General features: G+C 34.8%; 1 protein-coding gene and 1 pseudogene across 1 annotated transcript; both read right to left on the reverse strand.

Moving 5' to 3' along the window:
- Positions 1-40,698: 40,698 nt before the first annotated feature.
- LOC122753691 (peripheral plasma membrane protein CASK-like) lies at positions 40,699-52,853 on the reverse strand. Its single transcript, XM_044001298.1, has 3 exons — positions 52,800-52,853; positions 52,464-52,533; positions 40,699-43,321 (listed from the first exon to the last, which is right to left on the reverse strand). The coding sequence occupies exons 1-3, from the start codon at positions 52,851-52,853 to the stop codon at positions 40,917-40,919; spliced, it is 2,529 nt and encodes an 842-aa protein (XP_043857233.1). The 3' UTR covers positions 40,699-40,916.
- A 17,225-nt stretch (positions 52,854-70,078) lies between these two features.
- Positions 70,079-70,827, reverse strand: LOC122735999 (annotated as a pseudogene).
- Between the last annotated feature and the right edge of the window lie 1,262 nt (positions 70,828-72,089).

The raw sequence follows: 72,089 nt of genomic DNA on the forward strand, positions 1-72,089 counted from the left end.
AAATATATTATTATAGAAGAAGAATGAATAATAATAGATACAGAAAAATAGACATTTAGTAAATACATGATTTCATGTTTCCTGAGATGGTTGAAAGTAGGCCTCTGGGCTTATATTTCTCTACCCAGAGATAGATATTGAATAGACTGCCTTGATCATTAAGGGGTGGGGGGGTGAGTTTCTCCCTTAATATCTTTTTATATGCAGTTTACTCATTTGGATGCACAATTCTAGCCCAACTAGACTTTCTGGCATTATGCAGTAATCCAGCCAGAAATATTCATGGAATACCTGATCATGACTCCACTCTCCTTTTGCAGAAGCCCCACATGGATTGAAACCACATATGGCATTCTCTGCCTAACGAAGTCTGTGGACCCCATATTGGGCAAGTTTATTCACCATATTCATTTCTTACTATATAATGGTAGCTCATTATAGGTTTTTTACTATATTATTTATTTTTAACATTATTGAAAAAAATACTTTCGAATTCTCTGTCCTTCTAGCCCTTCCCCTATGTGCTGAAAAGCCAAGTAACACCATATCAATTATACATGTGAAATGTTTCTATGTTAGTCATGATGAAAAAACAAACACCAGAAAAATCGAGAAAACATACTGTAATTTGTATACAAAGTTTATCAGTTCTTTATCTGGAAGCAGATATCATTTTTCATCACGAATCCTTAGGAATTGTCTGGAATCATTGCATTGATCAATGTAGTTAAGTCTTTCACACTTCAGCAACACTTCAACATTGATATCACTGTGTACAATAAGATCCTGATTCTGTTCACTTCACTTTGCATTAGTTCATATAGATCTTCACAGATTATCCTTAAATCATCCTGCTCACTGTTTATTATAGCATATTAGTATTCCATCACAATCATAACACACAACTTTTTCTGCTATTCCACAATTGATGGATGTCACCTCAATTTCCAATTATTTGCATCGCAAAAAGAGACCCTATAAATATTTTTATATAAATAGATAATTTCCCAATTTTTTATCTCTTTCATATTTAAATCTAGTAGTGGTATTGCAAGGTCAAAAAGTATGAACAGTTTACAATCCTTTAAGAATAATTCCAAATTGTTTTCCAAAATGTTTTGACCAGAACCCAACTTCACCAATATTTTCTTAATGTATCTATTTTCTCATATCCTCTACAGCATTTGCCATTTTTGATAAGTGTGAAGTGATATTTCAGTTTATTTTTAATTTGCCTTTTCTAATCAATAGTGATTGAGTATTTTTTCATATTACTATAAACAGCCTTCATCTCTTCTTCTGAAAACTATCCTTTGATGATATATCAATTGAAGAATGAATCTTATTTTTATAAGTTTGACTCAGTTCCCTATATATTTGGGAATGAGGCCGTTATGAGAGAGACTTGCCATAAATTGTTGCATTTTACATCAATATATATGGTACCTTTTAGCAAAATGTAGCTTCCCTTATCTTTTTAAAATTAGTTTGCTTTCTTGCTTTTGCTTTGTCTGAGATCATGATTGCTATTTTTTTTTTTGCTTCAGCTGAAGTTTAACAAATTTTGCCTCTAGCCCTTTTTTCTAATCCTGTGTCTATATTTTTGTTTCAAGGTTTTCCTGTAAACAACATATTGTTGGATTCTGGTTTGTAATCCAGTCTACTGTCTGCTTTAATTTTTTTTTTTTAAGTAAGGCAATTGGGGTTAAGTGACTTGCCCAGGGTCACACAGCTAGTAAGTGTTAAGTGTCTGAGGCCGGATTTGAACTCAGGTCCTCCTGACTTCAGGGCCGGTGCTTTATCCACTGCGCCACCTAGCCGCCCCTAATTTTTGTTTTTCAATGAGTACAGTCCATTAACATTTAAAATTGAAATTACTATATATTTTTTCCTGCACCCAATTTTCTCCTGCTTATCTTTCACTCTTTTTTACCCTGTTTCTCCTTAAAAGTACATTTTGCTTCTAACCATTGCCTCCCTTAATGCACCCTTTTTCTTAATCCCCCCAATTCTCTTATTATCATTTCTTTCCACGTCCCTGTTGGGTGTGATAGATATCTATACCCAAATTTGTGTGTGTTTGTGTATACATGTATGTGTATATGTATAGGTGTATCTGTTTTTTTCTCATGTGTTTGTACATGTACTTGCTTCTTTGAACAATTTTTTCATGTAAAATAATTTTATGCATGGGACTTCAACTGCTCTGCTCCATTTCCCCCTCTACTACAAAAACTCTACCTTGCATGCCTCTTTATGTTAGAAAAATTTCTCCATCCTTCTCCCTTCCTCCTACTCTCAGTATAACTCTATTTCTCACCCCTACAGTTTTTGAGACCATTCCAACAAAATCAACTCACACTCAGGCACTCTATGTAGATACCTTTTAACTGCCCTAATCACAATAAAGTTGTTTATAGTTATATGTATCATCTTCCTATATATATATATATATATATATATATATATATATATATATATATATATATATATATATATATATATATATATATATATATATATATATGTGTGTGTAAACAGTTTAATCTTATTGAGTTCTTTATGGTTTCCCTTTCATGTTTTCCTTTTTATGATTCTATTGAGTGTTATGTTGGAGTCAAATTGTCTATTCAAAAATGATATTTTCATCAGGAATGTTTGAAAGTCCTCTATTTCATTAAATATCTTTTTTCCCCCTGAACAATTATACTCAGTTTTTCTTTGTAGATTATTTTTTTAATCCTAGCTCTTTTTCCTTCAAGAATATCATATTCTAAGACAAACACTTATTTAAAGTGAAAGATACTAAATCTTACATGATTCCTCAGAATCCTCTTGATTATTGTATAGCTGAGAATAGATAAATCATTCAGTAGATTATCACCCAATATTGCTGTTACTGTGGACAATCTTCTCGTTGTTTTGCATTATTCACATTGCATCACCTCATGTAATTCTTTTCACATTTTTCTGAAGGCATCTTGGTCATAGTTTCTTCTAACATGGTAGTAATCTATCACAATTATATAGTGTAACTCATTCAGACATTCCTCAATAAAGGCCATCCCCTCAGTTTCCAATTCTTTGCCAACATAAAAAGCAGTGCTTTAAATATATTTGTACATATATGTCCTTTTCCTATTTGTTTATTATCTCTTTGAGATGCAGACCCAGTAGCGGTATTGCTTGATCAAAGTGTATACATTGCTTTATGACCTTTTAAGCACAGTTTTAAATTGCTTTCCAGAATGGCTAAAGCAATTCACAATTCTAACAGTGTATTAGTATCTCAATTTTCCCACATCCCCCCAACATTTGACATTTCCCTTTTCTGTAATAGTAGCCAATCTGAGAGATGTGGGGTGGTACCTGAGAACTGTTTTAATTTGTTTTCTCTAATAAACAGATTTGATGTCTTTTTATATGACTATAGATAAATGTGATTACTTTTTCTGAAAATTGCACATTTATAGCATTTGATAATTTTATCAATTTGGGAATGAATTGTGTTCTCATAAATTTGACTCAGTTCTCTATTATTTGAGAAATGAGGCATTTATCAGGAAAATGATGTAATTATTTCACAGTTATGATTACTGCATATTTTCTTCCATCATACCAACCCCATTTAGCCTTCTCCCATTCTCCTTTTACCTCTTTCCACTTGGAATTGTGACCAGGGTCCCTGCCCCCTTGTGACCTACCACAAAATTGTAACCCCGAACTGTGTATGTCACATTCATTTTGAATCATTATTTCATTAATAATCTGTCTTCTATGATTTTCTTTATGTTTTAGCTAACATTTATCAGTTCTATAACTTTAAAACATAATAGTTTTCTTTTTCACTTATTACACTTTAAAAAAATAATTTAATTCTCCTTAAATTTTAACTTTTTCATTGCCTATAATACAGAAGTGTTAGATCAAAACATCACTCTCCTTATAGTCACAGAATCATATATTTAGACTTCCCATTTAACAAAGCTTGATATTTTTTCAAAAGTATTGACTTGTGAGAGACCTGTAAAAAGAAATCTCTATTGTTTACAAAGCACTTTCATAACATGATCCTTCTGAGAGAGGAAATATACTGTTGTCCCTCCTTTATATATAAGGAGTTAGAGTTAGTATATATAATAATAGTATATATAATAATTAGTTAGTATATATAATAATTATTAATTAAAGGATTTTCATGGTAGTGCCATATAAATTCTAAATAAAATAGTCACCAGTAGTAAAATAATAACTGTCAACTAATTGATCTCAACAATAATGTTAATACAGCTTCTGAATTGATTTTTTAAACATTTTGATAATTGTATTTGAATACATTTGCTTTCCTTTGTAATACTAAGTATTTCTTTCATGCAGATATTTTTTTTGTCTGAGAAGGCTTCCATAGGCTTAAATAGATTGAGAGTAGGATTAATGAAGCAAAAATAGAATTTAACAATCCCTGATTTATTCAGATATCTCTGGCCTTATATCTTCTCCTAGACACACATGCATACATACATACATACACACACACATACATAATAAAATGCATAACATACCCCTGTTTCAATGTTACAAACATCTGAGTTTTGTTTTTCCTATTGTAGAGATGAACCCAAGTTCTGAGATTAAATTAATTATATATTTGGACTGTTAGTACATTTACAAATTATGCCAAGACAATGTTGTTCTATTAAGGGGGCCAGAGGGCAATATTTTCTGTCTGAATTCAACATCTCATAGAGAAACATTTCCACCTGATAAACCTGGAGTGTCTTTTATCCACTTCTCCAGCAAGTACTTGGGTTTACAATTACTGCCATATTTTCTGAGTGAGTTCAGTAGATCTGACAGAAACCATGTCTGCAGTCAGTCTATATCTACTCATTGTTATATCTGTAGACAGTGTTATCATTATGGAATGGAAATCGGTCTTTTATCTTGGCACAAACAGATCCTTCACTGCTCAGTTATTGTAAGTCAAAGTTCTTCTCTTTCCTCCTTAGTCAATGCAACTGGCACTTGCTATCTGCCAGGTAATAAAGTTTATTTCATTATTACTAACAACATTGGATGGCTGGACATTTTAATATTGATGGTCCTTTTGTAGTCTCATATTACCAGTATTGATAGAGTTGGAAACAAAGCTAGGGGAAGGATCCATTAGACTTAATCTCTTCTTCATTTTGTTTTCTTTTTCAAAACCATGCCGAGAGAAATAATTAGGACTTCTGATAGGTAACAACAGAAATGTTCAGACTTTTTAGAAACTTTTTCACTTTGATAGATAAGGGGATACAATCTGACACCGAAGCCTGACAACATTTCTAAATGATGTAAATGACCATATAGTGCTTACTTTTCTCTAATTGCCATAGATATGACTTGACAGATGGCATGAAACCAAATTCAATTTCCAATAAGCAAAAATCATACACAGAGAAAATAGCATGCATAGTAATAACAATTAACTAAAGCAACAAATTTACTTCAATCCAACTGAATGTATTTTTACTCAGTTCCTACCATGAACAAGACTTTATGCTATGAAGACAAAAAATGAAATTATTTTCATTCTTAATAATCTTATGTTGGAAGGGCTCAAAACAAAGCATATATAATAAGTAAAAATTTACTCATAAGCTCTAATCCTTTCTTCCCTTTGGATGAAAATGATTAAACATTAGTATTGGCTCATATTATAAGAAGGATTCCATATAAGAAGCTAGAAACAACAAACCTTTTGAGTTTATTCTTCTATTCTGGGCAAGGAGAATCAAGAACTTACATACTGGGTCACTCAACACATAGGCAAATGTAGACAATCAGAGCACATGACACACAGGATTTGAATCAGAAATCATGTTTTACTAATGTTAAAGGTAGGATTTAATGATGCAGAGAAGGAACCTATGAATATAATTTAAATTATTAATATGGATTTTAAAAGATTCTTCCTAAGAAGAATGGGAAAAAACATAAATATTTCTACTGCCAATGGAACGAAGAGGAATTTTTGGTTGGAGGTAGAAAACTGGTTTGGAGACAAGGGAAAAAATACAACAAAAATAGACATTTTCCTCAAAGAGGAAATATTAACAGTGCAAGTATCTTTACTAATGCTGAGATTAGTATTATTTAAATATTCATACAACTGATCCTAAAGAGGGAATACATGTGGTGTAGTTGTGAACCATTCCAACCATTCTGGAAAGCAATTTGAAACAATGCCCAAGGAGGCATAATACTGTGCATTTGCTTTGAACCATCAGTCCCACTGCTAGATCTGTGTCCCAAAGATATCCAAAAACAAAAAAAGGAAAAGAACCTATTTGTGCAAAAAGATTTAAAGCAGGTATTTTTGAAGTGTCTAAGAATTGGAAATTGAAGGGATGCCAATCAATTGGGTAATGATGAAACAAGCTAATATATATATATATATATATTTGTGGGACAATGGGGGTTAAGTGACTTTCCCAGGGTCACATAGCTAGTAAGTGTCAAGCGTCTGTGGCCAGATTTGAACTCAGGTACTCCTGAATCCAGGGCCAGTGCTTTATCCACTGCACCACTTAGCTGCCTCCATATTGTATATAATTTTAATAGAATTTTATTGTACTATAAGAAATGACAAGCAGGATGATTTCAGAAAAACATGGAAAGACTTACATGAAATGATATATAGTGAAGGGAACAGAACCAGGAGAATGCTATACAGAGAGCAGTATTGTAAGATGAAGAATTGTGAATGACTTCTCAGCAATAAGTATAATAGCATTTTTCCTTATCCAAAATCTGTGGAATACTGACATAGAGTAATAATCAACTTCACTGAGTATCCAAATGTTGCCATAATTTTCTACAAGCCCTTATTACTGACAGTCTCAAAGGCATTGGTCAGATTGACAAATGCTGTGTAAAGACTTCTGTTCCACTCCTGATATTTCTCCTGGAGTTACTGAATAGCAATCACCATATTAACCATTTTTCAGCCTTTCTTGAAGCCACACTGGCTCTCAGGTAGATGATCATCTTCTAGGTAAAGACTCACCCTAATAAAGAGGACACTGACAAGAATCTTTCTAGCAATGACAAAGAGACAATTTCCCCTGTGATTGTCACAAAACAACCCTTTCCTTTATAGAGATGGATAGTGAATATTTCATCAAATTCTTTTTCTTACCATATAACCCTGAAAATTCCTGTCACCATTTGTATGAGCAGTAGACCTCCTGCCTTGTAAATTTCAGCTGGTAGAAAATCAGCACCAGACACTTTGCAAAACAAAGGGAACCTCATATCATTCAAAATGTCTTCAGGTGAAAGTTCGGCTAGAAAGGAATTGATTTCAACCTGAAATATATGTTAAACGGCTTCAGCATTGATTGATGATGGACCACTATGGAAGTATTCAGCCCATCTCTCCAAGATCATGCCCTTATCAGTAATCAATATGGCTTCATCAGCACCAAGTAGTTGAGATGTGTTATTGGTCTTTTGGCTTTCATGGAATTATAGTACTTAGGATTGTTATTCTCAGCATAAAACTGAATTCCATCTGCCTTCTTACTGAGCCAAGAATCCTTCATTTCTCTAACCTTCACTTGCACTTTTTATGTAGATTCTTCTTTCTTTCTCTTCCTTCCTTCCTTCCTTTCTTTCCCTCCTCCTCCTCCTTCTTCTTCTGAATTTCTATGTCATTGTCACCAAACCAGTCTTGATCTTTGCAAGTGTTCTGGACCAGATAATTAAATGTGGTGATGGACACAAAATGCTTGAATGTTGCCCATTCCATTTCTGCTCCACTATTTACAATCATGTGTTGACTCAAATTTTTCTGAAAGTTAGCAATGAACTTTTGCCACTTAGAGAAGTGATCCAGTCTGCTGACATTTTCTTCTTATAGGATTCTTGATTTGAGGCTACTACTTCTGTTGAATGTTCATGTTTAGCTTGGAGAGGATAGGTCTATGATTGGTCCAGCTCTCTATTTCACACATTGCCTTTATCATTCATACATCCCATTTCTCTCTTCTCCTTACAATGATACCATCTATCAAATGCCAATGTTTTCTGTGATTGTGAATCCATGAAGTTTTATTGCATTTAAGTAAATGGAAGACAGTGTTGGTGATGAGACAGTCATAATACAAAATTCTTCAGTAGTAATGGTTGTAGTTGATGTTTCTGCCCCATCCCTTCCAAGGACTGTCTGCATTTTTTGATAGTCTGCCTACACTACCATCAAAGTTGCTCATAATTATAAGCATGTTCATTTTCAGTGCATTGAAGATGTGGATCTTCAGCTCTTAAATTTTTGCTTTGACTTCTATCATAGTGGGAGCATATGCATTGATGACAGTGGTGTGGAGCTTCTTTGCAAGGACCAGTGCATTGTCACGAGTCTGTTGTTCACTCCTTTTGAAAGGCATACAAACTACTTGACTAAATTAGTTTTGAGGGAAAAACCTTTACCAGTTTCATTGCATTCTCCATCACTGTGGCCTCTCCAGAAAAAACATATATAAAGTTCTTACTTTTAGAAGTTGGCCTTCATTTGCCATCCTTATTTTACTCAGTCCTCCTATTTAGATGCAATTCCTCCTGAGTTATCTCACAAGAGCTATCCATCTTTCTGGTCTACTGGATTTCTTGTTGTCCATCAGTGTGTGCACATTTCACAGACAAATGGTAAATGCTATTATCTTAGTAAATGTTTTTGTACATTTTGCATGTGTGTTTTGACTATAGGGTGGGATCCCTACCTGCCACAGAAAGTAGGCCAGGGCTGTGTGAAGCAGGAAATATTTAGTGCACCTTTATTATCCACTGCCTCATGTCAAAAAATGAGCAGTGAAGTCCTTATAAAAGAGCTGCTTATACATTCTATGGGCTGCCAAATCACACAACTGTTTCAGTCCAGTGAGAAGACAACCCTGTGGTCTGAGCCACTTGTGTGCAGGGTTGTGACTATAGCTTCTAGTTTATTTGAAGCCTGCTGCTTCATAAATTGCCTGTTCTCACATGACTTTGAGGTAGACAAAAATGGTAATAAAATGGTGTGGATGATGTTTTTTCATTTTTTTGAGGGTTAAGTGACTTGCCCAAGGTTACACAGCTAGTAAGTGTCACATGTCTGAGGCCAAATTTGAACTGAGGTCCTCCTGAATCCAGGTTCAGTGCTTTATCCACTGTGCCACCTAGATGTCCCCAATGTCTTTTGATTTTCACATAAATATGATCAAATGAAGGCAGAGTTGTATAAAGCAATCAGCCTCACTCTCTCTTCCAGAACCATTGGTAGATACCCTTTGATTAGCATCCATATGATTTAGCCCATCTGCCAAAATGGTTTACTGGTGTGTGTCTACTGTACATGGTACAACTTCTTGGAGCCACAGATGAGAGTTGGGTTAATGTAGACACAAGAGGTGGAAATAAGCCCTGAAATGGGCTAAGCAGCCCTTTTATCAGAGGTGCTAGTCTTTGCTGAACACCTTCCCGCCCTCCCATCTCAAATATTGACTTTGAGACCCTCCTGTAGGGGAGGTCTTAGTGAAGAACTTCTACTATGTAGATCTGCAAATTCTTTGCAATTTATCATCTTAGAGAATTGCTTAGAATACTGAGAAGGTTAGTAATTTACCTATTATCACAAACCTACTGTGTTAATTAGGACCCTGAATATTATAGAATATAATTATAGTATTCAAATTAATGAATATGAGGTTTTGATGAAAATTTTACATATATCTATATATATATATAGATATATGTGTGTGTGTGTGTGTGTGTGTGTACACACATGTGAGTATATATTATATATTGTAGAGTTGCTATCTGTACAGGACTCAAATTCTAGCTAGACTGTCTAAAAATCTAATGAGTGGTTACTATAAACGATAAACTTTGGCAAGAGTTTAGAGTTTAAGTATTTATTAAAGAGCATAAGAATTTGGAGAGGAGAGAGAAAGAGGCCAAGATTCCTTCATTTATCTATCTCAAGGGAGCCAGCATCTCAGCTCCACTCAAACCGAAGTCCCGGGTGAAAGCTCTCTCCTCACGGGATTCTTCCCAAAGCCTCCCCTGAAACCAGAAACAGGGCCATCCACACACAGCTCAAGTAATTCGGTGGCAACTTTGATTGAGAGCACCCATGAGTAAACATTATTTCCTGATGCCGAGGAACTGACCTTCCAAGCAACATAGCTTGTCCTCAGACGCCTTCTCCTCATGTTGGAGCTTTCCTATAGTACCCCTCCAGCAGGGGGTGTCACTCCAATTCTCACAGTAAATGTGTACGTATGTATGCATGTGTGTATTATGTAAGTATGTATGTGTATATGTATATCTGTATATAGCTAGTTGCTAAGTGGATATAATGCTTTGCCTGGAGTCAGGAAGACTAATTTTCCTGAATTCAAATAAAACCTAAGACACTTACAAGTTATCTGACCCTGGGAAAGATACTTAACCCTATTTGTGTCACTTTCCTCAATTGTAAAATGAGCTGGAGAAGAAAATGGCAAACCACTCCAGTATCATTACCAGGAAAATCCCAAATGGAGTCATAAAGAGTTAGACACAAAAACAATAGAGTAACAACATGTATATGTGTATTATAGTAAAATTTGGGTTAAGTATTCGGTTGTAGTCTCTGTGTGGTCAAATGATATTTTTGTATTGTCTATTGCTTTCACAGAATTCCCATTTGATTTCTTATGTTGATCCATCATGTATAAAAATTGTGATGGGAAAAGTCATGATATCAGAGGGACAACTATAGCTATTTTATATCTATAGTTATGGATATAGATATCCATATATACATATCTACAGATGAAAACTTTTAATCAATATTCTATTTCAGATCGTAGCTAAACTAGCTTTCAAACAATACATATAATATTCCCTGGTTTTCAAGAATACAAAATGACTTCCATCCCATGATAAAGTAATGAATCTATTACTATAGTAAAACTATTAGTTTTAGTTTACTTTCTCCTTCTGTAATTTCAAAAGTTTTTTTCAAGTATTGTCATGAAAAAAAGGAAGAAGGGGAGAAAAAATGCTGTGATCCAAGTTGGATAGAGTGAACATGAGTCATCAACAAACGTCATCACCATCAACAATATTTATGAAGCCCTGATGTCAGTGTAAGCAGAGGCTACCTTATGGATAATTATGCACATGATTTTTTTTATATAAGCTTTTCAAAATATCCGTAATGCCAAGTTTAGAAGCATGAAAGTATAATTAAAACACATCACTAAAGATGAGAAACAGACAAATGGATTGTCTAATTTATATTCTTTAAACATTTATAGGCATGCTAAAATGAACAAAGAGAAATCTCTCCAAATTAATCATTATCACCTTCAATGTAACTTTTTATGCTACCTTTGAAAAATCTCCTTAACTAATCTCATGTTGTAAATTATTCAAAGCTAATTTTAATTTGCAACAAGGTGATGTCTTAAGTTCTGGGGATTCTATGACAGTAGCTTTTTAGAGGGTTAAAGAAGAACATTTTAAGCTAATGGGATACTAGTCAGAAATTTTAAGATATATACTGAAATTTAAATGATAAATAGCTCAAACGTAATGGCAGATAGTCATGACTTCCAGATTAAGATATACCCATGAGGTCTGGACATATAATTTCATTGGGATGTGGAACTCACAGGTAAAAAAAAAAAAAATACACGCAAAAAAAAGAATTCCTCTGTCAATGTAAAATGGCATCTTTTTTTGAAATTTATAGTTTTATAAAGTTGCTTAGAACATTGAGAAAATTAGAATTGGGGCAGAGCCAAGAGGGCAGAGAGAAGCCAGTAAGCTGCCTGAGCTCTCCCAAATTTCCCTTAAAAACAGCATTAAATCAAGCGTCTAAACAGATTCTGAAAGTACGGAACCTACAAAAAGAAAGAGGATCACAATCTTCCAAACAGAGATAATTGAAAAGACATCAGGAAAGGTCAGTCTCACTTGTGCAGGGGAGGACTGCATCACATCTCAGCACAGCAAAGCATGGAGGGGGTTAGGGCAAGTCAGTGGGAAGCAACTGAGGCCCCTTGATCCTTGCTTTGGGAGACTAGTAGCACAGTGGGCCAGTGGTGAGATACACCAGCATCACCTGATAGGGAAGGCTGCCAGGTAGGGGGCCACAAGCAGGATGGGTGTGACCAAGCCTGGCCATCCCAGTGCACACTGGGAGCAAGCACAGAGAGGAACCCCAGGGCAGTGAGAAATCTGCAAGCCTTAGAGGCCTCAGAACAGATAGCCAGTGACACAGCCCCTATCTCCCAGCACAAGAAGCTCGAAACAGTGACCCTGGTGCCCTAGGAGTAGACTTCAACTTAAAAAAAAAAATAAGCTGCAATATGATCAAGAAACAAAAAAGTGCTCTCACCATTGAGAGCTTCTATGTCAACAGGGAAGAGACAAACACAAACTCAGATGAGGACAATACTGTAAAATTGCTTACATGTGAAGCCTCAAAAGGGAAGATGAATTGGTCTCAAGAACAAAAAGCCTTCTTGGAAGAGCTCAAAAAGGATTGCAAAAGGGAGAAGTAGAAGAAAAATGGGGAAGAAATGAAAGCAACACAAGAAAATTATGAAAAAAAGAATTAGCATCTTGGAAAAGGAAGCACAAAGATTGACTGAAGAAAACAATTCTTTAAAAAAACCCTGGATTCAGGAGGACCTGAGTTCAAATCTGGCCTCAGACACATGACACTTACTAGCTGTGTGACCCTGGGCAAGTCACTTAACCCCAACTGCCTAATTACCCCCCAAAAAAATTCCTTTGGCCAAATGAAAAAGGAGGTGCATAATCTGACTGAAGAAAACAATGCCTTAAAAATTGAAATTGGATAGTTGGAAGCTAAGGACTCCATGAGACATCAGGAATCAGTCAAACAAAAGAAAAAGAATCAAAAAATAGAAGAAAATGTAAAATACCTCACTGGTAAGACAACTGACCTGGAAAAGAGATCCAGAAGATATCATTTGAGAATCATTAAACTGCCTGAAAGCAATGATCAGAAAAAAGTATCTAGACACCATATTCCAGGAAATTATCAAGGAGAACTGCCCTGATATTATAGAATCAGAGGCTAAAATCATCATTGAAAGAATCCACCAATCACCTCCTGAAAGAGACCCCAAAAGGAAAACTCCAAGGAATATTGAAGCCAAATTGCAGAATTACCAGGTGAAGGAGAAAATAATTCAAGCAGCCAGAAAGAAGCAATTTAAATATCATGGAGCCACAGTCGGGATTGTTCAGGACCTGGCAGCTTAAACATTAAAGGGTTGCAAGTCATGGAATATGATATTCCCGGAAGGCAAAGAAGCTTGTATTGCAGCCAAGAATCTATTACACAACTAAATTGATCATTCTCTTTCAGGGGAGAAGATGGACATTCAATGAAATACGGGAATTTCAAGGTTTCCTGATGAAAAGACCAGAACTGAATAGAAAATTTGATCTTTACCTAGAATACACAAGAGAAGTTTAAAAAGGTAAACAGGGGAACATATTATTTAATATTAATCTGTTCTCATTCCTACATGGGAAAACAATAACTATAACTCTTGAGAACTATATAAATATAAACATAACTCTCTCGATCGCTCTCTATATATATATTTGTGTGTGTGTGTATATATATATATATATATATATATGCAGACAGAAGGATTATACACAGAGGGTGTGTATATATATATATATATATACACATATAAATTGTCATTGAAGTGATGATATAAAGAAAATTAAGAGGTCAAAAAGCATGTTATGGGGAGAAGAGGAAAGGAGAAGTGCAATGGGGTTAATTACATCATATGAATAGGTGCAAAAAACCTATTATAATAGAGGCAAATAAAGGAGGGGGGAACATTGTTTCAACCTTACTCTCACTTGATTTGATTCAAAGAGGGAATAACATATACGTTCCTTTGGATAAAGAAACTTAGCATATACTTTAGGGAAGTAAAAGGGAAAGGGGAAAAGGAGGTGACAAATAGAAGGGAGGGTAAAAGCAGGGGAGAAAACAGTAAAGAAAAGGGAGGAGGGCTGATAAAAGCGAGGGTACATTGGAGGAGGCAGGGATAAGAATCAAAACACTGGTTATGAGGAATAGGGTGAAAGAAGGGGCAAAAGTACAAAGGGGGTAAATAGAATGTAGGGAAATAGACATCTAGTAATAATGATTGTGAATTTGAATGGGATGAACTCTTCCATAAAATAGAAGCAAATAGCAAAGTCGATTAAAAAACAGAATCCTACAATATGCTGTTTACAAGAAACACATTTGAAGCAGAGAAATACACACAGAGTAAAGGTAAAAAGTTGGAGCAGAATATATTATGCTTCAGCTGAAGTAAAAAAAAAACCAGGGGTAGCAGTCCTTATCTCAGACAAAGCAAAGGCAAAAATAGATCTAATTAAAGAGATAATTAGGGAAAATACATATTGACAAAAGGTACTATTGATAATGAAGTAAAATCAATACTAAACATGTATGCACCAAGTGGTATATCATCCAAATTCTTAGAGGAAGAGTTAAATGAGTTACAAGAGGAAATAGACAGCAAAACTATACTAGTGGAGGATCTGAAACTTCCCCTCTCAGAATTAAATAAATCTAGCCACAAAATAAATAAGAAAGAAATTAAAGATGTGAATAGAATGTTAGAAAAATTAGATATGATAGATGTCTGGAGAAAACTGAATGGGGTTAGAAAGGAATATACCTTTTTCTGAGCAGTACATGGCACATTTTCAAAAACTGACCATGTAGTAGGGCACAAAAACTTCATAGTCAAATGTAGAAAGGCAGAAACAGTAAATGCATCCTTCTCAGATCATGATGAAATAAAAAAATACATGTAATAAAGAGACATAGAAAGGTAGACTAAAACATAATTGGAAACTGAATAATTTCATTCTAAAGAATGAGTGGGTCAAACAACAAATCCTAGAAACAATCAATAACTTCATCCAAGAGAATGACAATAATGCGACAACATACCAGAATATATGGGATGCAGCCAAAGCAGTGCTTAGGGAAAATTTTATATTCCTAAATGCTTACATCAATAAAAAAGAGAAAGAAGAGATCAATGAATGGGGCATGCAACATAATAAGATAGAAAAAATAAAAATTAAAAATCCCCAATTAAGTACTTAATTAAAAATTCTGAAAGTTAAAGGAGAAATTAATAAAATTGAAAAGAAGAAGACCATGGAATTATTCAATAAAACTAAAAGCTGGTTTAATGAAAAAACAACAAAATAGATAAACCAAAGTTTAATTTGATTAAGAAAAAAGGAAGAAGGAAACCATATTACCAGTATCAAAATTGAAAGGACTGGAAATTGAAGCAATAATTAGGGACTATTTTGTCCAACTTTATGCCAATAAATTTGACAATCTAAATGAAATGGATAACTATTTGCAAAAATACATACTGCACAGGTTAACTGATGGGGAAATAGAATCCTTAAATAAGCCCATATCATAAAAAAGAAATTGAGCATGCCATTAATGAACTACCTAAGAAAAAATCTCCAGGGCCAGATGGGTGTACAGGTGAATTCTACCAAACATTTAAAGAACAATTCCAATATTATTCAAATTATTTGGAAAAATAGGTGAAGGAGTTCTACCAAATTCCTTTTATGACATAAATATGGTATTGATATCAAAAACAGGCAGAGCTAAATCAGAGAAAGAAAATTATAGACCAATTCCCTATTGAATATTGATGCAAAAATCTTAAATAAGATATTAGCAAGGAGATTACAGCAAGTGATCACCAGAATAATACACTATGAACAGGTAGGATTTATACCAGGAATTCAGGGCTGGTTCAGCATTAGGAAAACTATTAACATAATCAACCACATCAATAAGAAAACTAACCAAAATCATATGATTATTCCAATAGATGCAGAGAATGCTTTTGACTAAATACAACACCCATTCCTAATAAAAACACTAGTGAAATATAGGAATAGGTGATGCTTTCCTTAAAATAATATGCAGTATCTACCTAAAACCATCAGCAAGCATTATATGTAATGGAGATAAGTTAGAGGCATTCCCAATAAGATCACGAGTGAAACAGGGATGTCTATTATTTCCTCTCTTATTTTATATTGTACTAGAAATATGAGCTATAGCATTCAGAGGATAAAAATGAATTAAAGTGTAAGGGGCTAAAATTCTAGCTATACTGTCTAAAAATCTAATGAGTGGTTGCCAATAAATTAGAAGCTTTAGAAAGAGTTTAGACTTTTAAGCATTTAATAAGGAGCATAAGAATTTTGGTGAAGAGAGAGAGAAAGAGGACTAGATTCAGCTATCTCAGGGAGCCAGCATCTCCTCCTCCACACCCCGCTGAGGTCCTCTCAGAAAAGCGAAGGAGAGAGCAAGTCTTACCCCTTCTTTGTCCCACCAGCCCCCTGTGAAACTGGAAACATCCCATCCACAGGCACACACAGCTCCAAACTAATTGGCTGGTAGCTTTGATTGACAATACCCATGAGCAAACATCACTTCCCAATGCCAAGGAACTGACCTTGCAAGCCAAATGACTTGCCATCAGGCAACTTCTCCTCATGGCAGAGCTTTCTTACAGTATCTCTCCAGTTGGTGGCATCACTCCCATTGTCACAAAAGGAATTAGAATAGACAAGGAGGAAGCAAAACTATCACTCTTTGCAGATGATATGATGGTATACTTAGAGAATCCTAGAGAATCAACTAAAAAATTACTTGAAACAATGAACAACTTTAGCAAAATAGCAGGACATAAAATAAATCATCAGCATTTCTATACATGACCAGCAAAGTCCAACAGTAAGCGATAGAAAGTGAAATTCCATTTAAAGTAATGTTAGAAAATATAAAATACTTGAAAGTCTACTTGCCAAGACAAACCCAGCAACTCTATGAACACAATTACAAAAAACTTTTCACACAAATCAAATAAGATCTAAATAATTGGAAAAATATCAATTGATCATGGATAGGCTGAGATAATATAATAAAAATGGCAATTCTACCTAAATTAATTTAATTATTCAGTGCCATACCAATTAGACCACCTAAAATTATTTTATACAGCTAAAATAATAATAACAAAATTCATCGGGAAAAACAAAAGGTCAAGAATATCAAGGAAAATAATGGAAAAAAATGTACAGGAAGGTGGGCTAGCTCTACTAAATCTGAATCTTTAATATAAAGCCACAGTAATCAGAACTATCTGGTACTGGCTAAGAAATAAAGTGGAGGATCAATGGAAAAGGTTAGGTGCAGGAGTCACAGTAGTAAATTACTTTAATAATGTAGTGTTTGATAAACACAAAGACTCCGGCTTCTCAGATAGGGATTCAGTATTTGACAAAAACTGCTGGGAAAACTGAAAGATAGAATGGCAGAAACTAGGCATAGACCAACATCTCATACCTTATACAAAAATAAGGTCAAAATGGGTACATGATTTAGACATAAAAGGTGATACCATAGGTAAATTAGGAGAGGAAGGAATAGTTTACCTCTCAGATCTTTGGAAAGAACAGTTTATGACCAAACAAGAGATAGAGATAGTATGAAATACAAATTAGATGATTTTGATTACATTAAATTTAAAAGTTTTTATACAAACAGAAGCAATGCATCCAAAATTAGAAGGTAGACAGAAAACTGGGAAAGAATTTTTATAACCAGTACTTCTGATAAAGGCCTCATTTCTAAAATATATCAAGAACAAAATCAAAGTCATTCCCCAACTGAGAAATGGCCTAAGGATATGAACAGGCAGGTTTCTGATGAAGAAATCAAAGCTATCTATTGTCATATGAAAAAACACTCTAAATTCCTATTGATTAGAGAGATGTGAATTAAAACAATTCTGAGGTACCACCTGACACCTATCCAATTGGCTAATATAAAAAGAGGGAAATAATAAATGTTTGAGAAGCTGTGGAAAAATTGGAACACTAATGCATTGTTGGTGGAGCTGTGAACTGATCCAATCATTCTAGAGAGCAGTTTGGAACTATGCCTAAAGTACTATAAAGCTTTGCATATCCTTTGACCCAGCAATTACCACAATTAGGACTTTTTCCCAAAGAGATCATAAAAAAGGGAAAAGGAACCACATGTACAAAAAATACTTATAGCTGCTCTTTTTTTTGGTGCCAAGTAACTGGAAATTGATGGGCTGTCCATCAATTGGCGATTGGCTGAACAATTTCTGGTATATGAATGTAATGGAAATACTATTGTATTATAAGAAGTGATAAGCAGGCAGATTTAAGAGAAACCTGGAAGGACTTGCATGAACTGATGCTGAGTGAGATGAGCAGAACCAGGAGCACAACATTGAGTGTTGATCAACTGTGATAGACTTGATTCTTCTCAACAATACAATGGTCCAAGATAGTTCCAAAGGACTCATGATGGAAAATGCTCTCCAATTCCAGAAAATAAAAAAAAAAGAACTGTTGAATCTGGATGCTGATCAAACCATACTATTTCTATTGCTTTTGTTGTTTTGCTTTTTTGAGGTTTTTTCTTTTTGCTCTGATTATTCTCTTATTACATGAGTAATACAGAAATATGTTTAATGTGATTGTACATATATAACCTATATCAGATTACTTGTTGTCTTGGGGATGGGAGAGGGAGTGGAGGGATGGAGAAAGTTGAAAGTAGAAATCTTATAAAAACAAATGTTGAAAATTTTCTCTAAATATAACGGGAAAATAATAAAATATTTATATAGGGGAAAAAAGAACATTGAGAAATTAAGCAATTTTCCCAAGATTACACAGTCATTAGATATCAGACACAATATTTGAACTTTGGGCTACATAGCTTTGAATACAGCTCTATACCTATGCCATGCTACCTAAAGTCACCCCTTCCATTTAGGATGTATCTATAAATAACGTAAACAAACATTTATAGAATCATACTTTTAGAATTATAAGGGATATCAGATGTCATTTATTTCAATCCCTTCATTTTACTGAAAAGAAGATGGAAGTTGAGAGAAATAATATGGTTTGGCTCAAATTTACATAGGTTTATATATCAAGATTCATATGAAGTTTGGTAGGGTGGGAAGTAATCTTTGAGTCTGAAGGCTGATTTCCCCTGGGTTACATTATGTTTGTTTGTTGCAGCATTTTGGGAATTTTGTCTTACCCAAATACCAGTAAGAAACTGACAATGATTATGTGCTTGATGGTTCTAGGTCAGAATTAGACAACACACTATCCTACACTGATAATTAGAACAATGAAGCACTGTTGACTTCTCTGCATATGGAAGATAGTGCCATAAGATCAGAAATAGATTATTTGCATTTTATAAAATGCCACCAGGGTGACTACATATGCATACATGAACACATACACATGCATATACATACAGTACAGTACATATATGCACACATATATGTGATGCACATAAACATTCATGTGCATAAGAACATATGCAACATAAGTATATACATATGTAACACAGATGCATATGTCTTCATATACATGCATGCATATATAAGGATGTGTCTATAATTATACACATATATACATATACACATACAAATGCAGATACACATATATGTATAAACATTCATATATTTAATACCCATATATTGTATAGATACATACATGTATCTATGGGCCTTTGTTATATGTGTTATATAACCTATGTATATGCACATGTGTATATATTTGCTTTCTGTTTTATATATTACATAATGAATAGATTCCATATTAGATTATATGTAACTAATATATATTAGAAAACAATATATTTCACATGTAATAACACATGATACATAATACATATAGTATTATAATCATATGATATATGACATAATATTTTAAAACAGGTATTATATATTATAAAACAAATTATATATGTGTATTTGTGTATGTACATGTTTGTATAATTATTTCATATAGCATACTAGTATTCTATCACGATCATATGCTACAACTTATTTAGCCATTGTGCAATTAATAGGAATCCCCATAATTTCTACTTCTTTGCCATTACAAAGATATTTACTACAAATATTTTAGAACACATAGGTTCTTTTCCTCATTCCCTAATCCTCTTTGGAAATAGACCTAGTAGTGTTTAGTCAAGGACAGACCATGTCAGACTAGTTGTTTTTTGTTGTTGTTATTTTTATTAAATTTGTAGATCAAGGGAATATTCAGGCTGTTTGTTCATGATAATTTCTTCCTTTTATTGATGCTAACTATAACTTTAATAATACATTATAAGAAAGACAAAGTAAAACTAACTTGAGATATCATTTTATACCTATTTGATTGACCAAAATGATTCAAAGGGAAATTGAGAAATGTTGGAGAGGATGTGGAGAAATTGAGACATTTATTGATGGAATTGTGAACTGATCCAAACATTTTGAAGACCAATTGGAACTATACTTTTTGATCCAGTGAAACCACTATGAGGGCTATTTCCCAAGATGATTAGGGCATAAAGAAAAGGATCCATGTGTTCTAAAATATTTATAGTAGATACATGTGCGATGGCAAAAAAGTGGAAATTATGGAGATTCCTGTCAATTGCCTAACAGCTGAACCAGTTGTGGCATGTGATTATGATAAAATACTATTATCCTATATGTAATGATGAGTTTGATGATTTTAGAAAAAATCATACATAGACTTTCAGATAATAATGAAGGGTGAAATTGGCAGAAGCAAGAGAATGTTGTATACAGTAATGACAATATTCTTTTAAGAACAACTGAGGGACTAATTCATTTTAACTAATATAAATATTCAAATTAGCTACAAAGGACAAGTGAAGAAATGTTATCTGCATTCAGAGAAAGAACTGATAAAAAGAAGTAGGTATAGAGTGATTTTACACACACATTTATTCATTCATCTATTTATTTATCTGGTTTTATTTGTTTGTTTATCAATATTTGTGTCCAATGGTAGCCATATGTAGGATAGGGGAAAGGAAAGAAAAAAAAATGGGAAAAAAGGAAATTTACATCATAATTTCAGTATATATTTAAAGGGGATAGAAAGTTTTACATAAGAGATTTTCAGTTTCATATTCAAACATATTTGATATTAATTATGTCATGGAATGCTTTATTCTATAAATTAAAAATTAAAAATACAAATTTAAAAATCATACATTTTAGAATTTCCTTAGAAAGCAGTAGTCCATCTCATTGGCTTATCATTAAAGGTTGAATTCTTTTCATACTATAAGTTTCTAATCCTGATTTTGAGTGCAATTAAAAGTATGTTGTTGTTGTGGGGGCAGCTAGATGGTACAGTGGATAAAGCACTGGCCCCAGATTCAGAAAGACGTGAGTTCAAATCTGGCCTCAGACACTTGACACTTACTAGCTGTGTGATGTTGGGCAAGTCACTTAAGCTTCATTGCCCTGCAAAAAAAAAAAAAAAAAGTATGTTGTTGTTTTGTAATGGAAATCACTGGAATTTTAAAAGGAACTCATGAAATGTATTTTACCTAAACAAACATGTGTTATCAAATATGATTACATAAATAAACAATAGGGTACTTTATGTTAAACTCTGACATTTAAGGATGATTCATGAAAACAAACAAACCAATTTAAGTTTTTTGGTTTGTTTTTGTTTTTGTTTTTTGTTTTTATAGGGCAATGAAGGTTAAGTGACTTGCCCAGGTTCACACAAGTAGTAAGTGTCAAGTATCTGAGGCTGGATTTGAACTCAGGTCCTCCTGAATCCAAGGCCAGTGCCTTATCCACTGTGCCACCTAGCTGCCCCCCCAATTAAATTTTAATACACTAATATTTACTTCTAGCAAAACAAAATTCATACGTAGCTCTCAAAGAAAGGAACTTCTCTTAGAACCTCATTTCTAGTATAAACTGATGTATAGTGAAGTGAGAAGAGCCTAGAGAACATTGTGCACAGAGAGAGCAATATTGTTTGATGAACTGTGAATGACTTAACTATTCTTAGCAATATAGTGATCCTAAAATTAGACAAATCCTAAAGGACTAATGATGAACCATACTATCCAAAGAAAGAACTGATATTGATCGAACACAGACTAAAGCATGCTGTTTTTTCACTTTCTTTCATTTTTCTGTTATTCAGATTTTCTACAAAATGTTTATGATATTGTTTTACACAATTGCATGTTTATAACCCACATCTGATTGCTTACTGCCTTAGTGGAGGAGTAGGGAGGGAAGAAAGGATAAAAATGTGGACTCAAAAATATAAATAAAAATGATTATCATTTTTAAAATAACCTAATTTTTAGATATTGACATTAGAATTGTCTTAGTGTAGCAGACTAGGTTGAATTATATTTTCGAAATTGCATAGTGTTTAAGCAAAAATTCCTACAAAACCATCAATCTTTGAAATATCACTTTAACATGAATATTTTCTTGCCTACATATCAAGATTGAGAGAAAATAGATGGAAAGTGCAAGGGCTATATGAGAACCCAAGATAAAAAGGTCCTCAGCACATTGGGTAGATTTTCAACTGGAGATTTACAAAGGCATGTGATCAGGAATCTCACAGGATAACATGAAGGCATGAATATGTTGCAATCTTCAGAGGTAGAGGGCATAACCTCCTAGATGAGAACATAAATGCAATTGGATTTTGATATCATTGGGTTCTCAAGAAACCAGGAAACAGGAGCAATTGTGAAATGGCTGGAAAAGGGAGGGAGATGAGAAAGAGGAAAGGAGCTTTAGATATACTTGTTTTGGGGAGCATATTTAGGGACATAAGAAGTGCCCTTTAGGCTAATAAAAACCATTCAGGGTGATAGTAGAAATATCAAAGAAATATATTGCAATTGAAAACCCTTTTTGTGAGATGTGGAAAGTATTTATACTAGGGCTGAGGTCAATTGAGCTTAGAAAGAGCTGGATTATGGCAATGGATCAAGGTAATAGTTTGAAACACAAGTTCATCACCTCTGCACCCTTAGATATTGTCTTTGCTCAAAATCTCTCTAATGTATAGCACAACCCAGCACATATAATTTCCTCAGGAATAAACCAACAACAAATTAAGTCAAATATAGATAGCCAGGGGAAGACAACCAGGAATACCAGATCCCTATAATGAATTATAACCTTTTACATAGCTCTCTTTGGATCCTGACAAGACATAGCTCAAATATCCCAACAAAACACATTTAATGAAAAATACCTTCTGAATGTGGGTAATACAAAGATTTATTTTAACAAGATGAACACAGGGAGAATGCTGTGTCACTGACAATAAGATAAGGGCTATATTTTCAAAATGAAATGAGTTCACTTTTTAACAAGTTGAGTTTGAAGCGTCCTAAATCCTTTATTGAGGGCAAGGACTCAACCCCCAACCCCTGTATCATTAGAAGAGTTCCTTGCACATAGTAAGCTTCTAATAAACGGTTATTGAATTGAATACCTATGAGCTGACACTCCAGTTTTATGGTTGCTACTCCAGTTCTATAAAAAAAAGCCATTGTTATCCTTAAGCAACATTTTCTATTTGTGGATCAGATTTTGAACTTATTGGAGTTCCTGACTTCTGGATTGCCTCAATTACAATGCCAAGTATACCACATGTGTGATTCTCTATGTCCCAGATTGACATTGAATATTGCACTGAGTAAATAGCTCCTGAATTGCATTGTTATCAACCAGATCCCTAAGTACTTTAAGAACCCTTGATTTCATCAGTGTCTATGTGCAGGAATGGCTCTTAATAAGGATAGAGTCTAACTTTTAGTCTTATAGATCTTTAAACTCAGGGACGAAATGAAACATTCTCCTGGTCATATAGCTAGTTAGTGTCAAAATTCTAACTAGTGGGAATTTAAATCAGTACTTGCTGACACCAATTCCACCATTCTCATCAGTTTTGTTTTGATGCCTCTAAATAATACTTAAGAATCTTTACTTCCACAGCAAAGGCATTGAGGTCAATAAAAATGAAACAAAACAAAACATAAAGAAAGACTGAAATTCAAGAATAGAAAGTTCTGTGCATCGGGTATAATGACAAGCATAATTATTTAGGAATGTAAGACTCAAACCAAGGATCATGGCGGCAGTGTAACACAAAGAACAAGACAGGAGCAAAGGGAAACTATTGTGAAAATGACAAAGGAGAGACCAATGCTATTTTGGGTGCTACAAATAAGTAGGCTTGTATTGTAGAGCACAGGGGTGAAGGACCATAACAAACTTATTTTAAATCACATCTGGAATAGTGCATTCAGCTAAGGGCTCTTCTTTGCTAGCAATATGTACATAGTTTGGAAGGAATCCATGGATGTGAAAGAAAAGTGATTCACAGAATGGAGGCAGGATTAAAGCAGTGAAAAAACATATATACGTATGTATATGTATCTACATATATATATGTGTATGTGTGTCTGTATATATATACACATATATATATATACATACATACATATACACACACACACACACACACATACACACAGGGCTTGGCTAAAGGATGATGAATGAGGAAGATAATAACAGTCTATGAATCTTCCAAAGCTATAAACACAAAAAGAGTGGAAGCATGTAACATGGTGTAGAGGGTATAATTAGGAGAAATGGGACTAAATTAAGGAAATGAAAACTTAGGGTAAATTTTGAATAAAAACTTACTGGAGGGGCAGCTAGGTGGCGCAGTGGATAGAGTACCGGCCCTGGAGTCAGGAGTACCTGAGTTCAAATCTGGCCTTAGACACTTAACACTTACTAGCTGTGTGACCCTGGGCAAGTCACTTAACCCCAATTGCCTCACTAAAAAAAAAAAAAAAAAACCTTTACTGGAGGGGGAGAAGAAATTAATAGATGATGGATTAGCCTTCAAAATATAATGGGAGCTTAGTATATTTTTAATATAAATCAAAAGCTGGATTCCAAGGATGAAGTGTGTATCACATGGATTCATTGGATCTTCTGTTAGGACCTTTCAGTGAGTATTTTGGGCAACTGTATTGCATAGATTAAAAAGCAGAGTCATCTGGTGATTATATAGCATATAAGGGAAGGGCATAGTGAGTGATGCTTTACCTAAATTACCTAATTTGGGAGAATAGAGAGAATTATCCCTAAATGATTCAGATTCTTACTCACCTCTATACTTCATTTGCTACTGTGTAGAACAGATGTGACTGGAATGTGTAATGTGCCTTTTTTTGCACACTGCCCTAGTTGCAGGATCAAAGAATCTTAGATTGGCAGGCAGCTGAGAGGTCATTTAGTCCACCTTACAGATCAGGAAACTGAGGTCTCAAGACCTTAAAGAGTACTCAAAGATACCCAGGTAGTAAGCATCAGAGTTGGGATTTTAAGAGTACCTGATTGAAAATAAAGAAGAAATAACAATTCAAAGTTAACCAATGAGTGAAACAAGGCACACCCACAGGTGTAGCTAGTAAAAAATATGTTGAGATTGGAATAGATATGTGTCATTTGAAATACTGTGGGAAAGCCTGTCTCTGTTCTAAGTTATTAGGGAATTTAGCTGGGGTTTCTAATATATTGCTACTTATAAATTAGAGGCTATTGCACCAGTTTTGGTAACAAGCATTTATTATTAATTTGACCATATGTAATCCCAGCATAGAGTCCAAGAAACTGGGGTGGGGGATATTGGGAAAAGCCAGCCCTGGGGTAAGTGTAAGGTCAGTCAGTATCAGGGACAGGCACAGCAGGAAGAAGAGAGCAACTCCCCTCTCCCCAGGGATTTTTATGCTCTTTTAGTACAGGCATGGATTCATACATGGATTCAAGCCAATTGGCCAGTACCATCCAATTTCACTAATTGACATGACTTGGGGGGTAGACAAGGTGAACTTCCTCTAGGAAATCAGGAAAGTCAATCTGCATTCCTTTTGTTAAGCTGCAGGCTTTTCCCAAGCTGCGGAGGGGAAGAGCCATTTCTGGATTTCTCCTAGAAATCCATTATTAATAATTATTTTCTCACACATACAAGTAATGAAATAAACCATAAGCAAGTGGATACTGCAAAAAAAGGCCAAGAACACTGTGTTAAAATACAACATAACCCTGGAGAATCCCCCAAAATGTATGGAAGACATTTTGAAGCTACAGACATTCTTGTTAGCAAGAACACTTGACAATCCTTTTATGCAAAAACAACAACAAAACAACAACAAAAGACAATCCATTTATTCATTGAAGGACTGGTTCAGATATGAAATGCAGAAGAGAGAGTGGAAACTTATTGTGGAGCTGAAGAAAGTATTTGAAATCATCTAATTTCTAATATCTATAATCTAATATTTAATATCTAAATTCAAATAATCAAATCATCTTATTTCCTACCCACAGTGGGCAGGAAAAGTTGTAAACTTACTATTCTGTTGTATTGTCACCAAGAAACCCAAGCCAAAAAATTGAAAAAGAAAAAAACATGAAGAGAACCAATGACATCAGAGGATATTTTGAATCCTGTGTGAATTGGATTTAAGGAAAGTAGAGTTGGGAGAAGTGGTTGTCCTCACTTTCTCTTCCAAAGTCATCAAAGTATAATGGCAAGACAAAAGTAAAGATGATTAGAGATGGCCCAGAATTCAGCAGATAACCTTGGTGTCTTTGATATCTTACCAAGCTCTAAGTGCTCCACAGCACCAACTTTAGTCATTTTCATGGATTTCGGAACAAACAGTTCTCATCCACACATTATACTGGGGTAAGTTTTCACATGCTTAGGTGTATTATTGATTACATTATAAACTTCATGAATGGATCATGGCTTTGATTTTCATTTAAAAAATCCTAAATCAAAATTAACCTGGATTAAAAAGAAAAAAAATCAAACCTTATTCTGGAACCTGCCAGCACTCATCTCTTAGGAAGAACTATTTTTTTTATTGACACAGTAGTGTTTTTAGCCTTAAATATCCTGCTACATTTCAGAAACAGAAAATGAGACTGTTGTTATAGGTGATAAAGTAATTTTTTGGGGGGAAGGGCAATGTGGTTTAAGTGACTTTCCCAGTGTCACACAGATAGAAATTGTGTCAAGTATCTGAGGCTGAATTTGAACTCAGATCCTCCTTAATCCAGGGCCAGTGCTTTATCTAGCGTTCCACATAGATGCCCCTCACTTCATTTTCCTTGTGGTGTTATCATAGTGTTTTTTTTTTATTTGTTGGGAAAAAAAAACATTGAAATGAAAAAAGAATCAATATAATCTTATGTAGGGACAGAGCCAAACTTGTGGAGTGGAGGTAGTGCTCAGATGAACCCTCCCAATATCACCTCAAAACATCATTAAGAAATCACCTCAAATTGAATTCTCGATAAGCAGAACAATCAAAGGCTGCAATGAAACATTCTTCCAGCCCCAGACAACTTAGGAGTTTTGAAAGAGAGATCTGAGAGAAGTACTGGAGGCTGACCTGGAGCTTATATAGATGAAACACTGGTAGTGGGACCAGGTGGTGGCAACAGATGCAGCAGTAGCTTTGACAGGACCTAAGCCAGAGATGGTAAGGGGATCTAACAACTGGTCAGAAAGACAATAGAGGCAACACCTGTGCTACCACTGGATGAAAAACCAGATACTATTTGGCAAATTTAATGCCTATATTAATTTCTGTGTCATTGTTCAAGGGCATGAAGGAACAATTTCATTTGAGGGGGCAAGCAGCTGTTTGGCAGTTCTATTGTCTATATCTATTGCTGGGTTATAGCACAAGGGCAGGGAGGAGAATATTCTGTCAATAAAAATTGGAAAACCTGAGAAGCAAGGGATCCTTAGGAACACTATTGATTGCAGTCCAAAGGAATCTGGGATCCTTCCAGGTTAAGGATAAGAGTCATGATGACATTTCTTCCCAAAACATACCATGTTGGAAGAACTGAATACATTCAGACTCCTAGAAATAGCTCTGAAAATACCAATGTCAAAAAGCTACATTTTGAGACAATAACATTACATCACCCCCACCTCCCTAGTTGAGAAAAGGGACCAACAATAACATAGAATTCCATATGAAGAAATAGGATGGTAAAATAAGTAAACAACAACAAGAAAAATAACCAGACCACAAAAAATTACCATGGTGACAAAGATGATCAAGACACAAAGGCAATGAAATCAAACAGGTACAAGTAAAATCTCATAGAAAAATGGATTTAAAAGAAGTTCAACAAGAATTGTTAGAAAAGTTAAAATTACTTTCCAAATCCAAGAGTCTTTGAGGCAAAAATAGACAAAGAAATAAAAGCAAAGGAAGAAAAATAATAAAAACAGATAATTAACAACTTTGTAAAAGAGGTAACAAAGTAAATAACATCTTAAAAACAGAATTAGCCAAATGGTAAAAGAGGTACAAAAATTCAGATTAAAAAAAGGAAAACTCCTTAAAAAGCAGGGTTGGTCAAATGGGAAAAAGTATGAAAACTCACTGAAGAAAACAATTCCTTAAAAATTAGAACCTAGCATGTAGAAGAAAATGACTCCATGATGAATGAAGAAACAATAAGAGAAAGTCAAAAGAATGGGAAAATAAAATAAAAAGTAAAATCTCTCATAGAGAAAACAATTGTGTACAAAAATAGATCAAAGAGCAATAAATTAATTATTACTGGATTACCTGAAAGCCATGATTTAAAAAAACTAGATGAAATGAAAGCACAAAAAATATGAAAATATATAGAAAGAAAACATTCAAATAACATGGAATCACAGTGTGAGTCATACAAGATTTAGTTGACACCACATGAAAGAAACAGAGGGATTAAATATGATATTTCAGAAGTCAAAAGATTTTGAATTACAACCAAGAATTACCTGCCCAGGGGGCAGCTAGGTGGTGCAGTGGATAAAGCACCACCCTGGATTCAGGAGGACCTTAGTTCAAATCTGGCCTCAGACACTTGACACTTACTAGCTGTTTGACCCTGGGCAAGTCACTTGACCCCCATTACCCTGCAAAAAAGAAAAAAATAATAAGTACCTGCCCAGAAAAACTAAATATAATTATTGAAAGGAAAAAAATTGATATTTAGTGAAATAGAGGACTGTCAAACACCCCTGATGAAAAGATGATAATTGGGGGCAGCTAGGTGGCACAGTGGATAAAGCACCAGCCCTGGAATCAAGAAGACTTGAGTTCAAATCCAGTCTCAGACACTTGACACTTATAAGCTGTGTGACCCTGGGCAAGTCAATTAACCCTCATTGCCCCACAAAAAAATCAAAAAGTAAAAGAAAAGAAACAACAACAAAAAAGACATTCATTGAATGGAGAATTTGACTTTTAAATACAAGACCCAAAAGAAGTATAAAAAGGTAAACATGGAGGAGAAAGTATAAGGACATAATACAGTTAAACAGATTATCTTTCTTTATGGGAAGATATATATAGATATAGATATATATATATATATATATACACACATGTGTGTGTGTGTGTCTTTTAAGAACTTTATCATTAGGGAAGTTAGAATTCTACATAAAAAGAGGATTCAGGAGTGAATTAATTATGTTGTGAAAATGTAAAAATGATAGATGAGAAAGAGTGATCTGATAGGAGAAAGAGGTTGAGAGAAAAAAGAATGAGAGAAGTTATCTCACATGAAAGAGATACAGAAGGAAGAACTTTTACAGTGGAGGGGAAAATCATGGATGGGTGAAATGGATAATGCAAACCTCACTCAAATCTAAATTGTTTCAAAGAGGGGAAAATTATATAAATAAACAGTTGGTAATAGAAACCTATATTACATAACAGGAAAGTGGGAGGCAAAAGGAATAAGAAAAAAATAAAGGGAATGATAAAAGGACAAATAAAAGTAGTCAGAAGCAAAACAGGTTTAAGAAAAGGGCGAGGATAAAAAGATAGGATAAACAGAAGGAAATATGTCAAGGCAATATATAGTTAGTAATCATAACTATGAATATGAATTGTTTAACTTCATCCATAATGTAGAACCAGAATCAAACATTATGTTGTTTACAAGAAACACATTTGAATCAGAGAAACACAAAATTAAATAAGGGACTGGAGTAGAACATATTCAGCTTTAGCTGCAGTGAAAATAGACAGCGGTAACGATCACAACCTCAGACAAAGCAAAACAAAAATTGACTTAATCAATAGGCATAAGTAGAGAAACTACATTTTGCTAAAAGGAATAATAGACAATGAAGTACAATAATGAATGAAGTAAACCACAATAATAAGCATATATGCACCAAATAGCATAACATCCAAATTCTTAAAGAAAAAAGCTAATGAATTCTATGAGTCAATAAACAATAAAACTGTATAAGTGAGAGAAGTCAGCTTTCCCCTCTCAAAGCTAGATAAATGGAATGATCAATTAAATAAGAAAGAAATCTAGGAGATAAAAGAATCTTGGAAAAGTTATATTTGTTAGATCACTGAAGAAAACTGGGAATAATAAGGAATATCTTTTATTCTCAGCTCTACATGGCATCTGCACAAATATTGAACATATTTTAGGGCATAAAAAGCTCAATATAAAATGTAGAAAATAAAAAAAAATCCTCTTTATACCATAAAGCAATAAGCATATATTTGGGGGAATAAAGCTTTATTGTGTTAAGGGCTAAAATTCTAGCTAGTCTGTCTAAAATATCTAATGAGTGGTTGCCAATAAATTATAAGCTTTAGCAAGAGTTAGACTTTTAAGCATTTATTAAGGAGAATAAGAATGTGGTAAAGAAAGAGAGAAAGGCCTAGATTCCTATCTATTAAAGGGAGAGCACATTTCTAGCTCCCTTCTCTGCTGGGAGTCCTCCGGAAAGAGCCCCGAGTCAGAGTGCCAGGCTCTTCCTTCTTCCTCCAACAAGCAAACATCACTTCCTGATGCCAAAAAAAAAAAAAAAAAAAAAAAAAAAAAAAACGACGCATGGTCTTGCCCTCAAAGACCTTCACTTCATGGCGGAGCTTTTCTACAGTAAGTCTCCAGCAGGTGGCATCATTCCAATAGTTACAATTGTATATTTTTAAAGTAATAAACACACTATATACTAAAATAAAGTCAAAATGGGTACATGACGTACACCTTAAAGGATGACTCCTTGAGAAAATGAAGGGAATTTAGAATCTTTTATCTGTCAGATTATAGGCAGGGGAAGAATTTAGAACCAAAGAAGATAAAGAGAATAAAATTAAATGTAAAATAGATCATTTTGATTATATAAAATTAAAAAAAAAACTTTTTTAGAAACAAAACTAATGTAACCAAGATTACAAGGGAAGTAGAATAGTTGGAAAGAATTTTTCAAATAATATCTCTGATAAAGGCCTCATTTCTCAAATATTTGGAGATATGCATCAAATTTATAAAAATAGAACTCATTCCCAAATTGATAAATGGTCAAACATATGAACAGGCAGTATTCAGACAAAGAAATCAAAGTTACCTATAATCAAAAGAAAACATGCTCTAGATCATTATTAAACAACTCTGAGTTATCACCTCACACCTATAATAGTGGCAAATATAAAAAACATGGAAAATATTGGATGTTGGAGGGGGTGTGGGAAAGCTGGGATGCTAATCCACTGTTGGTGGAGTTGTTAAAATTTCCAGCTAGAACAATTTGGAACTATGCCCAAAGGGCTATAAAATTGTGCTTTCCCTTTGAACAAACACTACCACTTCAAGATTTATATCCCAAAGACATCCCCCAAAAGAGAAATGTATCTATTTGTACAAAACTATTTATAGCAGCTCTTTTTGTTGTGGATAATAATTAGAAATCAAAGGAATGTCCATCAATTGGGGAATGGCTAAGCAAACTGTGGTATATGATGGTGATGGAATATTTTTGTGCTATAAGAAATCATAATCAGAATGACTTCAGAAAGGTCCGAAAAGACATATATGAAATGATGTGTTGTGAAGGGAGGTGAAGCAAGAGAACACTGTACACAGAGACAGCAATATTATTTGATGAAGAACTGTGAATGATTTGACCATTCTCAAAAATACAATGATCCAAGACAATCACAAAGGAGTATTATTGAAACACCTCCAAAGAAGAACTGATATTGATGGAGCATATTGAAGCATGCTATTTTCATTTCCTTTCATTTTTTTTCTTTTAATAAAGTTTTCTTGCACAAAATGAAAAATATGGTAGTGTTTTATATAATCATATATGTATAACCCATATCTGATTGTTTGCTGCCTCAGGGACATGGTGGGGGCAGAGTGAAAGAGGGATAAAATTTGGAATCCAAAATTATAAATAAATATGTTTATTATTTTTTTTAAATCCTCATACAACCACAGCTTAGTTAATCTTCCCAATAGCCCTAAATGGTAGTCAATGAAGCAGTTTATTATTAAAAAGAATTTTAAAAAAATTGCCATTGACCAGACTTGGGTGGGGCTTCACTACTGGTCAGCAGTGGGGTCAAATTTTCTCTGGTGGTCTGTGCTAGGTGTGGGGTACCTGGTGAGGGTGCCTACTATGCTGTTCAGACTGCTCAGTTTCCCAGGGGTCTCCTGTTTGACAGGTGGTTAGAGTTTCACTGGTAGATTGCTTAGGCTCAGAGACTGCTTCAAGCCCCCTGCTGTTAGGCCAGAAGCTGCTGCTGCTGCTGCTGCTGTCCCTGAACTTCACTTTCCTCCCACCCATGTAAGAAAGATCTTTCCTGCTTGGCTGGTAGGCTGCTTCCCTGCTCATGTAATGATTCAGAGGCAGTTTTATATGGATTTGGAGGGGAAATTTGGGAGAGATCCAGAGGATTGCTTCCTCACTCTGCCATCTTGTCACCAGGAATTAACTTATATCTAATAAAGGATAGTGGAGGAATAGTTCCAAAGTTAATTGGAAATTAATAATCAAATCCTAAAGAATGAGTTGGTTAAAGACAAAAAACCCCAATATTTTCATTAAGGAGAAAGATAATGAAACAATATGCAAAAATTTGTGGGATGAAGCTAAATTGGTATTTAAAGGAAAATTATATCTTTATATGTGCATGTCAATAAAGTAGAGAAAGAGCAGAGCAATGAATTGGACATTCAATTTACAAAAGCTAAAATAAAAATCACCAATTAAAAAACAAATTAGAAATCCTGATAAACAACGGAGAGATAAATAAAACAAAGTAAGAAAACCACTGAACAAATAAAACTAGAAATTAGTTTTAAGAAAACAGTTAATAAAAAATAAACCATTAGAAAATTTGTTTTTTAAAAAGAAGAAAACCAAATTACTAGTATCAAAAAACGAACAGGGGGAATATACCACCAATGAAGATGAAATTAAAACAATTATTATGACCTGTTTTCCCCAATTACATGCCAATGTCTGACAATCTATATGAAATGAATGTATTTACAAAAATATAAATTGTTCAGATTAACAGAAGAGGAAGAAGAATATTTAAATTACCCCAAGTTAGAGAAGCAAATGTAATAAGCCATCAATAAGCTGTCTAAGAAGAAAAACAAAACAAACATGTCTAGATAGATTTATAAGTAAATTCGAACCAATATTTAAGGAATAATTAATTCTAGTACTATTTAAACTATTTGAAAAAAATAGGTAAGAGTCCTACCAAATTCCTTTCATGACACAAATATGGATTTAATCCCTAAACAAGGGAGAGCAAAAACAGAGAACAAAAAACTACATACATGAATACAATACTAGCAAAGAAATAACAGTAATATACATTATGAAGAGACAGGACTTATATGAGATATTATAGGACTGGTTCAATATTAATAAATCTATTGACATAATTTACCATATCAATAACAAATACAACAACATTCATATGATTATATCAATAAATGAATAAAAAGCCTTTGACAAAATACAGCAGTATTAATAGTAAAAACAAACACTAGAAAAGATAGAAATAAATAAAGCCTTTCTTAAAATGATATGTAATATCTATTTAAAACTAAGAGTAAACATTATCTGTAATAAGGATAAGCTAGAAGCTGTTAGGGCCAAATTCAATATGAGGAGAGTTAATTGGGTGGTGTGCCATAATATTGGGGTTCAGAAAATAATGGGGGACCTCTAGGTCCATAGTTTCCCCTTCTTCAAACTGCCTCTTTTTCAGTTTTATCTCCCAGACTAATAAGAAAAGAAATTAACTACCTCTTTTCCACAAACAAATCAGGTTTTACTAATGGTAACAAAGTGTACAACAGAAGTGGAGTTAATAAACCAGGTATGATGAGAAGGGGGATAGAGATAGTTAGAACCGAAATCTCCAGTGTAAAAAAGCCTCCAGGTACATTGAATAAGCTCTACTTACTCAGCTACTCAGAACAGTTTGGCTCTGGCAAAAACTAACTCAAACACTAAACTTGTTTCCAGCTCAGCTGGCTTAATGAGCCAGCCTCACTTTAACAACACAAACTCACCACCACCTGGAAATCTGTAGTTCCAATTAGAATCAGCTTTGCAGTGTCTCCTGGTTAGGCCCGAGGATCAAAAAACACCACCTCCTCTCTCTCAACCTTCCTCTCTTGTCCCTCTCTGAGAACACTCTCTCTCTCTCCCCCTTCCTCCCTCTCTCACAGGAAGGGTGGTTCTAAAGCAGGCTGAGTCTCCAACTGGTTTAACATAACTCCTGAGCTGTCCCCATTATAATTTGGCCAGGCCCATGTGGGCATGGGGAAATTCCTATGTGGGGCTTAGGTACTTAAGTTTGATACTTTGACTCAGACATTTCACACTTAGTAGCTGTGTGATCCTGGGCCTGGGCAAGTCACTTAATCCTCATTGCCCTGCCAAAAAAAAATAAAAAGATTATGATCCAAGGTAATTCCAAAAGATTCATGATGAAATATATGACCAATCTCCATAGAGAGAACTAATGAACTCTAAATGCAGAATGAATATTTTTAAAACTTTCTTTATGTTTATAGTTTTTGTGAGTTTTCTTTTGTAACTTTGCTAATATGGAAATATGTTTACATGACTTCACAATTATAATCATTATTAAATGACGTATCTCCTAAAAAAGGGGGAAGGTTCAGGATAAAGAGAGATAATTTATAACTCATTTTTAATGAGTGTTAAAATTTTCATATAATTGGGAAATATTTAACCCAACAAAATAATTTTAAAATATGTAAATCACACACTGAATTATTTCAAACTAAAATAACTAATATAAAGAAGGAATCAGTGCAGCTCCTATCTTTCCACCAAAAAGCACTTCACATGTAGAATATGATAAGGGATAATCTATGTATGCAAGAAAGAAAAATCTTACCCATAAAATAAATGCCTCCCATTTCCATTTACCCATTCCAAAAAGAGAAGCATAACATATTTTAACTAAACTATACCATGATAGGACCAAGAAAAAGTTACAGCTATTTTTTTCAGTGCAAACCAAGAGCATGAAAATGCCTTCTAAATTACATGAAAAGTAAACTATTAGTTATCTTGTAGACCAGATTAACCACTGATTTTCTGAAATTTTCACTTATTTAATCATTTTTAGTGGTTAAATACATATATATGAAGGGAGGTATAAATCACAAATGCTTTGTTTTTTCACATTCTATTAGCTTTTTATGTGTTTTTTTTTTCATTACTATTATTTCTCAGTATATACCTGCTACTTTCTGGCTATTATCATTTAACAATGAACAAGAAAGAGAGAGTTGGGGAAGCATGTCAACAAAAATGTCAAATTAACCAAGGCCAACATGATATTTCCTTTGAAGTGCTAAAAGTCTCCATGTCTTTCAAAGAAAAGATGTATACTCATAGGGTCATCCCTGCCTGATATATTTCACAATATTTAGTTAGATTTTTGTTTTTGTTGGTGTTTGGGGTGGCAGTGGTGGCAATGGTAGTGACCATGTTGTTTTTCTTTCTTCATCACTTTAATCCAAATAAATAAGCACTTATGTTACTACTGTGTGCCAAGAGAATATTGTTGTTTTTGTCTTGGTTCTGCTTATGAACCTTGTAAATTTTCTGAAACACAGATATGAACATATGGCCAACATACTCTAATCTACTGATTCACTTTCTATTGCCTCTGGAATAAAATGTGAATTTGTCAGTTTTGTTTTTGTTTTTTTTTTCTATTTCCTTATTGTTTATTTTTTATTTTTCCCTTTTAAATGCTATACAAATTATTGAAATATATGATAACAATGGTAATCATCACTTATATAGCTATTTGAAATTTACAAAATACAAATATTATTTCTTTTTTTTAAAGTATTTTATTTTTTTCCAGTTACATGTAAAGATAGTTCTCAACTTTTGTTTATACAAGCTTTTCAATTTCAGATTTTTCTCCCTCCCTCCCCTCCCTCCCCCCTCCCTTAGACAGCAGGTAATCTGACAGAGGTTTTATATATATATATATATATATATATATATATATATATATATATATATATATATATATATATATATATATATATATATATATATATATATATATATATATATATATATATACATATATACATATATATACATATATATGTATATATATACATATACATATATATATATATATATATATATATATACATATATATACATATATATGTATATATATACATATACATATATATATATACACACATAATAACATTCAACATATTTCTTCATGAGTCATGTTATAGGAGAAAAATCAGAGCAATGACGAAAAACCTCAAAATAGAAAAACATCAGCACCAAAAACAAAATAAATAGTATGATTCATTCAGCATCTACTCCACAGTTCTTTTTTTTTTTTTTCCTGGATTTGGAGATCCTCTTCTATCATGAGTTCCCTGGAACTCTTCTGTACCATTGCATTGGTGAGAAGAATATAATCCATCACAGTAGATCAACACTCAATGTTGATGCTACTGTGTACTGTGTTCTTCTGGTTCTACTCATCTCACTCATCATCAGCCCATGCAAGACCCTACAGGTTTCTCTGAACTCCTCCTGCTCATAGTTTCTTACAGCACAATAGGATTCCATTGTATTCATATACCACAACTTGTCCAGCCATTCCCCAATTGATGGGCATCCCCTCAACTTCCAATTCCCTGCCACCACATAAAGAGCAGCTATAAATATTTTTGTACATGTGGGTCCCTTTCCCCTTTCCATGATTTCTTTGAGGAAAAGACCCAAAAGTGGGTTAAAGGGTATGGACAGCTTTATCGCCCTTTGGGCATAATTCCAATTGCTCTCCAGAATGGTTGGATCAGTTCACAGCTCCACCAACAATGCATTAGTGTTCCAATTTTTCCACAGCTTCCCCAACATTTATTATTTTCCTTTTTTGAAATTTTAGCCAATCTGATAGATGTCAGGTGGTACCTCAGAGTTGTTTGAATTTGCATCTCTCTAATCATTAGAGATTTAGAACATTTTTTCATATGGGAATAGATAGCTTTGGTTTCTTCATCAGAAAACTGCCTGTTCATATCCTTTGACCATTTCTGAATTGGGGAATGACTTGGATTCTTTTAAATTTAATTTAGTTCCCTATATATTTTAGAAATGAGGCCTTTATCAGGAGTACTGGGCATAAAAATTCTTTCCCAGCTTTCTGCCCCCTTTCTAATTTCGGATGCATTGCTTCTGTTTGTACAATTTCTTTTTTAATTTAATGTAGTAAAAATCATTCATTTTGCATTTTATAATATTCTCTATCTCTTGATATTCATTATGAAATTATTTAGTTTCCAATTGATTTTCATTCTACTTTTCCCTGGCTCTTTCTTACATGTAATTTTGATTGCATCATGATCTAAGAAAGATGCATTTACTATTTCTGCGTTTCTACATTTGACTATGATGTTTTTGTGCCCTAATACATGGTCAATTTTTGAAAATGTGCCATGTACTGCTGAGAAAAAGGTATATTCCTTTCTATCCCCATTCAATTTTCTCCAGACATCTATCATGTCTAACTTTTCTTGTAATCTATTCACCTCTTTCACTTCTTTCTTATTTATTTTTTGGCTAGATTTATCTAATTCTGAGAGGGGTGATTCAGATCCCCCACTAGTATAGTATTACTGTCTAATTCCTCTTGTAACTCATTTAACTTCTCCTCTACGAACTTGGATGCTATACCACTTGACACATACATATTTAATATTGATATTACTTCATTATCTATAGAACCTTTAAGCAAGATGTAATTTCCTTCCTTATCTCTTTTAATGAGATCTTTTTTGCCCTCGATTTGTCTCAGATAAGGATTGCTACCCCTGCTTTTTTTACTTTGGCTGAAGCATAATATATTCTGCTCCAGCCTTTTACCTTTACTCTGTGTGTATCTCTCTGCTTCAAATGTGTTTCTTGTAAACAGCATATTGTAGGGTTCTGGTTTTTAATCCACTCTGCAATTCGCTTCTGTTTTATAGCAGAGTTCATCCCATTCACATTCACAGTTATTATTATTGACTGTCTATTCTCCTCCATTCTATTTACCCCCTTTGTACTTTTCCCCTCTTCTTTAACCGTATTCCTCCTCACCAACGTTTTATTTCTTACCCCTGCCTCCCCCAATGTGCCCTCCCTTTTTATGACCCCCCTCTCTTTTCTTTACCCTTTTCTCCCTTGCTTTTGTCCTCCCTTCTGTTAGTCCACCCTTTCCCTTCCCCTTTTGCTTCCCTAAAGAATGACCTAAGTTTCTTTATCCCAATGAACATATATGTTATTCCCTCCTTGAATCAAATCTAATGAGAGTAGGGTTGAAATAATGTTCACCCCTCCTTTCGTTCCCTCTATTGTAATAGGTTGTTTTTTTTCACCTCTTCATATGATATAATTCATCCCATTCCACCTCCCCTTTCCTCTCCTCCCCATAAACTCCCTTTTTAACCCCTTATTTTTTTTTGTATCATCACATCAAAGACAATTTATATTTATACCCTCTGTGTAAACTCCTTCTCTCTGCCCAAATACATTTACAGTTCTTAAGAGTTATGAGTATTATCTTTCCATGTAGGGATATAAACAGTTTAAACTAATTGGTTAACCTTTTTTTTCCCCTCTATTTACATTTTTAAACTTCTCTTGAGTCATGTATGTTAAGATCAAATTTTCTATTCAGTTCCTGTCTTTTCACCAGGAAAGATTGAAAGTCCCCATTGTTATTAAATGTCCATATTTTCCCCTGAAAGTGAATGCACATTTTTGCGGGGTAATAGATTCTTGGCTGCAATCCAAGCTCCTTTGCCTTCTGGAATATTATATTCCAAGTCTTGCAGTTCTTTAATGTTGAAGCTGCCAGGTCCTGAGCAATCCTGACTGTGGCTCCATGATATTTAAATTGCTTCTTTCTGGCTGCTTGGAGTATTTTCTCCTTCACCTGATAATTCTGAAATTTGCTTACAGTATTCCTTGGGGTTTTCCTTTTGGGGTCTCTTTCAGGAGGTGATACGTGGATTCTTTCAATGATGATTTTATCCTCTGATTCTATGATATCAGGGCAGTTCTCCTTAATAATTTCCTGGAATATGGTGTCTAGATTCTTTTTCCAATCATGGCTTTCAGGCAGTCCAATGATTCTCACATTGTCTCTCCTGGATCTGTTTTCCAGATCACATCTTTCCAATGAGGTGTTTCACATTTTCTTCTCTTTTTTCATTCTTTTGATTCTGCTTGACTGATTCCTTGTGTCTCATGGATTCCTTATCTTCCAACTATCCCATTTTAATTTTTAAGGCATTGTTTTCTTCAGTGAGATTATGCACCTTTTTTTCCATTTGGCCAAGTGAATTTTTTTAAGGCAGTGTTTTCTTCAGTGAGATTATGCACCTTTTTTTCCATTTGGCCAGATGAATTTTTTAAGGCATTGTTTTCTTCAATGAGATTTTGCACCTTTTTTTTCTATTTGGCCAGATGAATTTTTTAAGGAATTGTTTTCTTCAGTGAAATTATGTGCTTCCTTTCCCAAGCTGCTGATTCTTTTTTCATAGTTTTCTTGGTTTGCTCTGATTTCTCTCCCCATTTTTTCTTCTACCTCTCTCAAATGATTTTTTTTAATTATTAATAAAAATCAGTTTTTTTTATAAAGTTGCCCAAAATGCAAGGGAGGTGCATAGGTTTACAACTTAGTCATAACATTTTATTTTTATTCCCTTGGGTAGTTTTCCCATGAACGGAATGTACTTTTGCTGTAGATTACAGTTTTTTTCAACACAGATACACCGACAGCATGAAAGCTTGCGACTGTCCACATGCATTAAGAGTCAAGACCGAATTTCAAATCTCTAAAAGGTTGACAGAATTCTTCAAAGAGACAGTATCACATTATCTGGATGTTACATAAAAGTACCTAACAAAAATACTATTCTAAAAAAAAAGAGAAAAAAGGCCTTTAAAAATGTTTTGTAATCACTAGATTATTTCAAATAAATAAAGGAAAGCAAGATTTTCCAATCCATAAAATCAGACTCTAAAAAGAATGTAGTGTTCCACCCCCATGTCAAGGTAACAGAATTATTTTTTATTATTATTAAAATAGATTATAGAAAGCAGCATCTATTTTGTGCAGTTTTAAGGGGCCTTTGAAATAAAAAGCTATGATTTCCAAAAATATAACATTCCAAAGGATTGAATAATACATACATTTAAAGATACATTTTATTAAAGTTCAGGAGAACTGATTAAAAAAGATACTGTCTCTTTAAGTTAATGTTTAATTTTTTTTCCTCCTCCTATCTATTTGGACATGACAATAGTTAAATTTAGGTCATACTACATCTAGGTAGTCTCTAGGGGCCAAGACCTGTTGACACAAGGCCAGTAATGAAGAGGTTTTTTCATGTATGAGGTGGTTCCCAGTTATGATAGAATTCTTCAGTTATCTGGTGAGAGGCTTAATAGACCCAGGAGACTGGAACCCACTGTGGTGCTGTACAAACGAGCTCAATGGCTTCCTCCAGATGTCTGATTGTTTCATCGATTTCATTGTTGATAATCGTTAGATCAAAGTAGTGTGCATATGTTCTCTGTAAGATATCAGATTCCTTTTGCAGGCGCTGAAGAGATTCATCCTCATTGATGCCTGGAGTAATTGTAGGTGCAGCAATAAAAACTACAAAAGGAGCAAACTCGGCAGTTCTCAGGACCTTCAGTGCCTGAGGTTCCACATCCAGTATTGCAATCAGTCCCTGCTCGTGGATCTTCCGTACTGTCTCCAGTTTTGTCCCATACATGGCATCCTCATGGCTGCCGTACTCTAAGTATTCATTGTTAGATATGTCTTGCATCATTTGGTCGTGAGATACAAAGTAATAGTTCTTGCCATTTTCTTCATCTTTCTTTGGAGGTCTAGTTGTATGTGGAATAGGGTATGCAAATCTGTCTGGGTGTTTTGTAATGAGTGTGTTTTTTATATGTCTTCTTCCAACACCATGTGTACCTAGTAAGACGAGTGTTTTCCTTTTAAATGCTGGCAGTTTTACTACTTCTTCATATGTAACGAGATCTAATTGATCAAACACTGCATTGTGCTTTGCTAAATATTTATCTTTGTATTGCTTCTTCTTCTTTCCAAACCAAGTACAGCTAGCTTGCTGCTCCTGTTTGGTCTTCTCCATGGCAATACAAGCTACTCTCCATTCTTGAAGTTCAGGAGAAGGAAAGAGACCTGCGGTACCATTTTTAGAGTTCTCCAGTTTACCCTGCCACCAATTGTGGTCATCCTTACTAATAATCTGGATAATGTCACCGACTCTAAATTGGATACCAGCTTCCTTGCAGGGTATGAGGTCATCCTTTGCTGGGTCATATTCAAATTGTGCTCTTACATAGATCGAAACAGAATTGTTGGTGCTGCTATGACCATTAGCTGGGGACTGTCTGGAGGTAGAGGGGGAATATCTCTCACAGGATGAAGATTGAGTGCGGTAACTTGGCACAATCTTGAAGGTAATACTCCCCCGCATTTCCCTAAGCATTTTTTGCAGCTGTTCCACTGTTTGGTTTGCTACACTGATGCCATTTATTTCTCGAATTTCATCACCTACATGAAGTGTACCTTGTCTGTGAATCATTCCCCCATGCATAATTCTTGCTACAATGCAATGGTTTAGCTCATTCATTTTCAAAGTAATTCCCATTGGTTCATCTGTGTTTTTCTGGAACTGTACCAGTCGTACTCGAGTAACATTCTCCATATCCATGTCACCGTTGGCACTTTCTGGAGAATCTCCATTTAAGTAGGGAGAGGTGGGAGGAGGTGTAACCCTCAATGCCTCATCACTGTAAACTTCATGTGCCACTACGTCATGAGTTTGAAGTAAGGCCATGAAATGAGGTTGTGTTAAAATACGCTTTAGCTCCTTTGCATCATTGTTTTCAGGGTAGCATGAAATTTCTTCCAATACCTCTTTGGCTCTCTGTACAGCATCACTTGGAGGATTCCTGATATGTGGTGAAGACTTTGTGTTAATTTTGTCATAAAGATCTAGCAGTGTGTGGAGATGCTGATCCTGGAAAACACTGTGTAGAAAATCTAAGTCCTTTTCACTGCAGTCTGTAAGTGCATGAATTTCCTCCAGGCTGTCTAGCACCTGTGAGACTGCTCCTGAGGAGGTAGGATCTTCAGAGAAATCTGGCAACTCTTCAGGGGGATCCCCATAGAATGAGTTGAATTTGTGGCTTGATACAGCTGCCAGTACTGCACCCTTTAGTTTCCTCCTTGCATTAAATTTCCGCAGTTGCTCTACTGTTTCAGGAAGATGAATTTTGTAGGCATAGCGATCTCTCTCCTTAAGCCAAGGATGATTAAGTGCCTCATAAACCGTTATCCTTTCAGCTGGATCCAGCATCAACATTCGGCGGACCAGGTCTTTGGCACTTTCAGAGATATGGCTCCACTGCCTGGGATTCATCTTATATTTTCCTTTAATAATGCCTTCAAACAATCTTTCCTTGGTTCCGTAAAAAGGCAAACAACCACTTAGCAGAATAAAAAGGATCACCCCACAACCCCAGACATCTACAGGTTTCCCATAGGGCTCTCTTTTTACCACTTCTGGGGCCATAAAATGAGGTGTTCCTACATGTCCTCCAGCAACAAGTCCAGACTCTCCTAACTGAATAGCTACTCCAAAGCCTCCAAGTTTAACAGGTGCTGAGTTTTCTTTTGAGGCAAGGAGGACACAATGGGGCTTCACATCCCTGTGAATTATGTTATTATCATGACAGTAGCGTAGTGCTTCCAGTATCTGTCTCATGTAATGACTGGCTACAGCTTCACTGTATACAAAACCAGCATCTGCTCAAATGATTTTTAAAATCCTTTTTGAGCTCTTCCAAGAAGGCTTTTTGTTCTTGAGACCAATTCTCCTTCCCTTGTGAGGCTTCACATGTAGGCAATTTGAGGCTATTGTCCTCATCTGAGTTTGTGTTGGCTTCTTCCCTATTGATATAGAAGCTCTCAATGGAGAGGGCTCTTTTTTGCTTCTTACTCATTATTGCAGCTTGTTCATTTATTTTTTTAAGTTGAGGTCTGCTCTGGGGGCACCAGGGTCCCTCTTTTGGGCTTCTTGTGCAGGAGTATAGGTGCTGTGTGACCAGCTTTTTACTGGGAGGCCTTTATAGTGTGTGTAGTTCGACCCCCTGCACTTCCTCTCTGAGTGGGCTTGGCCAGGCGCCTGATCCCGCCTATCCCATTTGTGGCCCTACAGCCTGCCCTCCTGGCCAGTGCAGGTAGGTTTTTCCACTCTCCTTCTTGGCCACCAGATTTTTGAGCCAGGTTCCAGGGGCCTCAGTTGTTTGGCTGTAGCCCGCCGCTCCTGCTGCCTGGCCTGATTCCCTCGGCGCTGGGCTGCTGCCTTGCGCTGGGCCTCCCTTTTGCCCGAGTCAGGCCTACGTTTTCCTGAAGTCTTCTAAATTATCTCTGGTTGAAACACTGGGTCTCTCTGTCTCTTTGCAGGTTCTGTAGTTTCAGAATCCATCCAGAAGCTTGATTTAATGTTCTTTTTGAGGGAACAGAAGGAGAGCTCAGGCAGCTTGCTGCTTCCTTGCCGCCATCTTGGTTCTGCCCCCGAATTTGTCTGTTTAGCATTTAAAAATATTTAGAATCTAGCTCCCTTCTATCTTTCCATCCTCATTGAACATTACTCAATTTCTGATACTTTGTGATACCAACTGCCTTCTTTATTCCTTACAATTTTCCATCTCTTATCTATGTGCCTTTGTATTGCTTGTACCATATGACTTAAATGCTCTCCATCCTCATCTCTTCCTCATGGGTTTCCTCTCTTCCTTTAAGATGCTACTGAGAAACAAACAAACAAAACATCTCTTCCTGAACCATTCCTGATTAACTGGCCTCTAGTGTAGTCACTCCCAAATTGCTTTCTATTTGAGCCATTTATTTTAAGTGTATTTATCCAAATTTATAGTAATGCTTTATTCACTGTATGTATATGCTATATAGCTATGCATGTATACCATTAGAATATAAAATCCTTGTGAGTAGAAACTGTTTTATTCTTTGTATGGTCCCAATTAGTACAAATAGTGACTGGCTCCTCCAAATGGTTACATTATTTTTATTCACACTGCATATTTCCATTGAGCTGGAATCAACTGCCATATTTTATATAATTATAAATTTGAATAGTGCTACTTCAAATATATTCCATACTTCACAGAATTCATTATTCTCATTAATTAAGACCTATTTTTATTTGTTTTCCTAGTAGCTGGCACAGCACCTTGTACTAAATAATAGCAGGTACTTAATAAATGCTAGTCGATTGAGTTTATTTAAATATTCCCACACATTTCTGTATTCTTCATGTTCAATATTTGCTTAAAGAACAGCAATTTTTCATTACATGTACATGCTACAATCAGTTCATTAATTAATGTACATAAACTAGTTCTCAATTTTTTTGCTACTATGAAATGCTTTATGGTAATATTGATTTATATTTTTACCTCACTTTCTATTTTTTACCTCCTTAGAGGCATATGCTAATAGTTGGATCAAGCATATTCTTTTTCAAATACATTTTACACCGAGGGCATAGCAAATGTGTTCTACATAGTCTTAGGAAGTAGATTATTCTTAGAAATAATAATAAGAGAAAACATTCCCTCATCTCACTACAATTTAGAAAGAATTTTCTTAAAAAAAGAAAGCAATGTAACATAGATAATGTCAATTTTATTATCCTCATGTTAGAGCCGAGGAAACAGGATTAGATAGATGAAGTGACTTGTGTTTGGTCAGAAAGTTACTAGGAGTAAGAGTGCAGATGTGAACTCAGTTCTTCCATGAATCCAGGTTTAGAGTTCTGCCTACTGCCTCACTGGGTAGGCAAGTCATGTAGTTTGCTAAAGGAATATGTCACCAAAACATTGCTAAACTACTGGTGAAAAATATCCTATTCCTCGATCCCACTACACAGATGAGAAGAGAATAATTTAGATTTTTATCAACGTAATAGCTTACAAATATATGTTGTTTTCTATTCCCTGGCTAGCCTATAACTAGAGTTGGAAACTTCTAGACTGATACCTGTGAATATAATTTAACTTGCCGCAAGTTTTCTAACAGTGTGTCCACTAGCTGCTTTGTTCTCCCCACCCCATACACATATGCATGAGCACACATGCATTTTGCTTTTCAGATCTAGGAATAATACTTAATCATTAGTGAGGGTTCTATCACTAAAATACAGGTTTAAATGCTCTACACCTGGTTGTCCTTCACTTGATTCTTGATTCTTCATTCTCCAGCAGTACTCTCAGGAACAAGTTGTTAGAAGTTAGAAGTTCTAAGTTTATTGTTTCCTCCAAGTTTTGGGGGACTTATGGCAGTAGTTATTCAGAATTTGGGCAAGGAAAAAAAATAGTTGATAAAGCTCTCAAAACCAATGTGCTTTGAGGATATTAGTAGGTTTGTTCTAGAGTGCTGAAGCAGGAAGGAGAATAAGCATTTATATAATACCTACTATGGGCCAGTCATGCAAGGCCTTTTTGAAAATCATTTGATCTTCACAATAATCCTGTGAGCTAGGTGCTATTATAATATTTATTTTACAGGGAAAACTATAAAATAGGATACAGAGGCAAACATTGGTTAAATTTCTGGAATCACACACCTTTAAGCCATCCCAGGGTAGATTTGAACTCAGGTCTTCCTTACTTTAGGCTTACAGCTCTATCCACTGAGCCAAAAGATCGATAATAATGATGAGACTATAAAATGGCTAAAGCTAATGAAAGATGTGATTTATTCAGAGAATTGGGGGAAATGATTTGATGAAAAATGACTGTTGGTAGAAAATAAAGAGAGCAAGAGGGAAGAAATGTTGTGAGTGTGGAGGGTGGTGGTAGTTGCAGCAGATAGAGCAATAGAGAGGGAATTGATGTTTAGCCCAACATTATGGTGAATGGATTGCATATGAGGCATAGCAGAAGTAGGCTGAGTGGAAGAGTAACTTCTTAGAAATGAGTCCTGAGAAGGCAGTTGTTAAGCCTTTTGCATTGTTTTGACCAGATTTCCTTTTTTTCCTCCTGTACTTCATCTCTGTTTGTCTATCACTGTCTCTATATGACTCTCTCTGCCCCTCTGTATTTCTATGTCTAATCTAATTTTCTATTTCTCAACAGGTTATAATGTGAATCTGAAATATAATTTGCTTCATTCATAAGCTTATAGATTTACAATTGAAAGCAACCTTAGACGTAGTCTAGTCCAGAGCTTTCAAGAATTTTTCCCAGGGCACAGGCAGATAGAAACACTGTCAGGTACCTCTAGGTATATATTAAAATGCAATTGGAAAATATTAACAAAAATTACTAACAATAAACTATAATAATCTGACAAAAACTGCTGGGAAAACTGGAAGATAGTACAGCAGAAATTATGCATAGATCAATATCTTACACCTTATACTAAAATAAGGTCAAAATGGGTACATGATTTATACATAAAAGGTGGTACCATAGGTAAATTAGCAGAAGAATGACTAGTCTACATTTCAGATCATTGGAAAGGAGAACAGTTTATGACCAAACAAGAGATAGATAATATTATGAAATGCAAAATAGATGATATTGATTACATTAAATTAAAAGGTTTTGGGGGCAGCTAGGTGGTGCAGTGGATAGAGCACTGACCCTGGAGTCAGGAGTACCTTAGTTCAAATCCGACCTCAGATACTTAACACTTACTAGCTGTGTGACCCTAGGCAATTCACTTAACCGCAATTGCCTCACTAAAAAAAAAAAAAAAATTAAAAGTTCTTTGTACAAACAGAAGAAATTCCTACAAAGAAGAAGGGAGCCAGAAAGCTGTGAAACATTTTTTATGGCTAGTACTTCTGATAAAGGCCTCATTTCTTAAATATATTGAGAACTAAATAAAATGTATAAGAATCCAAGTCATTCCCCAATTTAGAAATGGTCAAAGGATATGAACAGGCAGTTTTCTGATGAAGAAATCAAAGCTATCTATTGCCATATGAAAAAATGCTCCAAATTACTATTGATTAGAGAAATGTAGATTAAAACAACACTGAGGTATCACCTGACACCTATCAGATTGGCTAATATGACAAAAAAAGAAAATAAATGTTGAAGAAGCTGTGGAAAAATTGGAACACTAATGCATTGTTGGTGGAGCTGTGAACTCATCCAACCATTCTGGAGAGCAGTTTGGGAACTATGTCCAAAGTGCCATAAAGCTTTGAATACCCTTTGACCCAGCAATAACACTATTAAAATTTTTTCCCAAAGAAATCATAAAAAGGGAAAAGGATCCACATGTACAAAAATTTTTGTAGCTGCTTTTTTTTGTGGAAGTAATTGGAAATTGAGGGGTTGCCCATCAACTGGGGAATGGCTGAATAAGTTGTGGTATATGAATGTAATCGAATACCATTGTGCTGTAAGAAACGATGAGTAGGCAGATTTCAGAGAAACCTGGGAGGACTTGCATGAACTGATGCTGAGTGAGATGAGCAGAACCAGGAGAACATTGTACACAGTATTATCAACATTATGTGTTGATCATCTGTGATAGGCTATATTTTTCTCACCAATACAATGGTACAAGAAAGTTCCAAAGGACTCATGATGGAAAAGTCTCTCCAAATCCAGAAAAAAAAGAACTGTGGAATATGGACGCTGATTGAATCATACCATTTCTTTTGTTTTTGGTGCTGTTGTTTTTATTTTTTGAGGTTTTTCCTTTTTGCTCTGATTCTTCTCCAATAACATGATTATTGCAGAAATATGTTTAATATTGTTGTACATATATAACCTATATCAGATTACCTGCTATCTAGGGGAGGGGGAGAGAGGGGAGGGAGGGAGAAAAATTTGAAATTGGAAAACTTATAAAAACAAATGTTGAAAACTATCTGTACATGTGACTGGAAAATAATAATATACTTTTATTCAAAAAATAAAAAAAACTAAACTATAATATAGATAGCATTATATTTTAAAACTAAGTAAAAATTCAGCCCTCAGGGATCCTTATGTGTGGACTAGAGGTCACCATTTCTATTTGAATTAAAACCACTGATCTAGTCCAGACTTTTAATTTTACAAATGAAAATATTTGGGTATAACAACTTTAATGACTTGAAAAGACATTCAAGAATTAAGTAGTGGAGACAAAAATTGAACCCAGGGCCTATCATTCCAAATGCTTTATTCTTGCTACTGGACAAACATATTTTAAGTAATTTTTAAAAATCTATTCTTTAAAAAGGAGGCATATTGATATTGTCCCCTTCTTTCTGAAAGAAAAATAAGCAACTAAGGGAATTTAAGTATTGATTATTATTATTTTTTTTACTTAACATAGCTTTGGATCTACTTTTGTCCTAAAAAAAATCAGTGGTCCTAATAGAAATAAAAAGGTCCTTAACTGGTTATATACTTTAAAAGCTAAAAAAGAGAAACCAAATTATATAATACATGGAAATAGCCATGTAACTCTGCATTACTATATAAAGGTGGGTTAAACATAATATTCATATTATCCAGTAGGCTTTCTTAGCCCATAAGCCAGACAGATGGAGGAATGAATCCAGTCCAATGCATCTTAATATTTTCTTAAAATTCACCAAGAAGAAATTGTTTTCTCTTTTCAGCAATGTGTAAGAATTGATTCCTTTCCTGGAAGTCACAAAAAATATTTTGTAATGCAGTACATTAGTTCCACATTTCAACTTCAAGAAAATGAGAAGTATTTTACTGAGTTTTTCATTTTGTGAATACCACTTCTTTTTGAATAGGCCATATTCTCTGTTCTACCCAGATGCACTAATCAGTAATAACTTCCATAAGTAAAAAAGTATATTTTAATATAACAAAAGGACCCACCATTCCACCTAAAATCCACTATATAGCACCTAGTTTGTTCCTCTCTAATTCATTTATCTCTCTATATTTGTATAATGGTTATTTGTGTGCATTCTTATATTCCTTTACTAGATTGTCAGTTACAAAAAGTTTGGAATTATTCTTTTTTATATTTTCTTTGCTTAATATGCCTTTCCTCCACCATCTTGGCTCCACCCCTCTACTTGGCCTAATATGGTGCTGTGTTTATGACAAACACTTTATAAAGGTATTTGAAGTTAGAATTTTTGAAGAGGAAGGAGATGGAATAAAAAGGGAAGACAAAAGGCCACTATACCCCTTTTTCTCATTATTCTCCTAGCTTCTACCTTTTACTACTTCCCCAAGGACTTAGCATTCTGACTTATTTAGATTCCAAATTGAAAACATATTTGTAAGTCTTCTTGTCCTAAAACAACTACTCACTTATGTTCCCAGAGAGCTCATCTTAGGTCCTCACCCCCTCTCTAACAAATTTCTACTCATCTTTCCCTAATCATAATCTACTTAACCTACCTTGAAAGTAATTTCTACACTGGCTACTAAAGATTCCATGTTTGTTCTTCCCTGTTCCCTCACGGTTAGTTCTCTACCCATGCCTACATCACAGTTTATGGGAACATCATCATTGACTAAGGGTATGAAGTCCCTTTGCCATTTGCAAAAAGGTTAAGAAGTGTTCCTGGAAAATCAAGATTTTGATTTAAATACATTTAATGAAAAAATGTTATGAATTGAAAGTTAAATCAATGTATTAGTCCTTGATATATATATAATGGGATGAATTAGTTATAAATGGGTATGAGAATCTAGCCACAAATTGTAATATCATTTTTGCAAGAAAATATGTTCTAAGGAATGGAAGGACTACAGGAATATAAGATACTTCCAATTTAGAAACTATCTCTTCATTATTATTCTATTGTGTGAGCTGTGGAATCATTATGTAAAGTACTATAAGTCACACAGCTTTCTTTCAGCTGTACTCATATACATAAGAATCAATCCAGTTAGAAATGTGCATCTTTCAATATAAATGAGAAATATATACACATATTCCACTGTATGCAAATTCAAAATGTACAAAATATATGTATTTACCAAAAAACCCAAATAAATTATAGAGTAAATCTTGGCATTAAACAAGATATCTTGATTTACAAAATAATTTCTAGTTTCCCTTTTGAGATCTTGCTATTGGCAATATAAATATAATTTGATTTACTGAAAATTTCTGAGGAGCACAGCTATCTGTTAAAGAGAAATTAATCTGAAATGAATAGTGTTCTTAGAGTCAGAAGGACCTATTTCCAAGTTCTGCCTTTGATATACAATGGCTGTGTGACCACAGGCAAATTATTTCATCTTTCCATGCTTTAGGCAACTCTCTGAGACTCTAAGTAACAGATAAGTTCCCCAGATGCATGAGTTAGAGGGATTTTCTCTACTGAGTTGCTTATGAAGATGAAATACTAATTTTGGATGCCCCAAGCAAGTCCTTGGAGGTGTTCTGCATGTCTCCAAATTGTATCTTTAATCTTAACCTGATTTTAAATAACATTTCCACTGTTTGCTTTTTCCTTAATTTGAACTTGGGGCTAAATCTTGAACATTTTAAAAATAAATTTAGTATTCAAACATGCCTGTGACTGAATTCTGGAAAAATACACTTCATTATTCTTGATATATGTATTTTTAATGGAACTTGAAAATACCAAAGAAAGGTAAAGAAATACCAAAAAGGAAAAAAAAGATACCTATAACCAGTCCACAATTTCTCAAGCAAGAAAAGAACTTCTCTGAGTCAGTGACACATTTTAAGGTGTTCTAAAGTTATTCACAGCCTGAAAATTCTCTCTTTATCTCTTCATGGATGACAGGCTGACACAGATATGTTTGTTTGGGGGTTTGTTTTCTTTTCTTTTCTTTTCTTTTTCCCCTTCTGATCAATAACTGAAATAGTGAATCCTCCCTTCTAGAGTCCATTATTTCTACATCTATGTTCTTTGACAAGGTACCTCATCTATAAGTCATGTTACTCCCAATTTATTCAAGCATGATAAATATCATATCATATTTATTTCAGAATAAGATTTCTTCAATGGTATTTTCCCCAAAAAGTACTTTATTAATACAATTATTTTAAAAGTAAAAACACTGACAATATTTTTATCTTTTCAAGTCTAAAATTGGCCTTCCCTTCCAAAATAAAATCAGCATCATCTCTTAGGCTGTAATAATGCCACTTTTATTTTTTATGTTGTTTTAAAGTTTTCAGTGCCTTCCATAAAAAGCAACCCATTTGATCTTCAGATATTTAAACTAAACAGGGAGGGGCTAGGGATTGAAGTATGTGAACATGGTAGGAGACTAACAACGATAAATTGACAACACAATTATATTGAAAATATGTTTAAATTTATAATTATAAAACAATTTTTCATTAATTCAAGGCAAAGAAATTTCAAGAGGTATGTGTTTTAAAATTTACAAAGAAGAAGCAACATAATACAAGATGGTAGAACTTAATATTCACCATGAAATCTAATAATAAATGGCAAGTTACATCAAATTATAATAGAATATATATTAAAATAGTAGACTTTTCAAAATTCTAAAATTCATATTCTTTCTGTATATATGAGTCTTTTCACAAATGGAGATATTTTCCAAATTCTTTTTAGACTAAATTTCATCTTATGGAAGCCAAGTGGAGGATATCTTGGAGAAGAGGTAAGAGGAAGGAAATAATTGTTTCCTATGTGACAACTATGTGCCAAGCACTTTGCTAAGTCTTTACACATATCATCTCAGTTGAGAAGAGTTGAGTGTTAGAGATACTGGTTAGGAAACTTGCAGTATTTCAAGAAACAAGTAATGAGGGCTGGGACTCAAGCAGAGTCTGTGAAAGGGGAAAAGGATGTAAGAGGGGATATGGAAATATGATCACCAAGATGGAAATGGGTTGGATACAGTGATCTGAAGATGAAGGAAGAATGAAGCATGATTCAAAGATTCAGAAGCCATTGTTGTTGGTCTCTTACCATATCCATGTACTTTAATCTCTGACTTCTCTCTGTTTACCTTAAAGTCCTGGATGTCAAATAGGTTGTTCTATAAGGAAGGCACTGAAAATTGTAAAATAAAAGAAGACACAAATAAAGGTGAAGTCAATACAAATAGAGCATGTTGGAAGCATGAGTGTTTTTGTGGAAAGTAAGGAGTTTTGTTTTGGCCATGTTAAATGAGATAACTCATAGAATATCCAGAATGATAAAGTATAAAGGTGTTTTCTACCCAAATAGAGAGCCATTATAGCTTTTAAATTATGTTTATGTATCTTATGTGGATTTTAATTTTATTTTTTATCATTCCATCACCGCCAATTCACTGTAGCCTCCAAAATTAATATTAGACTCACTCATTTTTGCCATGTTGCACTTCAAATAACCGTTAGTTATCAACATTCCCTATACTCATCACAATCTTACAGATGCACACAGGTTAAATCAGGCAAGGTGATATGTAGAGCTGAAACTTTCTAGTGCATTAATGCAATGTAGGCCACTGACTGGGATAAATTACTCCTCCAGATAAAACCTTTCACTCTATTTTTGTGATATTGATGTGGTGAAAAAATATTTTCACCTGTCTAAAATAGATTTATTTATTTAGTTATATATAGTTGTTTGTGAGAAACAAGTGAAAGTATCTTACAGTAAGAGGTCAGTCTCATTTATAGACAATAAATTTGAATGGTAGATACTGGGGGGGGAGAACATAAACAGAGGTCTGAAATTTGACAAGGTATGGAAAGCAAAGGCAAAAGGTAAATATGTGTGTGTGTGTGTGTCTGTGTGTGTGTGCATAGGCATGTGTATCTGTGTGTCTGTGTGTGTATGTATTTAGATTGTAGAGGTAAAGAAATAAAGCATGACCTTTACTACTAGTTCATATAAACAGATACCATCTATGTATTCCATTTCTGGACAAGAGCCAATTGTATGAAAAAGAAGAAATTTCACTTTTTATTTTTTTTGGGGGGGGGAGGGGAGTTGAAGACTGAGAGGCTTAAACCTGATCATTACCTATATGTGTCAGGAATAACCTATTAATTAGATAAACCATGTACCTAACAAGCTCAATGAAAAAATAAAATAAAATAAAAATGTTGATGAGAATAAATGCTGATACTTAACTGCATCTAAGAGTAGAAACATTGCTATCAATGAGTATTCATATTACTACTTGAAAAATAATTTAATGTTAGGAAAATAATCAACATAGTAAATTATATTTTTGAAAAAAAGGAAAAAGTAATTATGTTAATGAAGTTCCTGGGGTGGAGGAAGTTTTAATAAAAACCCATACATCCTTAAAATAAGAAAATAGGAACAAAAAGTTTTTCTTGGCATGATAAAAAATATTTATTTTAATTAAGAGACAGCAAATTCAAAGAAGAAATATTTGAGACTTTCTCATTTGAATAGGAATAAAAAATATTATCTATGCATATCATTATTGATTGATATAATTGTAGGAATCCTAGGTATAACAATAATGCCAGAAAAAAGAAAATGATGTGGATAACACAGATACAAACAGTGTTAAAATTGTCTTTATGGAAAATATACCATTTTATTTAAAAAGCCAAATTGAGTTTAAGAAGAAATCATTTTAATAAAATTTAAGAAGAGTAATCAACACATAAAAAAAAATAGATTTTTACCTACCCTGTACCAGACACTCTGCTAAGTGGTAGGAATAGAAAGAATGCCAAAAACAGTCTATGTATTCATGCAGGTCTATTTCTAACAGAGGATAAAACGTATAAGCAATATGTAAAAACAAGATATAAGCAAGTTAAATTGAGGATAATTTCAGAAACATATTACTAATATTAAATTTTGTTCAAAATCATACAATAAACTTTGTTTCAAGACAAGTCTTGGATTAATTTTTAAATGTATTCACATGATATAGAAGTAAAATGAAAGGCATACAAAGAGCAATATTTAATGACATTTATAGTACAGCACATTTGGAAAGGGATTAAATATTAAATTAAATTGTCTGGAATTATATAATATGGGAAAATGAAATTAAATATGTATTAAATTATACACTAAATTTCAAATGGATTATTAAAATACATTAAAACATTTCACAAAATTTTAAAGTTGTAGGATGTTTTTCAGTCTCAACTATGGAAAAAAACCCAGTATTTTCAACTCTTCAATGACTGTAACAAATTATCAACCAAAATAGATAAATTTGAATATATCAAAATAAAAGAGCTTTTAACAAAAATTGTTTTTAATTATTCCCCATCTGCATCAATTATTGCATATATGTTAACATATGGTCAATTTCATTTTCTGTGATATATTGGATTGCCATATGCAATATTATGCAGGTAGCTTTTGGAGGAATATATTCATGAAACAAGTGGAAGTCTAATGAAATATCTACAAGACTGTGACTACTTTCAATGAAATTCTTTATCCTGAATTCTTTTTAAGTTTTTTTTTTTTAAGTTTCCCTGTGTCTCCCAGGCTGGCAATGCAGCTGGGAAACAAATGAAAAAATGGAACTTACATTATATTAAAAGATAAAAATAAATAAGCATCACAATAGGAAGTTTTTAAATAATCTGAAAAATAAAAGGTATAGAAAAGGTAACAAACAATCATAGGATATAGATATAGAATCGGGTAGCAACCTTTGAGATCATCTTGATCAAAACGATCATGTCATAGGTTTAGGAACTGAGTCCCAGGAAAGTGAAACTATATTCTCAAAATTATACATCTTATTAATAATATTTGTATTATCAAAATGCATTTTATATTTCATTCAATCAATGAAAATGAAGATTGGTATTGTCTGAGTCAATGTAATAAAATGGGAAAAATAATACTTGAATTGGAAAAATAAAAATAAAATTCTAGTTCTGTTTTCTCACTTAGTAACCTTGTGGTATTGAGCAAATCAATTGTACTTTTTTTTGTACTCAATTTCTTCATTTGTAAAATGATATGGCTGAATTTTGTACAAAGTAATTTAATTTATCTCCTCTTCAAATACAATGGATAACAAACATAGGGTTTCAAATTTTCTGATTTTTAGCTTCAAAAATAGTACTATGAAGTAGCTATTCACATTTTAAGGATAAGGAAACAGATTCTGAAGACAGATTATTTTCCCATGGTCACACAGATAATAGGAATCAAAGGATAAATTTGTGCCCAAGAATTTCTAATTCTGTGAAAGTATTTTTAAAAATAACATCATCTTTCAGTCATGGATTTAAGGTTGGTTTGTCACCTTAGGAGAATTTCAGTTGAAGAGAAAGATCTCCAGATAATGAGGTGTTCAATCAATGAAATCTTGGCAGAAGGGAAAAGTCTTTAATAAGTCTTAGAGGTAGGAGAGAGCAGTGAAAAGTGCTGAAATAGTGAGTAGTCCCATTTGGCCAGATCACAGAATGTGATTGTTTCAGTAGAATATAATTGGAAAGGTAATTCGGAGTCTTACTGGAAGTATTTAAATAAAATTACACTCCAGTTACCTTGAAGCAAAGTGAATGTTGGGTGCCTGCTGATAATGTTTTAGCTCCTTTAGCTTAAAAATGACAAGTACTTATGTGAGCCAGACTTCTTTTCCAGTTACAAAAGTAAATGTGGAAAGCAAGTCATGTGCATTTATCATAGTTGGGCTGTCATAACTGTAAGCATCAGTGATATGTGCCAAAGCGAGAAGAATGAATAGTTCCAATGCCCAGCATAACTCACTGTGCAGGATAAGATTTTAAGTATACATACTGACTTTGAGTAGGAGAGCCAAGCTTTAATAAGGGGAGAATGATTATTCTTAAACTTCAACTTTGTCTTAGAACATATTTTAGGTTAGAAGGAATTTTTGAGGATGTATAATCTTAACCAGCAGAACTCTTCGCACATCATCCCTTAACAGTTAGTCATCCATATTTTGTTTGAGTACATCTAACAAAGAGGTGACTTATTTTTTTGAGGCAAGAAGTCTTGGTGGAACAGTATCTTTGGCAAACTATTCCTTATGATGAACCCAGTTGCACCCAAATGTAATTAAAATATTTTTGGTCCATACCTGTCTTATCATCAGAGTGGGGAACTTCTTGTTTGGAAATGTCTTTGATTAATATAAAACCAATAACATCTGAAATTTAGAGTCCTGAACAATTATCTATAGCACTGAGAGATTAAGCCACTTGCATGGTCAAATGACCAGTATGTGTCAGAAGAAGAATTTGAACCTAAGTCTTTCTGACACTAATTCCAGTTATTTATCCATTATGCCATACTGCCTCTCAGTTAAATAGTAGGCAATTAGACAGAGATAAATATGTATTTAGGTAGGGATAGATTTTTCTTTCTTTCTCTCTTTCTCTCTCTCTCTCTCTCTCTCTCTCTCTCTCTCTCTCTCTCTCTCTCTCTCTCTCTCTCTCTCTCTCTTTCTTTCTTTCCACCCCTACCTCAAAAACTTCAGTTAAATTCAGATACCTATCCTTAAATAATAACACTACTTAATGAGATCAATCATTTTATTTCATTACCCCCCTCATGTTCCATGTCACCTTTCAGGGCTAATTTGTATTTCCATCAGTGGTCGTGAATATTTGTATTACAAACTCAAGTTGTTGATGAATTATTCATGCATCTTGAATAGACCCTAAGTAGTTCTAACTTGGATTATTACTCTTAACTGATCTCCCAGCCTTTCACCAATCCAGTTCATTTTCCATTCACCTTTCAAAGTGATTTTCTTATATTGCAGGCATAATAACCTCCCCCTCCCCCACCATACATACCCCACTACCACCACCACAATCACCTTATAGACTAAGCTCTCAGGGATGTCTATTACCTCCAGAGTCTAACATGAAATCTTGTGTTGGTATTTAGAGTCCTAAACAACCTAGTCTCTTCCTACCTTTTCATTCTTATATACTATTTATTTGCTTGTCCTTTGTGATCCTGCTTAGTTGGCTTAGTTGATGGTCCTCATGATAGACATTCTGTTGAATTCCTTTGTATTGACTATCACCTATTCCTGGAATATTCTTTGTCTTTATCTCCATGTCATAGTTCACCTGGATTCCTTCAAGTTTCAACTCAAATCTAAACTACTGCTCCAAAGAGAATATGATCTCTTTTAGGATAGAGCCTGGGTTTATTTTTCTTTGTGTCTCCAGACCTTAGTATAGTGATTGACATATAATAAGCACTTAATTAATATTTATTGATTGAGATTCATAGGATTTCAGAGCTAGAAGTAACCTCAGAGATCTTTTAGCCAAACACATGTATATTTAAAAGGTCTAGAGAAATAACACACACACACACACTTTGTAAATGATTTGTATCCCTTCTTCACCTTTTAAAAACCTGTAACTTCATAATTAGATTGCAATCTCCTTGAATATAAGAACTGTTTATGTTGCTTTTTCTTTTCATTCCTAATATTTAGTAAAATGCCTAGTACTCAAGAAACATTTAATGAATGATTGTTGAGTGACTGATACATTGATCACTCGTTAGTTACAATGTGGAGCATGCTTGGGCCACAGCAACTCAGAGACAGCATGTGCTAATGCTAAAGAGTTATAAAATATTTTTTTCAAAAAGCACGCAAGTTCAGATGTTTATCTTCAAAAACGTAATCACTATACATTTTAACCCTGAGAAAAGGAGGTTGTACAATGTTAAATTAATTTCATTATTGATATAAGTAACACAACTAGGAGAGATAGACAAATTAAATGATGAATCAGCAAAAAAGTCAATGTAGAATCTGTAAAGCTAACTCTTATTAGCTGTCCATGTTGGGGAGGTAATATCCTTAGTAGTCATATTTTTTGTTTTGTTTTTTACCCCATCTTCATTGAAATCATGATTTTTTTTTTTTTTAGTGAGGCAATTGGGGTTAAGTGACTTGCCCAGGGTCACACAGCTAGTAAGTATTAAGTGTCTGAGGCCAGATTTGAACTCAGTTACTCCTGACTCCAGGGCCGGTGCTCTATCCACTGTGCCACCTAACCGCCCAAATCATGATTTTTTTTAAGTAATTTTACTAACCTGTGAGAGCAACCTGGAGTTTATTTATGGTGACTGTGGCAAAAAAAATGTGGTAAATTTGTTTTGTTGAATTCATCTTACTCATGTTTCCCTAAGGAAAATTAACTAAGCAAAAATGTTTTTTTTTTTTCCTGATTAACTACAAGGGTGAATCCCCCAAAGAAATACATAGCTATACAGTATGTAAGTGCCTATATTTAATAAAGAATATGTATGTTTGCATATAAACATATATGTACATATGCATGCTTATATTTTAAAAATGAATTATGAGTGCTTTTTTTCTAGAAGTATACATGTACTGACTTATGGAGCTCATTTGGTTATAACATTTGGCTAAAGAAATGTGTAATGGATCCCTATTTTATTTTTCCCCCTAGATAATAAAAATTTTAATTTAAAGTTTTGAGTTCCAAATTCTTTCTCTTTTTCCTCCCCTCTCCCTGAGGCAATAAGCAATCAGATATAGGTTATACATGTGCAATTATGCAAAATATTACCTGATTAGTCATTTTATACAAGGAAACTTGGTTAAAAGAAAAAAATCATTAGTGAAAGAAATAAAGTGAAAAATAGCATGCTACAGTCTGTGTTCAGTCAATATCACTTTTTTCTTTGGAGATAGATAGAATGTTTCATAAGTAGTCCTTTGGGAATGTCTTGGCTCATTGAATTACTGATAATAGTTGAATTCCTTTGTAATTCTTCATTGAACAATATTTTTATCACTATGTACATCTTTTTGGTTCTGTTCACTTCACTATACATCAGTTCATAATAGTCTTTTCAGGCCTTTCTGAAATCATCCTGCTTGTCATTTCTTATAGCACAATAATATTCCATTACAATTATATGCTACAGGTTGTTTAGAAATTCCCCAATTGATGGACATTCCTTTGTGAATCCATATATTCAACCATTGCACATTAATCCCAAATTCGAAATAAAAATTGATCCATAATCTCATGCCCATAAAACTCGAGGGAGAAAAAAATAAGTACAAAGTAAATACTAATGATTTGAGCCAAGCATTTCCCCATTTCTGGAAGTCAATGATATAGTACATTTCCTGCTAAGAACAGGTAAGTGAAACATGGAGCCTGAATTAGGGAGGTATAAGTGGGACTGTGCCACAGGTGCCAAATTTAGAGGGAAAGAAACACTTGCATTGTAAAAGTCAATAGGATTGTTGCTTAGTTAGAAAAAAATATTTAAAATATGAAGTCATCAGAAGACTTACCTCCTCTCTTAAGAAGCTACATCCCAGGTGAGCTATCCCTACCCCAGCCTTGTCCTCAAACCTGACATTCTCCATGAGCAATCTCTTCCTATGTCTCAAAAAGCTGTATTGAAGACATTTTATGTATTTTCATATTTACCCAATCTTTCTAATTATGTTCTTTTTTTATAGGCAGGATATCCTTAGCTCCATTTCTGGTGGTTGCCTATCTTCAGAGAAAATGACATACTGACACCATCATTGTATTTTCTAGGCTAACTCTGATTCATACTGGCCTTCAGCTCAGGATTAAATGAGATGAGGGGGCAGCTAGGTGGTACAGTGGAAAAAACACCAGACCTGGATTCAGGAGGAACAGAGTTCAAATCCGACCTCAGACACTAGACACTTGCTAGCTGTGTGACCATGGGCAAGTCACTTAACCCTCATTGCCCTGCAAAAAAAAACAAAACAAAACAAAACAAAACAAGAAAAAAACAAACAAACAAACAAACATAAAATGAGATGAGAAATGTACTAGTCAGTTATCCAACAGTTACCAAAAGGTTTTGTGATGTTTAAAATTTAATGTGTTGTTACCTTATTCTGGTCCCAAGTATAGGGAAAACTAGCTAGGGTTTACTTAAAATTAGAAGCTGTAGCACCAGTTTTGGGGCATTAAGGATTTATTAAAGCATAATAAATATTAGTAAAGAGAGAACACGTGGAGTTCAGAAAATTAAGAAACCTGTCTACCCTGGAGGAGAGATAAGAGTACAATCTGGCCTGCCTCTTCCAAGAGTCCTCTGCCACCAAGAGCCTTTTTGAGAGATGAACTGACTCAGGGTCCTTGTTCCCTGTCCCTGAGGAGAGGCAGTCCTTCCACCCTGATTCAAACTAATTGGCAAGCATCGCCCAAATCCATTGGTTCACTGGACTTGAGGGCAATCCCATCTTGAGGTCAGAGTTCATAGTCTCTGAGAACACACCCTCTTCAGAGTCAGACAGCTCTGTTTTAAATTGAATTAACTTTAAGTATGTTAATCATCTCAGTCAATCCATTCAATCCAATTAACCTGGGGCCTTTGGAAATGTGCAAAGCCTATTATTTTCTTACTGTTTCCTTAGCCAAAGGAAGAAAATTTTTTTTTAATTTTTTTTTTTTTTTTGCAGGACAATGTGGGTTAAGTGAATTGCCCAAGGTCACACAGCTAGTTAAGTGTCAAGTGTCTGATGCTGGATTTGAACTCAGGTCCTACTGAATCCAGGTTCAGTACTTTATTCACTGCCCCACCTAGTTGCCCCAAGAAAATTATTTTAAACAAGAATACAGAATTGATTCTATTGAGTACAGCTTACTTGTATCCACCCATTATGTTGATCTCTTAGCCAAAACTCCAGGAAGGAATTACTGACCCCTTAAGCAATGGCTATTGTACTTAGACCACTGGGAATCTAATTCAATAGTTTGAGGCTTAGTCAGTCCCCTTTGCTAGATATTTCTCAAGAATCATTTCAATAATTTTTGAGGAAAAACTAGTTTAGCTTCAATAGTGCCTGAGGATATTCCTCTAACCACAACTGTGCTAGAGAAAAAATAAAGAACCTCACTGGCAACATATTCAGATGTATAGAAATAACAAAATAGTAACTGTTGGAAATTTGGAAATGTTTTGGAAGATCATTTTTTTTCATCTAAAATTTAAAAAAATAACATATTCCATAAAAAATTAACATATTTTAGACTTTAGAAATCGGTTTAGAATCTATTTAGAAAATAGATTTGTTGATTCTTAGATACATAGATCTAGAGTTGGAAGGAGTTTTAAGGGCCACCTAGTCCAACTTTCTCATTTTGCAGCTCAGGAAAATGAAGTTGAGATAGTAAATCATTTCTCTAATTTGCAGTATTAATTGTCATTTCATTTTTTAAAATATGGTGCAAAGACATCTTAGAAGTTCAGCAGGAGGGGTCTGCTGTGTTTGGCTGGGTGTGGAGTCCAAGCCTGTAATCTCAATCAAACCAACACAGATACAGTCCCAGGTAGGCTGCACCAGAGAAAATTAATCCAAGCCTATAAATCAGCTAGAGCACCATAGTCTTCTGGAAATGAGCTCATGATAAGAAGGCTGAATGGCTGGCTGTGGGGAGGGGGGGAGGGAATAAAGGTGTATCTGTGAGAGCTGAGGAGGAATTTGGATTTCCTCCCCCAGCAGAGAACCAGGAAGAAATTTTGAGAGGTAGGAGGCCCAGGTGAGGGAGGGGTGCAGTCCCGTTGGAGCAAACATGAATGGGAAAAAATTTTTTTGTTACCTGGTTAATTAGCAAGTTGGCCTGAAGGTATTTATAGAGCAGACGGTATGACAGGCAAGTGTAGAAACTGCCCTTCCTTAAATCATAGCACCTGGAACACCTTGAAACTTAGGCCAGTGTAGTTTTGAAGCAGAACCCCACTGCAAGAAGGAGTTAAAAGTCAAGTAAAAGACAGACAAGATGAGCAAGCAGAAAACATTGTGAACCATAAAAAAAATTTATTTAGTAACAAGGAAGATCATGGAACACCCTTAGAAGACGATAACAACTTCAGGGCCCCTACATCCAAAGCTTCCAAGAAAAATATGAATTGGTTTTAGGCCATAGAGGTGCTGTAAAAGGACTTTGAAGATAAAGTAAGAGAGGTAGAGGAAAAAATGGAAAGAGTGAATGAGGAGGGCAGCTAGGTGACACAGTGGATAGAGTACCATCCCTGTATTCAGGAGGACCTGAATTAAAATCTGTCCTCAGACACTTACATTTACTAGCTGTGTGACCCTGGGCAAGTCTCTTAAACCTCATTGCCCTGCCCAAAAAAATGAATGAGAGTGATGCAGGGAAGTCATGAAATAAAAAAGTCAAAATCTTGAAAAACCAAATGGAAAAGGAGATAAAAAAGCTCTCAGAAGAAAATAATTGCCTAAGAATTAGGACTGAACAAATGGAAACCAGCAATTTCATGAGAAACCAAGACACAATAAATCAAATCCAAATGAACAAAATATAGAGGGTAATGTGAAATATCTTCTTGGAAAAATTGCTGACCTGGAGAATAGATCCAGGACAGATAATTTGAAAATCACTGGACTACCTGAAAAACATGATCAACATAAGAGTCAAGACTTCATCTTCCAAGAGATTGTCAGGGAAAATCACCCTAATATGCTACAAGCAGAAGGTAAAACAGAAATTGAAAGAATTCACTGATCACCTCCTGAAAGAGATCTGAAAAGGAACAGTTCCAGGTATATTATAGCCAAATTCCAGAGCTCCCAGGTCAAGGAGAAAAGATTGCAAGCAGCAATAAAAAGCAATTCAAATACTGTGGAACCATGGTCAGGATAGCACAGTATCTAGCAGTTTCTATATTAAAGGATCAAAGGGCATGGGATATTATAATCCAGAGGGCAAAGGAATCAGAATTACAACCAAAATTCACCTACTGAGCAAAACTGCATATAATCTTTCAGGGGAAAAAATAAGGATTCAAGGACAAGGAGGACTTTAAGTTATTTGTGATGAAAAGACCTGAACTGAATAGAAAATTTGATTTTGTAATGCAAGACCCTAAAAAGCATAAAGAGGTAAACAGGAAGAAAGAAATCATTAGAGATACATTGCTACATGGGAAGATGATATATCTAAATCATAAGAGATTTCTGAGTATTAGGACAGATGATAGTAATAAATTTATCAGAGGACACAGGTAAGAATTGATTATGTAGAGATGATATCTGTAAAGCATTTATTTTTTGTTTTTCTTTTGGGGGGGTGGTTTGGGGGGTGGTCATTGTTGGTGAGTGTCTTCTGTCTGAGGCCAGATTTGGGCTCAGGTTCTCTTGTGTCCAGGGTGGGTGCTTTGTCCACTGTGTCACCTAGCTACCCCATGATGACTTCTTTAGGGTAAAATTGAGGGGGTAGAGGAATGCATTGGGGGAGGGGATGAGGGGAGAGGTATAATGGGGTGAAATATCACATAAAAGAAGCAGGAAAAGGCTTATAGGAGATAGGGGAGGAGTGGGGAAGAGAATGAGCCTTTCAATCATCGAAATTAGCTCAAAGACCTTAATCTCATCAGAGTTGGTTCAAGAGGTAATAACATACATACTCCATTGGGTGATGTAATATATCTATCCCTGCAGGAAAGTAGGAGGTGAAGGGAATAAGGAGGGAGGGGTGAAAGAAGGGAAGGAAGAGCTGGAGAGAGGGTAGTCAGAAGCAAAACCCTTTGGAAGAGGGATAGGGTAAAAGAAGTTAGAAAATAGAGTAAATATGGGACGGGATTAGGATGGAGAGAAAGTTAACAATAGAAATTGTGAAAAATATTTGAAGGAGAGGCAAGAGTAATGTAAGATGATGATGATGATTAATGATGATAATGGATTGATGATGTTTGGAGGAAGATGAGGATTGATTGATGAGGAGGATCGATTAATGATGTTGAGAAATGAAGATGAGGATTGATTGACAATGATGAGGTTTGACTGAAGATAATGAGGAGGATTGATGGATGATGATTGATTTTGATTGACTGATTGATGATGATGTTCCCAAAATGTATGGTACTTACTTTGCTGGGATATTGTGAAGAAAATTATTTGTCAAGTTTAAGGTATTATATAAAAATTATCTATTACTGCTACAATAATCAACCTCATGGCATTCTGGTAAGCATTCTCTCTTTAAAGTACTATATAAATGTAGTTTACTATAAAAATTATGAGCAGGATAATATCAGAAAGACCTGGAGGTACCCTACTGTATACAAAATAACAGTAGTATTGTGAGATGATCTTCTGTGAATGACTCAGTTATTTTCAGCCATGCAATGATCCTAGACAACTCTGAAGCAATCTTATGAGAAATGCAATCCATCTAACACAGAGAGAACTTATCATATTTGAATACAGATAGAAACTTTTTTTGTTAGATACTTTATCAGAAACCAAAAATAAATACAAAATGATGAGCAGAATGCTATCAGAAAAACCTGGAAAGACCTACATGAACTGATGCATAGTGAAATGTACTATATACAAAGTAACAGTAATAGTGTAAGATAATCTGCTGTGAACGACTTGGTTATTTTCAGCAATGCAATGATCCAAGACAACTATGAAAGACTATTGAAAATTGTAGTCCATTGGGGGTAGCTAGGTGACACAGTGGATAGAGCACCGGCCCTGGAATCAGGAGTACCTGAGTTCAGATCCGGCCTCAGACACTTTACACACTTACTAGCTGTGTGACCCTTGGCAAGTCCCTTAACCCCAATTGTCTCACTAAAAAAAACAAAACACAAAAAACAAAAAAAAAAGAAAATTGCAGTCCATCTACAGAGAAAGACCTGATGTTTTCTGAAAACAGATGGAAGCATAATGTTTTTGATAGTTCCTTAATGTGAAGTTTTGTTTTTGTCTGTTTTCTTTCACAACCTGACTAATGTGGAGAAATTTTGCATGACTACTCATGAATACCTTTTATTGAATAGCTTGAGGGGGCAGCTAGGTGCCACAGTGGATAAAGCACTGGCTCTGAATTCAGGAGGACCTGAGTTCAAATCCGGCCTCAGACACTTGACACTTACTAGCTGTGTGACCCAGGGCAAGTCACTTAACCCTCATTGCCTAGCAAAAATAAATAAAGAAAAAAATAATAAAGAATTGCAAGTTCTTGGGTGGTGGGGTGGGGTGGGTTTGGGAGGGATGGAGGAGGAGGATTTGGAATACAAAGTTTTAAAAATTGATGTCAATGTTTGTTTTTACATGTAATTTGGAAAAATAAAATTATAAATAAAAAATATTGTATGTTCCTTTTCCTCAAAATCACTATTTGTATATTGGCAAATAGACATGTCTAATATGCACGCACATGCATACACACACACTGCTGATATGCTTAGTTATTTTTTTTTCTGCACATAAGCTTCACAGTTTTGCTTAAAATCCAAACTAATTTCCAGAGAGACATTTTAAAACATTGGCCTTTACAGCTAACAACTATCAGTCACCTCATATAGATACATTAACAAATATGTATAAGAAACATTTATTTTTGCTTATTAGAAGAAGAAGGAGGAAGAGGAGGAGGAGGAGAAGGAGGAAGGAAAGAAAGAAGGACAGAAGAAAATAAAGAAGAATTTCTTTTTTATTTTTTAAGACTTTCAAATAATTAGAAGTATACACATAATGAAATGGTTTATTTCAGAAGGTAGTGGGTTTTTTATAAATAGATGCATTTGAACAAAGGTTAGATTCAGTTGTAAGAGTGAAACTTCAGGGATAGTTGATTCTGAATGAGAAAATAATATCTACCTTGGTCAGATCAGAACGTGAGTTTGAATACCATTTTAAGATATTCATGCTTACAATATATATATCCCACCCCTTTTTCAGGCCACCAAAATTCTGAGTATAGACTGAACACTCAACGTCCCTTAAAGTAATATGAAGGAACCAATAATTCAATTCCACTTAAACTCTCCGGTCCTTTCTATACTTCTCAGTGGTGATGGTTTGGGACCCCTCAGGTATCCTTTCCTTGCTGGGCCATTATAGGAGGTAACACCACTTGAATGGGTAGGGAATCATCAACTACTATCCTTCCTGTAGGCCTTGTCATCTATCCTACCTGTACAAAGGTCTGTAAGGCTTCATCATTTATCCTGCCACTACATATTAAATTCCTCTATGTCTTATTATCTGCCCTGTTTATATGCCCTTCAGACTCCTGGTTATTTTCACTAACTGTCCCCTGTGCCTGGAATTTTCTCCCTCTTCATCTTTACTTCTCAGATTCTCTGACTTCCTTTTAGATCTCAGTCAAATTCTGACATTTAGAGAAAAGGCAAGAAGTTTTTCATGATCTCCCTTAATGTTACTGCCTTCCTCCCCTCTGTCAATATCTCCAATTTGTCATAGATAGATAGTTCCATCTATCTATCTATCTATCTTGTTTGAACTTAGTTGTTTATATTTTTTCTCCCTAATTAGAAGGTAGGTAAGCTCCTTGAGATCTGGAAATGTCTTCTGCCTTTTTTTTTCTGTATCCCCACAGCATATCACCATACTTGGCATATAATATATATTTAATAAATTCTAATTGAATGATCTTCTGACGAGCTTATGGACCATAAGATCTCATAGGCCTTGCTATTTTCCCTACTAAACCCTGAGAAATTGGAGTTTATTTCTTCCATCCTAAAAAGTCCCTTGATACAGGAAATGTATGACTTTTCTATCTGTATTTTCAGTGTTTATCACAGTGGTTGGAAGATAGTAATTTCTTAATAAATGTTTTTGCATGCATTAATTCATGTATCCATCCATTCTTATTAAATATATATTCAGAATTTAAGAGGAGTAAATGTGAAGTCATAAAGAGGGTTTCAAAAAGTGAACTTCAAAAAAAAATAAATAGGGGAAGCATCACTATAGTGTATTTAGTCTCTATAAGACACAGGGAGTTTAGGGGACTGTATTCTACAAATCATCATAGAATAGGACAAAAAACCCAAAACAAAACAAAAACAATAACAATCTCAACTCCATCCTGAACAAAACTCATCTGGATGTTCAATCCTGGATGTCAGATTTTAGAACAGATGCTGATAAAGTGGAGAATGTCTAAGCGAAGGCAATGAATATGTTGAAAGTTCTTTCATTCATTCCATATAAGAACTAATTAAAAAGATCAGGCTTAGTGAGGATAGAGGGATGGGGGGGAAGCATTTATTAAAACTTAAAGGGGTGGGGCAGCCAGGTGGCACAGTTGAAAAACCACCGACCCTGGATTCAGGAGAAACTGAGTTCAAATCTGACCTCAGACACTTGACACTTACTGGCTGTGTAGCTGTGTGACCCTGGGCAAGTCACTTAACCCTCATTGCCTTGCAAAAGAAAACAAACAAACAAAAACACATAATGGGTATCAGGTACTATGCTAGGTACTGAGGATACATATACAAGTAAGATTTTGCATTCCCTCAAGTACCTTATATCCCAATACAGAAAGATCACAGGTAAAGAATAGATGGAAATGGGTATAAAGAACAGAGAGTCATAATCAAGAGAACCAGTCTCATCCCAGAGGTATCTCAAAAGTGAAAGGTGGTCAGTAGAAGGAAGTTTATGAGTACAGAGTTAAGTTGTGAGAGAAAAGAAGCATGGCAAGGATTCCTCCTAAAACAGTGGTACAGAAAGGCAGTAATAAATCAGGAAAACAAATTAATGTGGTAGTTTTATCTATAGGGGGACAAGATATTTGGGAAGGAACAGGAGAAGAAGTTTGGGGAATTGAGTGGTAAAAGACATGATAGTGGTCTTCAAATATTTGTGACTTTTTTACTTTGAAGAAGCTTTAGACTTTTCACATTTGAATATAGTGAGCAAAAAAAGGTGCAAAGATACAAACTTAGTCTTAATTTAAGTCTTGATTTAATCTTAAGGATTAGAGCCATACAGCTAGTTCTCTGAAGATTTGCAGACCTCAAGCAAAGGCTGAATAATCATTTGTTTTTTTTGTATGATGTAGTGAATATTCTTGTACATGGGAGGATTTGTAGCTGATGTCCATTCTCATTCTGAAATTCTAGTGCTATCCATAAAAGGAATGAACTACCACAGGGCTTCTTCTCAATGAAACTTTTGAAAGAGAGGCTGGAGGTAAGAATTACATAAGTGTTTCTTAATCAGGGACAATTTGGACTCAGTGACATCCAAGGTCCTTTCCAGCTCTTATATATTTATATAAGTCCATTTTACCCTAATTAGTCATATAGCTAATTGCTGCTTTGTGTTAACACAGCAGGTATAGGTAATTTTTTTGGGGGGGAGATGAGGAGAATTAATTCAGATATCATTATAATAGACAATGATGTGGTAGCAAAGGGTCAAGGGGCAAGGGTTGCTTTAATGAAATTCAAATGTGGTTAAAGTTTGTACAAGGATCACAAATTCAGGAAACCTAGCCATACATTATGGAAGCAATGAAGGAAGACTGGCCAAATATTCTGAAAGTCAAACATGTTGGGTATTATATAAACTAAAGAGACTTTGGACAATGAAAGTATTATGAGCCTGAGAGAAAAGTTTCTACAGCTCAAAATTTAGGTATCCATAATAAAAGTAGACCTTATATGAGGATAGTGTGGAAATCACAAATATAATAATTTTATTCCAAATCAGTTCAAGTTTAGAATATTTGATTAACATATTATATATCCACAATAAATACTTGGAGTATTTTATTTCATATGAAGAAACATTATTCACCAAGCTGATGAGGATGATATAATATTTTAGCAACATACAATTAAAAATGCAAGTATGGCATTTTTCTAGAATAGTCAACCTATGATTTTATGCATATAGTATTTTTATTTTTTTAATTAATTTCAATTTAAAATTCTTATATCTTAAAGGAAACAGTCTTCTAGTCTAGTAGTACCTTTGGAGTACTATTGTTTTATCTTCCACTTTTTTTATTGCACATCACTCCTTTATTATAATGAACAACAAAAAAGGGGGGAGGGTCAGGGTTAGTACAGTTATGCTCAAAATGATGAGAACCCAGGTGGTTGGATATGAGGTGGAAGGCAATGGAATGAGACACATTTCAAGATAAACTAGGGGCATTTCATGCCACTGAACAGAGCAGGGGCTATAAAACACACAGTGTTCAACCACCCCTTAGAAATCAAGGCACTCTCTCCCTTCCCTGATAATTACCAAGTGGGACAATTTAATTTCAAAAGCCACTAACAACCTTTCTAGAAGGGTCTTTTGTGAAAGCAAATGCAAAAGTAAACATGATCCTAACCTCCCAGATCCATTTTTCTTGGGTTAGGGAAGAAATATCCAAACAAGACTTTCATGATTCATTAAATGATCACCTGGGTTATAGGCAGCTTCCTATGACAGCCCCTGAGAAGGCTGCCCTACTGGCAGGACTGGCTCAGAGGAATAACTAGAACAATTGCTTCTTTCAATTCCCCACATTGGTCACTTCTTACTATGTCCCCATCCCTAACCTCTAACCAGGTCCTTATTGGGCCAAATCACCAAGGAGGCATTTTGACTAATGTGGCTGAAGGCAGGGACAACAGGAGAAATAGGAATTGTTCTGAAATAGGGAGGAAGAAATGAGGAAAGGAACCATCGGTTCCCACCTGTGGCTATGTGTTGTGATTCCTAAGGTGATTGTCAGTGTGTGGAGCAGGCAGGGGAGAGATGTGGAGACAGTGAGAAGGGAAAGACCTGGCTACTGATGGCACGTGCTGGTAGCCTGCTTTCACTTCTTGGCCTTGCCTTGGGCTGCCACAGCCTCTGTGGCTTTCTACACGATTTCTTCATCCCCAAGGAACTGTATGGGCTTGATGGGTTTCAGATTCTTGTCCAACTCATACACGATGGGAATGCCAGTAGGCAGATTGAGCTCCATGATTGCTTCTTCAGACAGACCCTCAAGATGTTTGACAATCCCTTGAAGACTATTGTCATGGGCTGCAATAAGAATACATTTTCATTCCTTCATCTGGGAGATGATTTTATCATTCCAAAAGGGTAGAGCCCAGGAAATAGTGTCTTTGAGGCTCTCACAGGAGGGAAGTTGATCCTGTTAGATCTGCGTAGCGATGATCCTTAGCTGATGTTGCTGTAGAAACAGTGGTTGGGACTCCATTGGAAGTGGTGGGATGTTGAAGATTTGGTGCCAGATCTTCACCTGGGCAACTTTCTCAGCTCTGTTGATGCCTGTCAGACATCTGCAGTGCCACTCATTGAGGCACCAAGTCCTCACTACAGGACCATATCTGGTCAATGGCATCCAGTACTGTGCAAAAGGTCCAAATTGCCTCTTTCTGGACAGAGGTGAAGCAGATATCAAATTCATAGCCAGCATCTCACAGTGCTTGGTCACTGTGTTTTGGCCCCCTCGTGCCCAGTGGGGCTCAGGTCTGCATCGTACCAGCCACTGAAACAGTTCTCCAGGTTCCAGGTGCTCTCTCCATGCTGGATCAGTACCAGATTGTAGGTGGCCATGGCAGGGCAGAGTCTCAGGGTAGCGGGCAAGGAGGAGACTGGCAGAAGAGTAACTGCGCACTGAGATCTATCTTTCATTATTGAAGAGGACCATGACATTGGGGTGATGTCATGAGTTACACTGAATTGCATTTAAGTGAGGGAGGGCTAGTCAAGGTCACCAAGATCACTCTCTCCTCCAGAGTCATCTGGATCCAGTGGCAAGGTATATATCAGGACAATAGGAGATGGCCCTGGATATTTAAGGGAATTGGGGTTGTTACATGTGCAGGGTCATACAGCTAGTATGTGTCTGAGATGAGATTTGAATTCAGGTCCTTCCAACTTCAGGGCCAGTTCTCTATCCACTTTGCCACCTAGATGCCCAGCCATACTATTAATTTAGATTTGGAAGAGTCCATAGATAGGAATGTTTCTGAGGCTCAAATTTAATGGATATAAAACACTTTTCAAACTTTAAAGCCTCATGTAAATGCCAATTGTGTAGTAGTGGTGGTGGTGGTAGTAGTAGTAGTAGTAGTAGTAGTAGTAGTAGTAGTAGTAGTAGTAGTAGTAGTAGTAGTAGTAGTAGTTATTCTACAGTTAATATGTCTCCAATCTGGTTATGACTTCATTCCCTGAGCCTTCTGTTGAATTCCTGCTAAGCCCAAACAATGCTTGCATAGAAATACATGCAGGTGTGTGCTGGTAAATAAGAAACAATAGGACTCTCCAGTATGCACAAACATTTTTACGTTTAATCTACATTATTAACACTTCTTTAAGTGTAGAAAATCAACTGAAAAATTAAAGCAACCTGATTGTAGCGATTGCTGATTATACATATGAATACATTGAAGTTGTAACAATGTGTTCTCACAACTGTGTTAGAGCTAGCTCTAGCACATCCCTGCAATAGAGATCATCCAATCCAATTATCATTTTAAAGATGAGGACACTGAAAAAAATACTGGCCATTGGTTTAAAGAAAAAGTAGTTTTATGTCCACGATATTCCTATCTTTAGGCCATATTAGTTAAAGACCACATTCATGGATATATGTGTCTGGCTACCTATCCAAGTAATAGAGACATGTTTACAAGATGGCTTGCATAAGAAAAAATAATGATAGCTTAGAGAAAATTAAATCCATAATGGCAAGTTTTACAAAACTAACAAACAAAGAAGCAAAAACCATTATCATTTTATGAAACAAGTTCCTTAAACATCCAAAACATATGGATATCCAAAGACAAAAAATATGTAGAAAACAACTTAAATAT

The sequence above is a fragment of the Dromiciops gliroides genome, chromosome 1 (assembly GCF_019393635.1).
Source record: "Dromiciops gliroides isolate mDroGli1 chromosome 1, mDroGli1.pri, whole genome shotgun sequence".
NCBI lineage: Eukaryota > Metazoa > Chordata > Mammalia > Microbiotheria > Microbiotheriidae > Dromiciops > Dromiciops gliroides.

What these genes read in the sequence shown, in the direction of transcription:
- LOC122753691 (XM_044001298.1), bottom strand. Translation starts at nt 52,853, where the DNA reads ATGGCAAAAATGAGTGAGTCTAATATTAATTTTGGAGGCTACAGTGAA. An exon ending in GAGGCTACAGTGAATTGGCG is followed by an intron (nt 52,534 to 52,799) that starts GTGATGGAATGA and finishes CCTTCCTTATAG; the next exon opens with AACAACCTATTTGACATCCA. An exon ending in GATTAAAGTACATGGATATG is followed by an intron (nt 43,322 to 52,463) that starts GTAAGAGACCAA and finishes TCATTTGAGCAG; the next exon opens with ATGCTGGTTTTGTATACAGT.